General features: G+C 37.9%; 1 pseudogene; it reads right to left on the bottom strand.

The window, feature by feature from the left end:
• Positions 1-13,257: 13,257 nt before the first annotated feature.
• Positions 13,258-45,718, bottom strand: LOC100338753 (protein Red pseudogene; annotated as a pseudogene).
• Between the last annotated feature and the right edge of the window lie 26,371 nt (positions 45,719-72,089).

Here is a 72,089-nt window from a genome sequence, read left to right as displayed (position 1 = left end):
TGCCTCATCCAAGACAAGTTTTATCTTCCAGTTTAGTGATGCCTTTCCTTACTCACTCACTTTGTTGACATCTTTCTCCTTTTATATTTCATAAAGTTACCAGGTGGGCCTTTAGAATCCCAACTAATCTCTATCTTTGTTTTTCAGTGAATATTTGAGGCAAGATTTCTGGGCTTGCTAAATGTCAAGGAAAAAAATGACAGAAAATGTCTGTCTAAATGCTTTCCCTAAATAATAGTAATTTTAGTAATTGTCATTCATTGAGGAGTTACAATGTGCCAGGCACAGTGCTAAGTGCAGGGTGTTAGGCAACCCTCCCAGAATCCTATGATGTAAACACTATCATTATTCTAATCTTACAGATTAGGAAACTGCTTCAGATAGGCCCAAACAAATCTGCAAGTAAGTAGCAGAGGCAAAATTAAATAAAAAATATGTGAACTCTCCCTCCTTCACCCAGGATATCTTGTATCTAATAAAGAATCTCAGGGGGGTGCTCCAAATCTATTAGTGGGAATCAGTGGGCTCTCATGGGGTGTCTCCAGGAGAGTCTGGAACTTCAAACTCTGGTACCTGTGATTTATCGTATATGGAATCCATTTTTAGATAACAGCTACATACTACTTTTCTGTGGATGTACTTAGTCCTTCCGAAAGGCTCATTTGGAGTGTTTCCTCTGGTGGCACTTATGGCAAGAAAGAGTCTTATGGCTGTAGCTATCCGATGGTGATAATTTCTGCTTCTTTATCTACATTCTTTCATCCAAATCTTTAAAGGCTAAAGAACTTCGATACAGCTGGTGAGGATTAAGGTATATTGTAGAACAGAAGGCTGCACAGATTTCTCTATGCCATCTGCAGTGGCTATGCAGCTGCAGTGCCCGTACACATCTGGAGAGCTGCTGTAAAAAAAGAGGCTAACATTTGGGAAAGGTAGCATATGGCCTTGTTGTCGAACGTGGGTCGGAGCAGATTCAAGCTTCTGGCACATGACAAGTGTGAGACTAGGAAGAAGACAGCCACAACAACAGCAAAGTATCTGGAAGGGAAGAAGAGCAACTGACAGATTACAACACATTACAAAATGAGAAAAGTGTTTGTGGAAGATGGTGAGCTTGCAGGATAAAATTTTTGAACATCTTAAATAAAGATAGATGCAAACATATCTTGATTATCACAGTAATTAGAAACTGTCAGAACTGCACTTAGTTAAATCTGGTTAATTTGCTAGACTTGGCAGTGGAACTGGTGTTAAAGGTTGCCACAGTCAACATTTGGTTTGATGTGTCCTGGGGCGCTCCATCATTACTAATTGAGTAAATGACATTCACAGAAGAGATGGACAGGTCTGTCTTCTGTTCATTTCATGGAGTCCTGCTGCTTTTTCGGGGATTCTGCCAACCTCAGCTTTTCTTCAATTAAAAAAAAAAATGGTGCTGGAAGCAGTTGTAAGAAGAATTGGGTCAATAAGATGATACAAACAGATATGGGTTCCTTTTCTTCAAACTTGTTTACCCTGTGGTCAATTCTCCTTCAGTACTTTGTAATAGATGGTCCCAAAACCTTTGATTTTTCAAGACGTTTTCAGCAAATAATTGATAATAGAAACTGCCCCTATAGAAAAGGCAGTTATCAGTGCTAGGAGAGAGAGAGAGACCACTACATGACAGAATAAATGAGGAATGAAAGCAAAGTGGCCCCACCACACAGTGTGAAGTTTGGTTTGGCTCGAAGTCATTGGCATAGAGTTCTTTGGGGTCTTGGGGCTCTCTGTAGACTTAAACTAGCAACCTCACAGGCATTCTTTTTTTCAGGTTGAGTTGACATTGAGGAAGCAAGCTGCTCTGCTTGGAGCTGAACCAGACAACCTGCCCATTCTGTGAACTGGATTTGAAGAACAGTGTTGAGGTAGCTTGGGCCAGAGGTTAATTCACCTCTGCACAGATGCCAAATTCTTTGGCCTAGAAGTATGGAGAACCTAACAAAACAAATTAGCAAAATGGCTATGTCATGGACATTTTCAAAATGTCTATCTCCTGGTTGCTCTTAGTTGGGGACTCTTATTTTTAACTGATCAATTAAATTTGTCTGGCTGCATGAATTGTTCTAATTACTGAGTTTTCCCAGAATTAAATACTCTAAGTTAAATCAACTAACATTTAGCAAACGGGAGCTACTTCTTCTGCTTTTCTCCCTAAGAGCCCTCCATAGAATTAACAGTTAGGTGCTAATTGCAAATGATTAAGTGCTCACCAGTCTTGGAGTTCTTTCTTTAATATTAATGAGATGGATTAGCATGGAACATGTCTTCTATTAATATTATAAATGGAAGCCTGCATGGATCACTGAGTGCTGTTTTGTATTATAAGGAGCACTTAGTTTAAAGGAGTAAAAAAGTGTACTCCTAAAATGCATCCTCCTTTCAACTGAGAAGTAAAATTACTGAGAAAAGTGTTTAAATAGCATTCATTTCGAGGAACCATGTAGTAGCATTTTACCAATCACCACAGTAGTATATTTTCTATAAAATTTCTTTCATCAGTCTCCATCAGTAGGCATTGCACATTAAGCCAGTGTAGAGCTTAAATTATTCCATAAAGTATGCACAGAAACACCATTCCATACTATAAAGGAAACTACTTGGCAGTTCAGGATTATTCTCACATATCCGAATTCCCTTCCAAGACTGCTGCGTGCCCACATATAGAATGCTAATTAATTCTCTTGCCTATTTGAAAACAACAAACTGACTGCTTTTTCTTTTTTTAAGAACAGTTTAGCTAACAATCATGTCTTTTACTTTTCCTGAGATGTTATGAAAAAATAAATCTTGTATTTCATAGATTTCTGTTTTAGAATCCACCACAATGGACTAGATCGACAGAGTCTCTAAGTTGTAAAAAGTGCAACATTGTAATTTATTCCATAAGGCTTATTAGTTAAAAATAGTGTTCATTCTGATAAGTGCTATTTGAGTAGGATGCACTATCCAATAAAAGACACTGAAATGCAAAACAGTTATTTGAGATCATGGTAAATTAGCATTTTAGCTCTTTTTCCAGTTGCAAGCATTTGCAAATGAGAGAACAAAAGCTTACAGATTCAGACCAAATCAGAGCCTGTGTTAATGCAATATATACCCACTTTGATTAAGGATTTAGCCCTCTAAGTTAAACTTACAATTTTGTCCTTACTCATTGTACTTAAAGCTATGTGTGTATTTGCCATTTGCCCTAGACACACTTAACAATCAAACATCACTTGTACTTTCATAGCAGTAGAGTTGATCCTTGTGTTTAAGATTGTATATGTTCAAAATGATAATGAGAAGAAGGTTTTGGTGCAGAGATCAAGACATTGCTTTGGGGGTCAGTGTTAAGGTGCAGCAGGTGAAGCTTCTGCTTCAGACACCAGTATTCCATACTGGAGTGCTGGTTCAAGTCCTCACTGCAAGGCTTCCAATCAAGCTTAATGCTGTTTGGTTTTGGAAGACAGCAGAAGATGGTCTAAGTACTTAGGCCCCTGCCATCTAAGTGGAGACCAGGATGGCGTTCTGGGCTCCTAATTTTGGCCTAGCCCACACCTGGCTTTTGCGGCCTTTTGGGGAGTAAACAAGTAGAAGGAAGATCTCCTCTTCTCTCTCTTTCCGTGTCTCTCTACTTTTCGAAACAATCGATCTTAAAATGAGAAGACACCGCTAGGGATGCCTATACCTAACATAAAAGAGCCTGGATTCGTATCCTGGCTCTCTTTCTCATTCCAGCTCCTTGTTAATGCACAGCCTGGGAAGCAGCAGTACTTGATGACTCAAGTACTTGGGTCTTTGAAATCCATGTGAGAGACATGGATTGAGATCCGGGCTCCTGGCTTCTGCCTGGCCCAGTCTTGACTATTACAGGCACTTAGAATATGAGCCAGCAGATAGAAGATTCTACTCTCTCTTTATTTCCCTGCCTTTTAGAAGACAAAAATGCTAATGAGCAACACAGATTGTGGAAAAAATTCAATGTATCACTATTACTTTGTATTCAACCTTGCATATGTTTTGTTTAATTCAAAAAATGCCCTATGTGTTGATCAATTATCTTTCCATATTAATATATTCAGATGTCATTATGATTTCTGTAATGAATTCAACCTTTTATATGTAAAGTCATAATTCATTAGTAACTATGATACATTAGCAAAAAAATTTATTTGAAGTATCTGGTCTTCTTGATATGAGGAAACTAGGCAGAGAGATAGATAGGAATGGATAAGCTGAAACATTTAGAAGCCCTGAATTTTAACTTTATCTCTCTACTTGTTAATTTGAATACACCTACCTTCCCAGTATGTATCTATGTCTCATCCATAACCAGGAAGGAGGAGATGCTATGATGGCCACATGGAAATCAAACTCCATGTGAAGGAATCATAAATATCCCAGAAAGCTTCGTTAAAGTTAAGACCCTACCTCAATATTTTTAGTCAATTAAGGCACCACCCCCTATCTCATAAAAGAAACTAATGATGAGGGAGGGACCCTCTTTTGACCTTGACCATGCTTGGGGATCATTCTTGGGCTTCTCTCTTTCTCTCTTTCTGTCTCTTCACAGGCAACTCTTTGGCTCACTCATGATGGTTGTCTTTCCCAGTGGGGTGTTCCCACTATTCTGGCTCTCTATCTCTCTCTTTTAAATAAATCCTGCCATCACTTGTATGTCATATTTTGCCTTTACTTTGAATTGTCTCTCTGGGGGACAAGAACTTGGAATAAAGATTAAGATGCCTGGGCCCATATCATTCTGAGATAGCTATTGTTTTTCTTTAAATACTCTGCTATTCAATGTAAAAGATGATTTCATGAAAATTGTGTAGGTAGAGTTCTGAGCTACATGCCTAAATAGCTGCCTCTTGATATACAAGCACTCTAAAACTTCCTCACCTTAAATGTAGGCAGGACTAGTGAGTATGATGACATGCAATTCTCAGTTGGGTTATTTAATAGTTAATTTTGAGTAAATCAAAATAAGATGATCTTGAATGGGCTTGACAAGTCAGATGAGTCCTTTAAAATAACATAAATATTCTCTCTAGCTAATCCTAAAGAATCAAAGAGCCATGCTGTGGAAAGAGGTGACCATGTAGCAAGAACCACAGGGTAGGCTCTAAGAACTGACAGTGGTCCATAGTGTACAGCTAGGCAGTCACCCAACCAGAAGGAAATGAATTCTACCAATAATCTAGGAGTTTGAAAGAGAAGCCAAGCTTCAGTTCCCACTTTGGTTGACATTTTCAATGAAATTATGAGACCCCCCCCCCAGTAGAGGACCCAGCAAACTCACACCTGTACCCTGATTCCTAGAAGCTTTGAAATCATAAATTCAAGCTATTCTGTGCCTTTAGAATCCAAGGCAATTTGCTATCAGCTATAGAAAACTAATGCCGAAAAGACCTTGGTTTAATCTAGGCAGAATACATTTAACTGAGAGCAGTCACTCTTCTCATTTAATGAAATCTGGTTTCAAACTTGTAATAGCCCACAAAACATATCATTCATAGCAAATAAAAAAATTATGTAGCCTCAAGTAATATCACTAATTAAAAAGGAAAACAAAAGTTTCATAATTTTGCTTCCTTCTGTTCTTCAGATAGATGCTATTATCATTGACAATGACACTACCAATCATTCCTGGATGACTTTGCAAGAAATTGGTTGGCATGTCTCATAGCTTTCCGTGTGATTCACAGGTTTCAGTTTCATAGAGGACACTAAAAGTTCTGTTCCCAGACTACAGAAACTGTGTAATGCTCCACACACAGCTAGCAGAATGTTAAGATTTTCTCATATGGGGGCTCAGAATCTTCCAACAATGAGTTCTGGTCCCAAAGCCCTTCAAAAAGGATTGTAATTAATTGTGACAATGTTTGCTTGACTCCCTCTTCAAACTCACCATTCCCACAGGGTTAGCCCCTGAGTGTCAGCAGCAGAGAGCACAGAATATGTTTCAGACAATGATTCTGAACATCAGGGATGTTGCTCTCTGTTTCTCCTGGTTTCGAAGGCTCTACTTGGCAAGGTATTGAATCATATGGATACCTGCCTTAAACAACTCTTGAGTGTCCAGAGCCAAGAATCGTTTTATGTAGTATAGACTTGGCTAGAGTCTGTAGCATGGTGAGCCAGTAGTTGGAGGGAATGGTTGCATGGTGTCTGCCATTTTCTTTTTTCTTCTTCTCTCTAGAGGAATTCATAATTTCTATGTTGAGTCAGAATAAAATATGTGCAAAAAGCAGAAGAATTACCCAATATGAAATCTTTATAATGTGCCCTAATAATGCAATAATTATTGTAGATCACAGTTAAAATAGTCACAACACAGGCAAGTAAGTACATGCACACACACGCACATACACAAACTTAAATTCAGGTACAAATGGATTCCTATTAAGAATTCTGGTATTTATTATTTCATCTCTCCGAGACAATCATATTATCCTACAAAGAGAAGAACTACGGCAGATGCAATAAGAGAAATTGGACCCAATCTATCTCCACAGTATACCACCTTTACACTATTTAAGAGAACACCTATAAGAATATGCTTTTGTGGTTATAGTGGAATGAAAATGCTGGGGCAGTATTAAATCACTAATGAATCTGGCTTTGCTTCATTGCTAAGAAAACAGACAGTTGTTCTGGTCAGAGGTACTTTAACACTATATATCCTTACCACACATTCTATTACTAATTCTACCTGTAAAGTTAGGTTATTGATTTGTAAGCAGTATGAGTAATATTACTACATTTAAGTGACAAATTCAGTAGAGGGGCTTGCTTTGTTCAGTCAACTTCCCCCTGCCATGTTAAATTCACATGTAAGCAAGGCACATTTCCCCCCATAAGTCTAAATCTGAACAATCTGAACACACTGTGGGATGTGAAGTTCTGTGTTTTTATTGAAAGATTACTAGAATAAAAGACCTAGGTTGAAGATCAGATTTAAGTCTTTTGGCAACTTAAACTTTCTAAATTTCAGAGGTGTACTTGTTTTTTCAAAAAGCATAATCAAAAGAATCCTTGCAGTATGTTGATGATCTTACAAAATTGTGATGAGAATAAAATGAAATCATGGACTTTGGGTTTGTAAATTACCTGTTTCTTTAAGATTCATTCTCCATTTCTTATATGCCTCCATCTTATTGCAGGGAACTGCAAATTCTATGATTTCTTCTTTTCTGACTTCTGCATCATTTTAACTAATGGCAGCAGTTTTAGAAAATTCAAAAACATGGGTTAAGGAAGGACCAGAAAAATTCTCTTCCTTTCTTTCTTTTTTAAGCAGCATATCTGGCTGTAACTCCTTCATGGTTTCCAATTGATATCAGGCAGTCATTTCCTAGTTGGTCTCTGGCAGGACAGTTCCCACTGGGTTTGATTTCTTGCCAGATGGTCTCCCTTTTGGACTCTGGCATTATCACCTCCTCCTGTTGCCTTGAGAACCCTAGAGATAACAACTCCTAGCTTGGGGCCATTTCCTAGTTGCTTTCTCATCTTTAAATGGTTTCTCAATTCTCCCATTAGTTACATACCCAATTCACTGTACTAAATAGCTCCCTTCTGAAAGACCAGTAGTAGCATTTCCGTTTCTTGGCTTAACTTGGATTGATACTAATTGCAAAGTACTTTAAAAATTATGAGCATTCTCTAAATGTATGGTATTATAACTGTCATTTTAGTGATTATATGATATATTCCAAAGGTGACATGTTTAATCTATCATTTTGACACACTTCCATTGTTTCTTCCCTTTGTGGACATGTATAATCAAGAATCAAAGACTATCTTTTTTATGTATTTATGTATTTATTTATTTAAGGGAAAGGATTTATTGGGGAAACACAACAGACCAGAGGGAAGGGGAGAAGAGGAAAAGAGGGAGAGAAGAAGAGTGTAAGAGAGGGCAATAAAGAGAGAAGGAGACAGAGATAGAGAGACAGAGAGAGATGGAGAGAGAGATCAAGAGACAGAGAGATATCAAGAGAGAAAGGCAGAGAGAGGGAGAGATATCAGGAGATGGAAAGAAAGAAACACGTATTCAGGAATAGGTCCTTTTAAATCTTTGCCAGGGTGTGGGCAGGGAAGTAGGAGCAGCGAATCCCATTAGGATGGGGGTGGAGCTGACACCTGTGGTTGGACCATGTGGCCACCTGGCTTCCAGCAATGGTGGTAGGGGCTAGAGCCAAGGATGGTGTTGGGATGTAGATCACACCATTGATAAGACTACACCATTTTACTAACATTCTCCCCTTTTGTTTCTAATAAAGCAGGAGCTGTATGGGATTACATTAGCCCAAAAAGTCCAGGAGGGGTAAAGGGACGATGATCTGTCTTTAGAGCTACTTCCTGCTGACATGGGGAGATGAGGTACTTTTTGCTGGCATGGGGCATTGTCACTAGCCACTGTCTCCTGGGTGGGGAACCCAGTATATCCCTGTAGCAGCATTTTGTGGACCACCTGGTTGCTGAAGGCCTTGGTTCATTTCATTATCAACTCCTGTAAACACGTAAGCAGACATGGTAGTATAAAAGACAGGGTGAGAGTAACAACCTATGATCCTAAGAGTGGCATTAACCAAGTGATGAGAGGATTTCATAGAGAGGAAATGGGGGAGGGTCTCTGGATCCTTGTGAAGACTGTTTGATGGATGTGGTGTAAAGCTGATCACAATTAAGACCGGGAGAAAGGCCATTCATCTTTTTGCAGGTAGAGGGGTTTGTCTGTAGAGAAATTCTGAACAATCATACAACATTAAATGTGGGAGAAGACCATCAATATATACAGGTCAGGAGTAGAGCCATTGCTGTAAGATTAAAGGCTATGATTACTAAGGAAAGAGGCCCCAAGTGGGCTAGACAGGGTCTAGAACAAAGGACAGAGTCATTACTAGAGGACCTAAGAAAGGTGCTGTCTAAGCCATGAATAAGTTCTCCAATTGAGAGGCAAATAGAAATTGACAGAAGGGGCTTGATAATAATCTGATAGGCTTTAAGGTCTTGTCAGTTATGGGGCCTAGACCTACCTACCTCTTCACATGGGGTACCTAATAAGGGAGGTGTGAAACTCCTTGGGAAGGCACCCTATTGACTTCCATAACCTAGCTGCTTGGGAGGAGAGCTGGCCAGGTAAAGGCAGGTAGCATCTCTAACAAGACTATCTTTTAAATTCTTTTTATAGGAGGTAGAATATTATGTTTATTTATATTTAAAGAATAAATTTATGATTAAATATATAAATTTATATTTAAAGAATATTTATATTAAAGAATATAGAATTAGAATTGAGTAACTTGGAATGTGTTTACACGGCTTCAAATTTATTTTAGTGAGGAGCAGCGGGGATGTTGGCAATTGTATTCTGACTTTTGTTAAAGAATGCACCAGTCTTTAGAAAGACATCAATGAAATTAAACAAGGAGAACATTTTAAAAATTTTTGAAGAGGCTTGTTGTATACAAGAACAAACTAATGACAAAGTTCCATGCCATTATCTAATGTGCCATCTCTCATCTGTTTACCTATTAACTTGGAAAATACAGAAGATAGATTCAAGTCTTAGACAAAGCTATTAATATATTTATTTATATTGAAAAATGAAGTCATATTTTGATGCTGAAATTAAATCTGACTTGGCTGATTGATTTGAAAGTGAATACAAATGTAATTATTTCCAATTAGGTCATATGGTGGCCATTTTCCAACAGTTGGATGAACAAATCTGTGGCCTTAAGCTTTTGATGAAATCTTATTTAAAGTATGTGATGACATAAAATTATTTTTATTTTTTTGCTAACTTTACATTTATGTATTTATCGGGCAAAGCAAGATGATTCTAAATGAAAGAATAATAATGTAATGGACAATATTTTCTTTTTTTTTTTAAGGGGAAGTGTTTACTGAGGGAAACCTGATGAACCAGAGGGAAGGGGCGAAGAAGAAAAGAGAGGAGGGAGTAAGAGATCAAGCGAGAGAGCAAGTGAGAGAGAGATCAAGAGACAGAGAAAGATCAAGAGGGAAAGACAGAGAAAAAAAGAGAGAGACACATGTTCAGTAACAGGTACTCTTAAAACTTTGCTGGGGGGTGGGTGGGAAAGTAGGAGCAGCAAATCCCATTAGGATGGAGATGGCACTGACACTGGTGGTTGGGCCATGGGGTCACCTGGCTTCCAGCCATGCAGCAGGGGCTAGAGCCTAGGATGGTGATGGACAATATTTTCATAAGGTTATAGTAAACCCTTCCCTGAAATAATGCAAGCAAAAGGCTGAATACAAAGAAATACAAAAAAAAAAAAAAAAGGACTGGATACAAAGCATTTATTGAATCATTTTCATTGCATTTAGCAAAATTAAAGTAAGACCTAACAGTTGTCAACTGATTGACCATTACAAATAATAACAGACTACAATCTAATTTTTGACTTATACCTCAGAAAATTTCCAGACTTGAGTGGTGTTGCCATGACAGAGCTCCTCTTTAGTTCTACTTATTTACAGGAACAGTTTTCCTTAGCACGTATATTCTTGGAGCAAACAAATAAAAATAGGAAGAGAATTATTAATGATTCTACTAATATGTTACCAATAAGTTGTGTTTCTTTTGAAAAATGATTTATTTATTTATTTAAAAGGCAGAATGAGACAGAGAGAGGGAGAAACAGAGAGGGAGAGAGACCTTCTATCCATTGGTTCATTTCTCAAATGACTGCAACAGCCATGTCTGGGCTAGACAGAAGCCAGGAACTCCATCTGAGTCTCCCTCAGGGGTGGACATCTGTTGGTATCTTCCCAAGTGCATTATCAAGAAGCTGGATCAGAAGTAGAGGAGTCAGCACTCAAGCTGAGATGCCAATACAGGATGTCATCATCACAATCAGGGGCTTACCCGCGATGCCAAGAATCAGGTCCCAGTACGCATGTATCTTTATCATGCATAACACTGGTTAAAAGTGCCAGTCCTCTCAATTTAATTAAGAAGTTATTTTTTTTAAATATTTATTTATTTGAAAGGCAGAGTTACAGAGAGAGAGAGAGAGGAAGAGACAGAGAGAAAGAGAGAGAGCTTCCATCCACTGTTTCTCTTTCCAAGTGGCCGCAATCCATGAGACTGGGCCAGGCCAAAGGCAGGAACCAGGATCTTCTTCCGGGTCTCCCACATGGTGTAAAGGCCCAAGTACTTGGGCCATCTTCTGCTGCTTTCCAAGACACATTAACAGGGAGCTGGATTGGAAGGAAGTGGAGCAACTGAAACTCCAATTGGCACCATATGTGATGCTGGAGCCACAAAAGGTGGGTTTGTTCTCTCTGCCATAGCACTGGCCCAGGAAGTTATTTCTAATAGCTTACCTTTTACATTTAATAAACAATTATTGGGCCGATGCTGTGGCTCACTTGGTTAATCCTCTGCCTGCGGCGCCGGCATCCCATATGGCCATTGGTTTCTAGTCCCGGTTGCTCTTCTTCCAGTCCAGCTCTCTGCTGTGTCCCAGGAAGGAAGTGGAGGATAGCCCAAGTGCTTGGGCTCCTTGCACCCGCATGGGAGACCAGGAAGATGCACCTGGCTCCTGGCTTCAGATCGGCCTAGCGTCGGTCATAGCGGCCATTTTGGGGGTGAACCAATGGAAGGGAGACCTTTCTCTCTGTCTCTGTCTCTCTCTCTCTGTCAAAATAAAAAAAAAAAAACAATTATCAAAGTATTATTTGATAAACTGCATAAAATTAATAGATTCAAAACAAAATCAATAAATTAAAATTTCCAATTTACATACATATTTTTATAATAGGGAATATAAGATATCAATTTTTATGGCAATAGAAATAGGAATTCAAGGAGTAAAAATAAATACAGAATTTCTGGCTTGGAAGAAGTCTGCTTATATATGAAAATGGATTTGTTTGGCATCAGATTGCTCTTTTGAGTGCTTTTTACAAAGTGATCCAGCTGTTTCATTTTATAAATGCTAATTCTTACAATATAGCAGAAATAGTATTTTATTCAACCAACTAAACATGGTGAAAAGCCTTTGGTCAGTCTTTAAGCAAAAATTTTAAAGACCTACCCACAATATGCTCTCCTTTCTCTGAACTCTGTTTGTACTTATTCTGTTTGCATGCATTTATCTTAGCATATTAATGCATCCCATCTTTTATTAATTGTTTCCTCTTTTCTAGTTTTATCTCCATCTGGATCATCTGTGGTGTCTGCTCTATGCTGGACTCACAGCATAACAATGTGACCTCAATATTCTTGTAATACGTGAGTGATCTAAGAAACACATAATAAACTCACATATAGAAATATCTTCTGAGTTCTCTTTATCCTTCTTACCTTCTGTGCATGCTGTGTTCTTGGCCATTCCCTCGCTCTTTTTGATGCTGACTTAAATTTCCACAGTCTTCATACTCCCTTTTATAACCTCTTAATCTTTCCTTTCTGAAAGCATTGGAATTTAGGTTTAATATTGGGTGACTACCAAGTGAATCATTTGGATTGTGAAAAATAACCCCAGATCAATTTCTTTTCTTTCTTCACCACAATGTTTCAAGCCTGTTTTACTTCTTCCTTGATGAGGGTATTATTCTGGCACATATCCCAATTGATGGAGGATCTCCAGAAAAGAGTGTTAAATTAAAAATATTAGTTACTGGCTTACCTCTTAATGAAGCAGCTGGCTTAAGAAGCTTTAGATTTAAATTATCTGCCCCAGCACTATTATTCAGTCTTAAGTGAGGCAGTGCACCAACTTTCCTATAAGTAATTGGCTGAAACTAAAAGTCTGAGGAGCCTATATTAACAGACTGATTAGAGATATTATTGGTACTGGAAGGAGCAGTTCTTTTATATAAAGTCAAGTTCAGTACTCTGAAGAGTACAAAGATTGAAATTTATAAAATGAGTGTTAAATTAATTTACAGTGGAATTTACATTGCTGACAAGAGAATCAGGGGCCAAACTGAATTGATGGATGGACTCATTATAATGTACTGTAGATCAAAAAGATTTCTATTATGTGACAAAATTTCCATGGTGCACATTCATTCTCCTCCCACGAGTTGTACTAACACTTCTGCCATTTGCTCATTTGCTTTACTTAATGGAACCAATGATTAGACAACAAAATTTTATACACATTCACAAAAACACCTTGCAGCCTTTCTGAGAATTATAGAAAGAAAGCAACGGGCAGCTCATGGGAATCTCCCAATTGGAACTGGAGATTAGTATTTTGTTCTTTTGATTTCAGCCCCATCAGCTTCCATTTTCTTTCTCTTCTCAATGATCTCACTTATCTTCTTCCGCTGGTGATGAAGCTCTGCCTTGTCATTGGTTTCCTTGAAGCACCTGGTTTTCTGCCCTTCTGCCAGCTTGATGCAGTACTGGAATGCAGCCTTGGGCAGAGCCTCCTTGTTTTTCAAATGCTTGCTGTATTCCTCCTGGGTATCAAAGTCCCAGTGGCTTATGGGGCCCTTTTTGTTACCCTGGTACATTAGGCTATAGTCCACCTCTTCATCACTATTCACAGCTGTGTCATCCATCATGGCTGGGTAGTACTCTGTGCAACTGTTTGACATGTTGGAACAATTTCCCAGCTTTCCAGCTGCATTTTGTCTGGGGCTTCTATAATGATTCAGTGCCTTCCCAACCAGAAGACCCAGCAAGCTTTTCATTGACGGACTTGATCAACGCCTTGGTAGAGCCAGGTCCTTTGTTGATATCCATGGGCTCATAGTCCACTTTTGGCTTCTCAGAGTAGCTGTGCCTCATTTCCGTCTTCCTCTCTCGGTCTGCTCCCGATCTTGTTGTCGATCCACTCTCGGTCACTGTCTCTGTCTCTCTCCCAATCATACTCTCTCCTGTTCCTTGTCCTGAGGCGTCTTGGTGGTAGAAGGGACATACTCACCAATGTCTTCCAAAAGTGTTCATGTCGGCCTCAGGAGGTTTCTTCTCTTCCAGCTTCCCTTTATCCTTCTATTTGAGCTTCTCATTGTGGGTACCCTGCCTCAGGTGTGAAAGGATTTGGGTGAGCTTGCTGATGACAATGGCATCTGTGGTCAACATGGTCTGGGCCTCTGTGGTGGGGCAATCAGCCTTGCTGTGAATAATAGTAGGGATATCTGTGTCAGCATATTCACCACCCAAGTCTACCACATAGGCCATGCGGCCTGGCAAAAAGAGTTCATTCCGCTCATATGCTTTGCTTTTGAGAAGCATATGGTAAATGTTGCAACTCAGACGTGTTTTAAATTCAATTTTGTTTTCAGGATCCTCATCTTGCTTGGTTTCTGCCTGGGGCTTTTCTATCAGTTCCTCTTTCTCTTTGCTTGCAATCCCAGATGGTACATTTTGAAGCAAAGCAAAATCCAAGCCTTTCACCAAATGAGTGTGTTCCATGTCACCACCCAAGAATTCTGACTCCTGGATCAATTGTCTTCTTTGCTCTGCAGCTGATTTACCCGCCTCAGCAGAGGGGCCTGTGGCCCTGGAATTAGCCATGGTGTTTATCAGCTGGGTTTCCCCATAATTTTTGTTTACACCATCTCTGTTCCTTGGCACAATCCCTGTACTTCTCTGCTAGCTCTCTCTTTCTCTCTCTCTCAATTTTTTGTTGATGTAGGTTGGCCTAATAGCTTTTCTTTCTTCTCCTTTGTGCAGCTGGGTCTTCATCCCCATTGTCCTCACTGATCCTCACTTGGATCTCATGGTGAAGTGACTTAGAGAGTGGCACAGAGGTCGGTGCAGCCCTTGGGGTCGTGAGAAGTTTCCTGAAGTCTTCATTGGTAAGTTTTGATTGATGGAGAGAGTGAGGATCATCTGCACCATGGCCATCTGGGGCCAAAGGTTAGGAGAACGGCTTGCTAACTTTCTTTGGCACTTTGTCTGAGGACTTTCAACCACAGCAAAAGCCAAATTTCCAACAATTGCTTTGCTTTTTAAATGCAGACTTACATACATGACATTGTAGGTCATATAACATCATTTCATTTTTCTCTTGAGACTTAGGGACCTTCTATGGTTTGAATGTTCTCTCCCAAATTCACACTGAATTTTAGTTATAATATTTGGGTAGTTTAGTGGTTAAGCTGCCAGTTGGGATACTTTCCTTTTACTTCAGAGTACCTGGGTTCAATACTTGGTTCAGACTCCTGATTCCAGCTTTCTGTTAATGTGGAATCTGGAAAGCAGCAGTGATGGCTCAAGCAGTGGAATTCATGAAACCCATATGGGAGCCCTGAATTGAGCTTCTAGGTTAAGCTTCAGACCCCAGCTGTTATGGGTATTTGGGGACCAGTATAAAACATCTAGCTCTCCCATCTCTCTCTCTCTCTCAGTTACATAAATAAACAAGTAATAATGTATTTGACATTGTAAAAGTACTTGAATACATGCTCAGTATCATTTATAATCAGGAAAATACAAATTAAAATGGTGGCGATATATCACCTTACTCCAGTTAGATTAACTACTATAAAAAAGTAACAGGTTTTGGCCCAGATTTGCTGAACAGGAACCCTTGCACTCTGTTAGAAGCATAAATCAGTGAAGTCATTGTGGAAAACAATATGGAGTTTCCTCAAAAACTAAAAGTAGAGCAATTTTATGATCCTGCAATCCCATTACTGGGTATACATCCAAGGGAAATGATACCAAGCTGTTGAAGAGACATCTACACTGCCTTCTTTATTTCAGCACTACTCACAACAGCCAAGAAATGGAAATAACCTAAGTGTCCATCCACCGACACACGGATAAAGAAAATGTGGTACATATACACAATGGCATACTACTCAGTCATAAAAAATAATGAAATCCTGTCATTTTCAGCAACATGGATGGAACTGGAAGTCTCTATTTTAAGTGGAATAAGCCAAGCATAGAAAGACAAGTGTCACATGATTTCACTCATATGTGCAGTCTAAAGTTTGAGCTCATAGAGTTTAAAAGCATAATGGTGGGGCTGGCACCATGGTGTTGTGGGCTAAGCCTCAGAATGCTGCACCAGTATCCCATATAGGCACTGGTTCATGTCCCAGCTGCACCTCTCTGATCCACCTCTCTGCTGTGGCCTGGGAAAGCAGTGGAAGATGGCTCAAATCCTTGGGCCTGTGCACCCACATGGGAGACCCAGAAGAAGCTCCTGGCTCCTAATTCTGGATCAGCTCAACTCTTACCATTGTGGCCATTTGGGGAGTGAACGAGCAGATGGAAGACCTTTCTCAGTCTCTCCTTCTGTCTGTCTATAACTCTACCTCTCAAATAAATAAATAAAATCAGTAAAATAAAATTTAACAGTGCACATAACAGTGGTTACCAAAGGCTGAGAAGGGTAGAGAAAAGAATGAGGTGAGAAAGGTTTAATTAATGGATATTAGGTTTTAGCTAGATAAGAGTATGAAGTTCTGGGGTTCTATTGCAAAGTAGGGTGACTATAGAAAAATATATTATAATATTATCTTAAGGAGATTTAAAAATATGATTTTGGAAGTTTCACCATAAAAATGTGTTAAATGTTTGAAGAGATAAAAATATTTACCTTGATGGGGTATTGCACAATGTATACACACATAAAACTACATAAATCTGTACAATTTTTATATGTCTATTAACTTTTAAAAAATAAAATACATTAAGAAATAAAGCTCATCATCTGAGTATTAACATTGTGAAATGTTTGTTAAGGTAGGTTTTGATGCAAGATAGTCTACTACTTCTTTCAGTGTATGGTTTACTACATTAAAATGTGACTCATGTTTTTTAAAGATCCTGAGATCTGAATGAAACAAAAAGATTTACAAAAAAGAAAAATTGAGAAAACAATGGAATACTCAACTCATGAAGATACTTATAATTTTATAGAATATGTTTTATATAGTAAGTTGGCAGTTCTATTTTCTCTTGAACTCACAACTGATAAATAAAATAGGTATCATTATTAGTATCATTGTTTTTACAATTACAGATGAATTACAGAGACACTGCAAAGCAAATTTTCCCTAGATCACACTAAGAGTTTATTTGGGCCGGGGTGAAATTGAGAAATTTAATGAATAAGAATGAAGGAAGTGGCCAGGTTCCTTACTTCATGAATAACATTTCCAGTTGGCAACCTTGTACCCTTAATGTTCATATCTCCAGAGGATAGGAGTCTCAAGACTATAGTACTCCTGCATGTAAAATCATGTCAGAAATACTATCTTTGCCATGTTTCTTCTGAAGTCTTGGTAGCATGTGACCTTTTCCTAGGACTCTGAGTTAGCTTTGCTAGAACTCTACGGTGGGAGAGAATTGGAAGTACAGTCCACTAGGATACTACAAGGAGGATGCTCAAAAATTATGACATGAAGATTATGATGTCCTGTAGATTTCAGAGAAAATACTGTTAAAATAGAATTCTATTATATCAAACATATATTTATTAAGGCTTGTTACTATAAAGCCACTATATTTCCCAGAGAGCCCAGGATCTTTAGAACTTGAAGAGACTTCTGAGATAAATCACATGATCTAACATTTTCAATTTTATAGAAGTAGAAATTGAGGTTCCAGAAAGACACTGAAGTGCCCAAGGTCACACAGATGGTTAATAGTAAACTTGAGACTCCAACCTTGACCTTTCATCTACAATGATTTTCATTTGATTCAGCAACAATATTCGTTTCTGCAGATGATAAAGTACCATACTTCATGTTGTGATGAAAGAATATCATCATGTCTTCCCATATAATGTAAGCACAGAGATGTTTTGGTGTCAGTATCCTGAAAGATGAGTTAGCTACAGCCATGGGGGTCGTTGAGGAAAGAGAATTGCAAAAATTTTTAGGAATAATTTGTGCAAAAAAAATTTTTAAATAGAAACAGTAATCTACACACAGCATTTCTGAAAAATTCCAAAAGCTACAGAAGTATCTCTGATTGGAGAAAGTAGTGCAGATTTTAGGTCTGGCATGGATTTGTTCCATAATATTAATCAAGTCCCTATTGTGTGTCTGGCATTGTCTCAGAAATTGAAGCTAACAAAACCACATTTAGGCCTTAATGAAGTTTACATTCTTGGAAAAGAGTAATGAAAATGGAGATGAAACGGGAATGGAGAAGATTTAAAGGAAAGATAAAAGGAGATTAAGAAGAAAGCACTATTTATGTACTTCCCAATTCTACTGACTTTTTTGCCACTCCCTTAATAATGGCATAAAATTTGTTGCACACTTATCATGGGCCAAGGTCTTAAACTGCTTTATGTTGATTACTTTATTAAATCCTCATAGCCATTTCATTGCCCCAGTTGAGTAGATAGTTTTATTAATTCAATTTTGCAGATGAGGAAACAGGCATAGGGAGAAATGATTTGCCAAATGTCAGAGAGCCTTAATAATGCTGAAACCAACATTTAAACTGAGTCAGTCTGAATCAAGAGCCCATGATCTGTGACACGGCTTAAAGCTCATACTTGTTTTCAAGATTTTTATTTGTTGGGAATACCCGAGGATCACTATGGTTTTGTAATTACTATTGCTTGACTTTGGGCAGGCTACTTAAATTCTCAAATGTAGTGTAAGAGTGGTTGATTAGCCACATCTCAGGTTCTTATGAATCCTAATAACACTCTGTGCCCTGGGATTTCATATTGTTGAGTCAACTCTACAAGACACAGAACTGCCAACCAATAGAAAATGTTATTTAATGAAGCTATAATATCCCATACTCAAGTTATCTCTGCTCCGTACTACTCCAGAATCTGTCAGGAAGTCTGAAATTGTCCTGTTTAGACACTCTTTCTTGTCAGGCATTTTCTATTTGAAGCACTCAAGTTAATAAGCAGCAGATATCAAGTTATTATCGGCTCCAAAGGAGATGAGAGTGAGGCCTTCCAAGGAATGACAAAAGCTCAGTTTGGGTAGCTGCCTTGACAACAACCTGGGAGCGGAGAATGGTGAACTTTCAATGTGGTGGGACTGCCTCCTTGATTTTGTCTAGAGATATCCTTCATGCAGGCACGATCTCACATTGTCCATTCTTTTCTTCTCCTTTCCACCAGTTCCCCTTTAGAAGGGAGGGCAGAGTGTTTAACATTTCTGAGAGGAAGGCAAAATGAAAAAGAAATCAAAAGAAAAAGAAGTAGTCCTTTTGTGGAGAGAAATGATCAGGATGCACTAGAAATGAAGATCTGTGTCTATAAGACATAAAAATAGAATTATATCTGTTATCTTTAATAACAATGAATAGAAAGGAGCAGGAACTGTTTAAGTGAAAGCAAAAACAAATGAAGCTGAAATTACAGTGTCCTTTCCCCACCTCCTGCTATGCGTCCTAACAGGTCATTAAGTGGCTAGGCCTTTCCCCACGATGCAGTCATCATCAACACCTTTACTTACTTCGGTCAGCTTAGTGCCCCTGCTGCTACGGATATTAATGATGTTGTGAACTTATTTAGTGTAAGTGTGGCTTAATGTGTGTTATTACATTATCCATCAGTTGTATGTTGCCCTTAGCGACTGGCATAAAGTTATCTCTGGTCCACTGCTACTTTCAGATCTGTCTTTGTTGGGTCAGCTTTACTGGTTTCTCTGCTTCATATTACTTTCTGAACTGTAACTCCTGACGGTGCTACAGGAGTCATCACCCTATAACTGTGACCATGAGCGTTGATTGCAGTTAAGCAATGGCCCTTTGATGAACAGGCTTATAATAAAAGTCTTTGGTATCTTTTCTTGTTAAGTATTCTCTTGGTAATATGATCAAGTGTGGATAAATAGCACAGATCTAATCTAAGTGAAAATCTGCCATTGGCAGAAATCTCTGTATAGATGATTTTTTTATTTGAATGTCTGTGTGTCTCTCACCATTTTGGGTGATGTGTCTGAATCAGGATGGAAAGCTTGTCCAGCCTTTCTGAAGTGAGCTACAACAATACCAACCAAGTAGCTTGCAGACCTAATTAGCACACAGAAATGTTGGTAGTCTAATCATTTTAAGAAAATGTTAATCTTCTTAACTAGGGTTGAAATCTGTGCTTGATTGGTTAATCTTACAACAAAGGATATATTTTAGGTCAGTCCTATAGTGCAGAAATCATTTTAAAAATTATTATTTGGGACCAGTGTGGTGGCGTAGCCAGTAAAGCCACTGCCTGCAGTGCTAGAATCCCATATGGGTGTCTGTTAAAATCCCAACTGCTCCAATTCTGATCCAACTCTCTGCTAATGTGCCTGAGAAAGCAGTGGAAGATGGGCCCAGTCCTTGGGCCCCTGCACCCATGTGGGAGACCCAGAAGAAGCTCCTGGTTCCTGGCTTCAGCCTGGCCCAGGGTGGTTGTGGCCAGTTGGGGAGTGAATCAGTGGATGCAAGATTCTCTCTCTCTCTCTCTTTCTCTCTCTCTCTGACTCTGCCTCTCTATAACTCCACCTTTCAAATAAATAGATAAATCTCATAAAAAATTACTATTCCTTTGTTTGACCACATTTTCTGAATGGGTAGCTGGGGATGAAATCATTAAATTTGTGTAAGATCAAATTATCTCCATTTCACATTTCATTGTTTAACCTTTGTGGGTCACTTCCTTCATTTATTTTTTTTATTTTATTTTATTTTATTTTATTTTATTTTATTTTTTTGACAGGCAGAGTGGACAGTGAGAGAGAGAGACAGAGAGAAAGGTCTTCCTTTGCCGTTGGTTCACCCTCCAATGGCCGCCGCGGCCGGCGCACCGCGCTGATCCGATGGCAGGAGCCAGGAGCCAGGTGCTTTTCCTGGTCTCCCATGGGGTGCAGGGCCCAAGCACCTGGGCCATCCTCCACTGCACTCCCTGGCCACAGCAGAGAGCTGGCCTGGAAGAGGGGCAACCGGGACAGAATCCGGCGCCCCGACCGGGACTAGAACCCGGTGTGCCGGCGCCGCTAGGCGGAGGATTAGCCTAGTGAGCCGCGGCGCCGGCCCACTTCCTTCATTTATAAAATGAGGAGGTTAGATAGCTGATCTCGAAGTCCTGTTTTTCTAATAGATTTGCATTGGGTGGAATTTTCTGCACTCTATCACATAGGAGAAATATGATTTTGGACGAAAACAACATGAGTCACTAAGAATAATAATGATAATCATAGCAGTGGTTATTATTATTAGATTGAAAATAATACATGCTTATAAAATTTTACAGTTAGCTCTGTCCTGATAATTCCAATGTGCAACTGTAACTACTTCCTAGAGTTACTGCACTTTTTTTCTTAATGACACTGAACAAAGATTGAATTAGATTCTTCTACTGGGCAGGCTAATTTCTGGTTAAATAGAAGGATGCTCTGCCAAAAATCCTTGGCACGTATGTGTTGAGCAGTTTATCCTTAGTGGCAATTAGACACTTTGTACATTATCTATTAGCCCATTAGTATACTTTATAAGTGCACAGTAGGAATTTGTGTAATTAAATTGAGTAGTGTCTCACCCCATTTTTGGCTTAACTAAGTAGTTTACCATTACACATCCAACATATATTTTGGTTTACTAGGTCAAACAAAAGCTCTCTAAGGAATTTATGTTCTGTGCCTCCCATTTTCTTGCTTTGACCCCTGTGGTAAGACCTGAAGATATGTTTCACTTGCTTTATGAATCCTGTTTTGCATGTTTCTGCATAGATTTGCATGCTAAATTAATGGAGTTTTAATTCTAAGTTTTTTGATATAGAATTCAATTAATAAATTCTTGCAAATTATTCCAATTAGATTCAAAACCAGTATTCAAAACTGACATTTGAGGCTCAAGGTGCGCATCTTTGCTTCTTTCTCTTACCATTTTAACTCGAAGTAAAAATCTCAGAATGATGGGGAGAGGTTCTATAGCCTAATATAATACAGAATCATAAAACAATCTTGTGTAAAGATTACCAAGGGTAAGCAGCCCGAGTCTTTCCTATGATCTGTAAGGTTGTATGCAATCTGCCCCCAAACTTGACCTGATTGACATCTGCTAGAGACTGAATTGCATCCTCCCAAAATATATGTATTGAAGCTCTAACTGACAATGGGACTGTATTTTGAAATAGTGCCTTTCAGATATAATGAAGGGAGAGAGGGAGGGAGACAGAAAGACTGAGAGAGAGAAGGAGAGAGAGAGAAACTCAGTTCCTCTTCATATGCTGTAAGCTCCCTGTGGAAATGCCACATGAGCACACACTGGGAAGGCCAGCCTTGTGGAGCCCACCCGCGTCACCTGGAATGGAATTTTTCTCTCTCCCTCTGTAACTCTTTATTTCTTTTGTAAAAGGATTTATTTATTTACTGGAAAGTCAGAGTTACAGAGAGAGAGAGAGAGAGAGAGAAAGAGAGAGGGAGGGAGAGAGAGAGAGAGAGAAAATCTTCCATCTACTGGTTCACTGCCTAAATGGCCATAACCACCAGGGCTGGGCCAGGCTAAAGTCAGGAGCCAGGAGCTTCTTCCTAGTCTATCACATAGGTGCAGGGGCCCAAGTGCTTGGGCCATCCTCCACTACTATCCCAGGCACATTGGCAGGAAGCTGGCCTGGAAGTAGAGCAGCCAGGTCTTGAACCAGTAGCCACTTGGGATGCCAGTGTTGCAGAGGCAGCTTTACCTGCTGTGCCACAATGCCTGCCTCATAACTCTGACTTTCAAATAAATAAATAAATAAATAAATAATTGTAAAAAGTAAAAGATCTTGATCTGAATGTCCCAGGCTTAAGACTGTCAGGAAATGAATCTCTGCTGTTTAAGACAACCAGTCTATGATATTTTGTCCTCACAGTTGAGGAGACTAAGACAAGTTTTCAAAGATTTATTTATTAATTTTGAAAGAGATATGGAGTTAAGGAGATGGGCGGGGAGAGAGAATCTTTGCTCTGCTGCTTCACTCCCCTAATGTCTGGAAACAGCCAGCTCTTGGCCAAGCTGATGCCAGAAGCCAGGAGCTTCTTCTGAGTCTCTATGTGGGTTCAGGGACTCAAGCACTTGGCCTGTTTTCTGCTGCCTTCCCATGGGCATTAGCAGGGAGCTGGAGAGGAAGTGGAGCACCTGGGACTCTAACTGGTGCTCACATGCAATGCCAGCATTGCAGGCAGTGGCTTCACCCACTATGACACACCCCTGAGCCCAAGGCAATCTTAACTCCTACTATCCCCAACTTGTTTACACGAGTCTGTAGACATCAGTTTCTCTCCTGTTCCTTGAGAACAGCATGTGTGCTTTTATCTTTCTAGCTGCTGCTTCTGCCTGGATTTTTTTCAGACAGGCATTCTACATGATTGATATGCTTTCCACCTTCAAATCTTTTCTCTTATGTCATTTTCTCAATGAGTTCTTTTGAGATCAGTCTGTTTATTATTATAATCCACCACTTCCCCATCCTGGATCATTCTGAATCCCTTTACACTGTTTTATATTTTAATTATTTTTTTCTGTTAGCAATCATCACCTTTTCTGATATCAGTCATCATCAGGTTATATATTTATTTATGTCTGTTCATTTATTATCTGTCCTTTTCTCTTTTGTTCACTGATGTTTTCCAATTGTATAGAGTAGTACTTGTACAAAGTAGATGCTCAGTACACATTTAGTAAATAAATGAACACATTTTTACAAAGCAATTTTTAAAAGAGATTTCTTGGTAATGATGCTTTTCATATACTTCATTAGATTTAACCATAGCATATGGAGTTTTTGCATTCATCTTTACTTGTTCATTTATCTTTACAGCAGTATTTCTTAAGCATTGGTATGTACTGTGCTGGGAATTGTGAACGGGAGTTGGGAAAGACATAATTCCTGTCCTTAGGGAATGTATAGCTGCAGGGTCATAAATAATGACCTTGATCCATGGTTTCAATTTTCAAAGAAAGTTTCAGAAGACTTTTAAAAAATGTTTGTATTTATTTGAAAATCAGTATTACAGAGAGAGATGGAGACACACACACACACACACACACACAGAGAGAGAGAGAGAGAGAGAGAGAGATCTTTCGTTTGCTGATTCGCTCTGCAGATGATGGCCACAACAGCCAGGACTTGGCCAGGATGAAGCCAGGAAACAGGAGCCTCCTCCTTGTCTTCCACATGGGTAGCAGGTACCAAACACTTGGGCCATCTTCTGCTGCTTTTCCCAGGCCATTAGTGGAGAGTTGTATGGGAAATGCATCAACCATGACTCAAACTGGTACCCATATGGGATACCAGCATCACAAGTGGAGGCTTTACTCACTATGCCACAATACCAGTGTCTTAGAAGACTTTTTAATAAACTCATTTACACAGAAAACATCAATCTACATTGTCTAATTTGAAGATGGATGAGAAAACAGTACTCTCAGTCTCTGGGCCCAGAAGTCATTGATAACTCTTCATTTTCTAGCTTGACTTACGGCAGAACATTAATGACTTGACCAATTCTTTGTTCCTGTAGCAGGGTTGGGGAATATCTGGCCCAGAGGCTGTGTAAGGCCTGTGAAATCATTGGTCTGGCTCTGCCAATGCAATTGCAAGTGGGACTCAAAATTCAATAAATTTCAAGTAGGGTAATTTTTTAAGTTAATAATGGTTTATTGGTGTTGTGAACTTCATTTAAATTAAATATATAACATTGCTTATATGTCCTGCTATGTTCATCTTATATTTGAACTCTTAACAAGAAACTGTCACTACATAAATCCTGCTATTCATGCAGATAAAAATGGTCTTTGAATTCTGATTTTTATGGCTAATTGTAGGATATATATGCTGTAAACTATGTAGCATTGCTAGTTATCCAGGAGATAACACTATGAATACATTTTAATTAGGCATTTTATATTTTTGGCATTTCTTTTTTATGGAAGCTTTTATTTAATGAATACAAATTTCATAGGTACAGCTTTAGGAATATAATGATTCTTCCCCCCATACCCACCTTCCCACCTCCACTCCTGTCCCATCTCCTATTCTCTCTGCCATCTCATTCTTCATTAAGTTTTGTTTTTAATTAACTTTATATACAAAAGACCAACCCTATACTAAGTAAAGATTTCAACAATTTGTACCCCCCCACACACAAAAAGTATAAAGTAGTTTGAAAACAAGGTTTACTGCGAATTCTCATAATACATCTCATTAAGGACAGAAGTCCTACATGGGGAGTAAGCACACAACACCTCCTGTTGTTGATTTAACAATTAGCACTCTTATTTATGACATTAGTGATCACATGAGGCTCTTGACATGAGGTGCCAAGGCTATGGAAGCCTTTTGAGTCCACAAACTCCATCAGCATTCCCAGTGGAAAGAAGGGGCCATCAAAGGAGGATCTATTTTTCTCTGAAGGGAAGAGAGAGCTTCCACTTTGCTCAAGTAGGCTAATTTTTAAGTTGATAACTTTGTGTGACCCATGGATGATGTTAAAATATCCAAATGGACCTTGGCAGAAAAAATATGCCCCACCTCTGCAAGGAAAGCAGAGGCAGATTTGGCTTTAGGAAAGCTGAGATTTAGATCACGACCTCTTCTGTGTTGTTCTAAATTTGCATACTGTTCTAGACATTGACTTTTTGAACTAGTTGAAGTCAATAGAGACTCAGAAATTTCACTTTGTAAATGCAGTTTGTGATTATAGTTGTTAAGAGCATTACATTGCAAATGCCATTTATAAAAGCCTGTTAACTAATACAAGTTAACTTGATATTTTCTGTAATAATCACAAATGAATTTCTTGGAGAGTTTTTATCTGTAAGTTTTTTTATTCATTTAAAGTGAACAAATTTCATGTATTTCATATAAACAAATTTAGGTACATAGTGGTACTTCCCACTCTTCTCTCCCTCCCACCCACACTCCTAACCTCCCTCCTACATCCTTTCTTAGTCTCTCTTTTAACTTTTAAAATTACATACTTTCAGTTCATTTTATCATCAGAAGCTTAATCCTCTACTAAGTAGATAATTCAAAAATTAGCAGAAGGAAACAAAACAAAATAAAACACCACTGTTCTTCAACAGTAGAGACAAGGGTTATAAACAATAATCAAATTTCAAAGTGTCAAGTTCACTCATGTACATTACATTTTTTGTACTGTATAAGTTACCATGTATCATGGAAAATGTATAATTTTTGTATTTTGGGGACTGGCTTATTTCACTAAGTATAATGATTTCCAATTGCATCTATTTTGATCCAAAAAATAGCATTTCATTCTTTTTATGGATGAGTAGTATTCCATAGTGTATATATGCCACATTTTCTCTGTTCAATTATCTGTTGATGGATTTCTGGATTGATGTCATATCTTAGCAATTGTGAGTTGAGCTGCTATAACCATGGGAGTACAGATAATTCTTTCACATGCTGAATTCATTTCATTTGGGTAAATTCCCAGGAGTGGGATGGCTGGATCATATGGTAGATCTGCTTTCAGATTTCTGAGGAATCTTCATACCATCTTCCGTAATGGTTGTACCAGTTTACATTCCCGCCCCCTTTTCCCCACATCCTCACTAGCCTGTATTGGTATTTGATTTCTGTATGATAGTTATTCTAACTGGGGTAAGGTGAAACCTCATTCTGATTTTTATTTGTATATCCCTGACGGCTAGTGGTCCTGCACATTTTTTCTTGTGACTGTTGGCCATTTGAATTTTATCACTTGAAAAATGCCTGCTCAAGTCTTTTGCCCATTCTTAATTGATTATTTTTTTGTTTTTTTGTTGAGTTTCTTGAGTTCCTTACAGATTTTTGGATATTAATATTTTATTAGTTTCATACTTTGCAAATATTTTCTCCCTTTCTATTGGTTGCATCTTCACTTTGTTGTGTGTTTCCTTTGTAGTGCAGAAGCCTCTTATCTTGTTGTAATCCCTGTTGTCTGTTATAGCTTTTATTACTTGTGCTTTTGGGGTCCTTTTCAAGAAGTCTGCCTATGAAAATGTCTTGAAGAGTTTCCCCAAAGTTCTCTAGTAATTTGATGGTACTAGTTCGTAGATTTGGATCCTTGATCAATTGTGCATTTACTTTTGTATAAAGTGTAAATTAGAGGTCTATTTTCATCCTTCTGCACAAAGCAATCCATTTTTCTCAGCATAAATTTGTGGAAGAGACTGTACTTTTTCCAGAGGTTGATTTTTAGCTCCTTTGTTAAGGATTAGTTGATTGTAGATGTGTGGATTGATTTCTCAGATTTCTATTCTGTTTCATTGGTATACAAGTCTATTTCTGTGCCAGTACCAGACTATTTTAACTATAACTTTCCTGTAATATATCTTAAAACCTGGTATTGTGATTCCTGTAGCTTTGTTTTTGTTGTTTAAGACCACTTTAGCTATTTGGGGTCTTGTAATTTCATATGAATTTTAGAATTATCTCATCTAGATATGAAAAGAATGTCATTGGTATTTTAGTTGGTATCATGTTGAATCTGTAAACTGCTTTTGGTAATATGGACATTTTGATGATACTGGTTCTTCCAAGCCATGAACATGGAAGATTCTTCCACTTTTTGAGTTTTCAGTAATTTCTCTTTTTTTAAAGTACTTTTATTTATTTATTTTAAAGTCAGAGTTACACAGAGAGAGAGAAGGAGAGGCAGAGAGAGAGAGAGAGAGAGAGAGATCTTCCATTCCTCCAATCCTCTGGTTCATTCCCCAATTGACTGCAAGAGCTGGAGCTGCACCAATCCGAAGCAGTAGCCAGTAGCTGCTTCTGATTCTCCCACATGGGTGCAGGGGCCCAAACACTTGGGCCATCTTTTACTGCCTTCCCAGGCTATAGCAGAGAGTTAGATTGGAAGTGGAGCAGCAGGGACTTGAACTGGTGCCCATAAGGGATGCTGACACTGTTGGTGGTGGCTTTACCCACTACACCACTGTGCTGGCCCCTCTATAATTTCTTTATTACTGTTTTGTAGTTTTCATTGTAGAGATCTTTCTTAATCAAATTTATTTCAAGGTATTTAAATTTTTTGTAGCTACTATGAGTTGTCCTCATATTGCAAATCTTTCTCAGTCATGGAATTGTCTGTGTATACAAAGGCTGTTGATTTTTATGTGTTGATTTTATATCCTGCAACTTTATCAAACTATGAGTTCCAATAGTCTCTTAGTAAAATTTTTGTTTCCCTATATATAGGATCACGTCATATGTAAACAGGTAAATTTAATTTCTCCTTTCCAATTTTATCCCATTGTTTTCTTTTTCTTGCTAACGGCTCTGGCTAAAGCTTCCAGAACTATATTGAATAGCAACAGTGGAAGTGGGTGTCCTTTCTGACCACAGTGCAATGAAGTTAGAACTTAACAACTTAAGAAACTGTAGAAAATATGCAAAAACATGGATACTGAACAACATGCTTCTGAATTAACAGTGGATCATAGAAGAAGTAAAAAAGGAAATTAAAAAATTCCTGAAAATGATTGAAGATGACAACACAACATATCAAAACCTATGGGATACAGCAACATTAGTGTTAAGAGGTATGTTTATAATTTAATGTCTACATCAAGAAATTGGAGGGCTGGAACTGTAACAGAGCAAGTAAAGCTGCTGCCTGCAGTGCTACTCTCCCATTTGGATGCAGGTTTGAGTCCCAGATGCTTCACTTCAGACCCAGCTCTCTGCTATGTCCTGGGAAAGCAGTGGAAGATGGCCCAAGTGCTTGGGCCCCTGCACCTGTTGTGGAAGACCTGGAAGAAGCTCTTGGCTCCTGGCTTCAGATAGGCCTAGCTCTGACTATTGCAGCCATTTGGCAAATGAATCAACAGATGGAAGGCTTCTCTCTCTCTTTGCTGCTGCCTCTGCCTCTGCCTCTATGTAACTCTGCCTTTCAAACAAATAAATTTTTAAAAAACAAAAAAGAAATTGGGAAGGCATCGAATAAATGATCTAAGAATGCACCTCAAGGACTTAGAAAAACAAAACAAAATGAATGCAATATTAGTAGGATAACAGAAATAACTATAATTAGAGGAGAAATAAACAAAATTATAATAAAAAATACAAAAGACCAGTAAAATGAAGAGTCATGAAAACATAGAAAACCTAAATAGGCAAATAACCAAGATGGAGACTGACTCAGCAATAAAGACTCTCTGAAAAAAGAAAAGTCCAGGACCAGATGGCTTCGTTGGTGAATTTTACCAAACTTTTAAAGAACTAATTTTAATTTTTCTCAAAGTATTCAAAACAAATTAAAAGGAGGGAATCCTCCCACACTCATTCTATGAAGCCAGTATCATCTTAATTCCAAAACCAGAAAAAGATACAACAAAGAAAGAGAAGTATAGACCAATATCACTGATAAACATAAATGCAAAGCTCTGCAACAAAATGTTAGCTAATTGAATTACAGCATATCAGAAAGATCATTCACTTGGACTAAGTGGGATTTATCCTGGTGTGCAGGGATTGTTCAACATACACAAATTAATAAATGTTATAAATCACATTAACAAATTGAAGAATAAAAATCATATGATTTTTTCAATAGATGCAGAGAAAGCATTTGATAAAATATAACATCATTTCATAATAAAAGCCTTAAGCAAATTAGATATAGAGAGAACATTCCATAAAACAATCAAGGCAATATATGACAAACCCACAGTCTGCATCATATTGACTGGGGAAATTTTGGAACCATTTCTACTAAAATCTAGAGAATTTATATCTCAAGGGCATTTTTTTTCATGTAATCTGAATCTTGAATAACAGGGTTTGCATGTTAACATACAACATCCTTGCACTGCAGGGAAGTTACTGCTAAGTCTAGGGGTATAGAGCAGCAATGACCCTCAAAAGAATTTTGGATTTTGCAGCAAGGACTAAAATTATTCCATGACCTTTATAGCAATTTAATTCTGAATCTTATTAAGAATTTCTCAAAAGGTCTTTGCTGTATTATCACATTTTACTATTCAAGTTACAGATTTCATATGAACTAGCAAATAACTTGTGTTCACATTTAATTTCTATTTTTATAAAATAATAAAATAATAATTTTTCATTTTAATAATTACATTATTTTAAATTATCTGTTACAGAATACTTTATAAAAATAGAAAATATAAAAAGTGAGTGGTAGAATGTTGATAAAGTCTATCATAGCGTATAGGCTTTCCTATTCACTCTCTACTCATCTGTCTTACCCAGAGCATCTTCCACTCTAGAAAATTCCCTTCAGTTAAGTGGACTATGCAGGTGTACCATTTTCATCCTTCTTACTATATTTTTACTGTGTCTTTTCTATACTTAGATATGTTTAGATACACAAATCCTTATTATTGTATTACCATTGCCTGTAACATTACTAACATGCTGTAGAGATTTGTAGCCTAGGAACCTTAGATTCCACTGGGGAGTCTAGACCTCTAGTATGCTATACTGTCTTGCCTTGCCTAAGTGCATTCTCTAATGTTTAATGATATATATCTCAGACTTTGTCCCCTCTGTTAGGTAAGCCTAGTTGTACTTTTCCTAATGCAACTTCTGTATGAACCTACTTCAGATTCATATTGGTGTTCTCTGAACTTTTCAACTCTACATTTTCTTTCATGTAATTTCCTCTATTTTATTGAGTGACTCCTTTTCTTTTCTGATGAGATAGCAGTAGATGGGAATTTTTGAAGTCCTTTTATCTTTTGAAGACATTTAGCCATTTTTAATTTAAAACATAAGTTTCCTGCCTAATCAACTTTCCAGTTACAAATCACTCCCTTGGTAAAACGTCCAGTTTAAAAATGAATTCTGGCCCACTCAGTCCTTTTCATTTAAAGGTTGGGTCAACAGGAATGTACCAGGCTTGAAGAGGGCTTGATTCTGATGGCTCTTTCATTCTCTCCTTCCTACTCCACATCTCCTGCTTTTTTCTTTCAAAAGATTTCAGCAAGCAAATAGCAATTGCCAGCAAATTACCACCCTCACTAAGTTCTTTAAGAATACTGTTCTGTCTAGAATGTCTGCCTTTTCATATATATTTTGTTCTTTTTAGAATGAATTTTCTTGGGACTGTGCTCTTGGTTAACACCTTCTGTTACATAGGTCAATGCTCAACTCGGTTGTCATATCTATAAGAAATCTCTGAACCTACCAAGTCCCAAGCCCCAGACAGTTTAACTGTCCTTTCTCAGTGCACATATTTATCATGGTACAAAATGATGATACAATTTTATTATTTGTGTGTGTTTTTCTATAATCTGCACTAGATACTTAGCTTTTTGGATGATAGAACTTGCCTATTCAATTTAATTCATCTATGCAATGACAAATTATATGGCATTCAATGACTAAATTATGTAGTAATAAAATAATGATTCACAAACAACTTGTTCTTTATAATGAAATATATCACACTTATGAAAGTAAAGAAAATATGTACCATAATTTAAATAAATTGGGGTCAACTTTATGGTGCAGCAGGTAAAGCCACCGTCCATGATGCCATCTTCCCTTATGAGCAACCATTTCAAATCTTGGCTGCTCTGCTTCCAGTCCAGCTCCTTGCTAATGTGCCTGGGAAGGCAGCAGAAAATGGCTTAAGTACTTTGGCCCCTGCCACCAAGTGGAAGACCTGGATGGAGTTCCTGGTTCATGGCTTCAGCCTGCTCAGCATTGGTTATTTATAGCCATTTAGTGAGTAAACTAGTGGATGGAAAATTTTCTTTGTCTCTCTTTTCCTCTCTCTGTAACTCTGCCCTTCAAATAATTAAAAATAAAATATTAAAAAAACAGTAAACTGAGCCATGGTATAGCCTAAGAAATAGAATATAGGTGCAGGTGTTTCACCTAGTAGTTAAGATATTGGTTGACACCCCTGTGCCCCACGTCACTGATACAAATTTTCTTATAATGAAGATACTGGAAGAGACAGTGGTGATGACTCAAATAATTGGGTTCCTGGTGACCACATGGGAGATTTGAATTCCTAGCTCCTGGGTTCTAGTTGATACAGTCTTGGACACTGTGGGCATCTGGGGAGTGCATCAGTGGATGGAAGGTCTGTCTCTTTGTCCATATCTCTGCTTCTCAAAAATAATTAAAAAAATAAATATCAAAGATAATATAGAACCCCTCGATGTAATCCTTCTCTGAAATTTTATCTACATTGGTGAATAGAGCTGATATTTTATTGTGTAATAGTATGTCATATTTTATGTAATGACATTCCAAATGATGGAGTGCTTTGCCATTTCCAGATTTTTATGTACTCAGAAATGTTACTGTGTACTTAGGGAAGAAAATCTCCATGCAAGTGTTCCCCTTGGTTACATAACAGAGTCTATCTGATGATTAAGAGAATATGAAAATATCCAACTTTAGGGGGTGACAGCAAAATGTTTCTAAACAGTTATACCAATTATACACATTCCAGAGATAGATGAGAATTGCTGTGACTCCAGTTCTCAGAAAAAACCAGTATTGCCCAACCTCCAATTCCCCCATCATCATCTCATACAAATGAAAAGATACAGATATAGTGTTAATGTGATTCCTTCTGTTAATTTTGCATTAATTTAGTAACTAGGTAGAACTTTGATTTTTCATATGATTAAGAACTTGTTTTTTTTCTTATTCTATGAAATGCTTGTTCATTCTTTTGATCAATTTTCTATCAGACTGCTTGTAGTTTTTGCTGTACACTATATGTGTATCAAATGTTTCCTTGGGTTGTCTTAATATTTTTATATGTTGATATTCACATTTAAGTCTTTAATTCACTTTTGCAATTTATGAATTATTGATCCAATTTCTTCTTTTATTAGAACCAATTATCTCAGGATAGTGTATTAAAGATGAATTTAACAGAACATTCTTTCTATTCTGATATAGAATGTCTGCATTGTCATAAATCAACTGTCTTTAAATGCATGGTGCTTTTCAAAGCTCTCTATTTTGTTCCAATTGAATATTTGCTTAGCACCGTGCCAATACACTGTCTGGATATGTTAGTTTAATAATAAATCTTGATATATTTGCTTTTTCTTTCTGACTTCATTCGATCTACTTCCTTCTTCTTTCTCAGGAACATCTAAATAATTCTTGGTTGTTTGGTTCTTCAAGCAAATTTTAGTTTCAGCTTATTAAATTCCATAAAAATTTCTATTGAAATTTTGGTTGGAATTGTATTGAACTTAGAATTCATCTTTTTATGATATTGACTATTACAATCTGTAAAGTAGGCATTTTAATTTAAGTGCATTTAAAAATCCATTTGAATATGCCTTTTTTACATATTTATATAAAAAGACTTGCATTTTTTGGTTGGATCTATTCCTAGGCATTTTCAGAGCTTTATGGTATTAAAATGGCATGCTTGATGTTTCCCATATGTTGTCCAATATACTGTTCTTTTTGAATTCAGTTTGATATACTTCCATATTGGTTTTGTGTTCAGTAATCTTGTTAAACTTTTATTAATTTTAATAATCTATGGATTTTTCTATAATTTCTGTATTGATTGTCATCTGTAAATGTTTTGTTCTTTTATATTATTAATGCATATTATTTATTTTTGATATATTATTGGGCTTTCTAGGACTTCCAATTAAGAAAAGAATAAAAGTTACTGTACTGCTATTTTTTTAATTCCTAAAACCTTTTGGCTCATTTTCATATCTGCTTGCCCATTCTTTATGTTTTCTTGGTGCTTGCTCATATTTTCAAGCTTGAATTTCTTTATTTCTTGCTTATGTTTGCATTAAATCTATGGTTCTTCACATTTCATATCTTTTAGTGGGATTTTATATTATATTTTTCATCTTGCACTTTAGTTCCTGTTCTTCCTTAATATTATATAAGAACCGACGAAGAAGCATGGGTTTTCCAGAGTTTGATTAAACCTAGGGCCAAACAAGTGGCTTCCCAAGTATCCTGTAGTTTATTTTCTTGTTTCTTTTGAATCTTTTTTTGTGTACCAAACAAGTAAAGAAATATACTCATGTTTATTGCCATATAGTTATAGATATACAAGATGACTTTAAAAATTTGTGGAAAATGCAATTAAAGATAATTTTGAAGCAAATCAATTTTTGAAATCTATGTATAGATTTTTATTTTTTCATGAAGATTTAAAAACCCTTGATAACTTCATATAAAATATCTAGGTGTGTGTGTATGTATATAAACAGACACATATGCACACGCTTTTATATGCATCTGAATATAGGACATCACCTGTGCAAACATATTATATGTGATTTTACATAATGCATAATACATAGATGAATATTTTATATGCACAGATATGTACATATATACATATATTCTAATTTCCAATTATAATTATTTCCATCAGAAGCATTCAGAAAATCCGACACACCAGCCAACACATCTCTCACTTATATTTATGGAACTAACCTATTCCTGTGTTATTTAAAAAGTCAAAAGTTATAAGCTAAGTAACATGACTAGCTGACCATGAAATAAGAAGAAAGTTAATTGAATTGTCATTAGCACTGCCCATTATTTTAAAACCAGGCAGAACAAACTATTTCTAAAATTTATCTTACTCTCTTCATAAATTTATAAGAACAACGATTTACATTAGCATAGTAATCTCTTCTGCATTTGCTATTTTGATATCCTTGTCTACTCTTTGCATCTATTAAGTGAGACCTTTCTCAGGTTTAATGATATAAGACTTAAACTCACTAAGGGAGTATCCTGAGGCCAGAGAACAGAAGAGTAAACCCAGCTGCCATTCTTGGCACTCTAAATGCAGCAGCTTTCTCTACCTCAGTGCCTCACTAGCATCTCTGTCTAACATTCTATCTTTTTTTTTTCCATGTAAACAACTAATTTCTATGTGTTGTAGCAATCCTACTAAATTACAAAAAATAAATAATGGTACTGTAAGTTTTAATCGTGAAGTGGGCTTATAATGTGTAAAATTTTTCAGTACAACACCTAATTCAATGGCTTTAATTTCTAATCCATTACTCCATTTAACCACACATGCAATATTGAGCCACCTTTTATTATCTTGACACAGATCTGTACCCTGTGTAGCTTCAAAGGGGGCAGTTTGGTCACCAGTCTATTAGATACATATGCAACATCAAAAAATAGACAAGGCTTTCGGAAAGGAAGAAAACATGTTCGTATAGTCCAAGGGCACAGGTCATTCACTCAAAGACAATATACTGTACATATGTTATTTATATGCCACTCTATTAACTGCCCTTCAATGAGAAACATCTTGTTACTATAGCAACTGCCACATTGCATGTTATCTCTGAGACTACTACATCATTGTACTAGACACACAGAGAGACACTTACATCCTTAAGTCATTTCAAAGTCTGTCACTTTAACAAAGTTTAAAGACAAATAACAAATATGTGTTAGTTATTCTTTATTTATTGTTTTGCTTTAGAGCCACTTGGTCCTGCATGGACAATATTTTTCCTTAATTTTTAACTGATAAGGGGAATGTTGGCAATTTATCTTTCACTGTATGTCAGAGGGAGAGACAGACAACTGAGCAGTTTAATAGAAAAAGAATTCTGACCTGTTAGGCTGACCAGTTAAGACTGTATTGCATCTATCATCTATTGGGTTTTACATTGAGAAATTCATACCTGTCACAATGGTGACATCTCCTTGAGTTATGTAATGCACCCTTGTGAGTTATGCAATGTGCCCTTGTGTGTTTTCATTCCTCAATACAGATTTTAGGCCTGAATATCACATCTTCTTTTTAATCTTCATTTTGCAACAATTGAATTCAAGTCCCAGTGATAAGCTATACCATTGCTTGAAAAAAGTATAGTAGAAATGCATTGCCCATAAAATTCTGTTACTCAAATGAACCACATTTATAGCTACTAGTGGAGAATCCTATTAATCTTAAAGATGAATATGTATTGACTGTTTCTGGATGCCAAGCACTGTGTCAGTACTTTATTTATTAATCATTTTAATTTTCAACTGATTTAATTACTTTAATATTATTATTATTGTTATACCATGTAGTTTTATACAAAAATTAAGGTCACAAGATGAAATAATTTGCCCAATAATTGCTATGTGGCAGTGGCAGTTCCAAGCTTCCTTTTCATATCACTCTGGTACCAAACCACAAAGTCTTTACCTGTGTGCTCTGTTGAATTCATTGCTAGATAAAGAGATGGATTTTTAGGGAAAAAAAGGTAACACTTTAATAAATAACAATTTCCTACTTTTTTGAAGAGTTCTGCCTTTAGGGGGGATCCTGTGAAATCTCAATTAAATGACAAAATTAGGTACTTATGAACTGTGCTCCCACCAATGGAAACATCAGCGATTCCTTTTCACATATTCTTTTGATATTTTAATAATTTTCATTTGATTCTCTAAATCACTGTTTTCAAAACTGCAATAATCACAATTATAGGCCCATGTGAAATCTTAGTGTAATGGCTAAGAAGTCTGGACTTTAAAAAATATTTGGGGGCTGGCACCGTGGTTCACTTGGTTAATCCTCCGCCTGCGGTGCCAGCATCCCATATGGGTGCAGGGTTCTAGTCCCGGTTGATCCTCTTCCAGTCCAGCTCTCTGCTGTGTCCCAGGAAGGCAGTGGAGGATGGCCCAAGTGCTTAGGCCCCTGCACCCGCATGGGAGACCGGGAGGAAGCACCTGGCTCCTGGCTTTGGATCGGCGGAGCCCCGGCCGTAGCAGCCATTTGGGGAGTGAACCAATGGAAGGAAGACCTTTCTCCCTGTCTCTCCCACTGTCTATAACTCTACCTGTCAAATAAGAAAAAAAAAAAAAAAGCCACTATCATTAAAACAGTAAAATTTCTAACAGGAGCAGGAAATTATTTCAGTCAAAAAGTCTGATAACAGTATTCAAGTATCCTCTGTATTACCTCAATAGAATTGCAGGGACCCCAAATCTGAATGCCATTTTGGCTTAGAATTTATTGTAAAATTGGAACTCATAATCTCCAACAATGGAGCATCTGCTTACATAGTCTATCTTCTACACGTACAAATGTAAATTCTACTAATATTGCTTGATTAAGAAAGCAGATATAAGGAAGTCAGGAAGTGAGAAAGTGGAGATTCACTAGGTCAAACAAAAGACAGGATAAGTACACTGTGACTACAGGTAGACAATTACGAATTTGGAGCTGAAAATAGCATGAAGCAGAAAGAGTATTACAAATGTTTAAGTTTGTTTTGTTCATAGACAGATGTGACTCTAACAATCCACAAAATATATTCTTTCAATTTCACATTAAAAAATCTTAGTTAACAACTCAAATGGTTGTACAAAGTGAAAAAAATCTATAAACCATATAAGTAGCAACAAAAATATTTTAAAATAATTTATATTTTTGTTTTTACTTAACTTGGGATATTGTGCAGTGATCATTGCAAAACATGATTCCTTATAATACTCTTGCTTACTGAGACATAGTTGGAAAGGTTAATGAGTTTGTTTATTGTTACACAGACACTAGTATATACTGTTGGAGTTAAAATCAAGTGGTGAGATTTCAATGTTCCTTCCCTTTTTGGTAAGGAACTAATTATTTTTTATTTTATTTTTAAAAGTTATATCTATTTATTTGAAAGGCAGAGGAACCAAAAGAGAGAGAAACAGAGGCAGAGAGAGAGAGAGAGAGAGAGAGAGAGAATCTTTCATCTGCTAGTTCATTCTCCAAATATGCTCAATGTAGCCAGGAGCCAGGAACTCCAGCTCCCTGTGGGTCTCCTATGGGCGACAAGGACCCAAGTACTTGGGCTATCTTCCAGTGATTTCCTAAATGCATTAGCAGGATTAAAATTGGGGTATTCAGGCCTCAAACTGGAGATGTGATTTGGGATGCTGGTGTTTTAAGTGGTAGCTTAACCCACTGCACCAAAATGCCTGCTCCAGGGAATAGGCTAGTTTTTAAAGGATACAATTCTGGCCAAAGAGCTTTTCTTTTTTAATTTCATGCTTTGAAAACAATAGGGAAACATTTATATCATATCCCAGCAATCTCCATATACATTAAAAATCATATAATTTGTGATATTAAAATAACTGAACTTTTTTATTTTTAAAATGCTCATCTTATAATGAGGATTAAGCTACCCATTGATACATAAAATGTTTCTTTTGTTACATTCAGAAGTGAACTTTCCATCTCTTTTATTATTTTGAGTACAAATTTCATAAGTTCAAATTTAAGAATATAGTGATTCTTCTTATTATACTTGCCCTTCCATAACCACTCCCACCCCAATTCTTCCTACCTCTCCCAATCCCAGTCCCATTCGCCATTAAGAAAAAAAAAAAAAAAAAAAAAACTGTTCCTCAATGGTCAAGACAAGGAATGTTCAATTCATTGCTTCTCAAAGTGTCAATTTCATTTCTACAGCTTTCAATTTAGGTGTTCTATTAGTTATCACAGATCAGAGAGAACATATCGTATTTGTTTCTTTGGGGCTGGCTTATTTCACTAAGTGTGATTTTTCCAGATACATGCATTTTTTTTCAAATGACTGGATTTCATTTTTTGTTTTTTTACCATTGTGTAGTGTTCCTAGAGTACAGTCTTCAGTCTTCAGTTGACAGTCATTAGGTTGATTCCATATCTTAGCTATTGTGAATTGAACTGCAATAAACATGGGGGTGCTGATTTCATCTCCCTTGGGTAAATTCCCAGGAGTGGGATGGCTGGGTCATATGCTAAGTCTATATTCAGATTTCTTTTTTTTTTTTTATTTATTTAATGAATATAAGTTTCCAAAGCACGAATAACGGATTACAATGGCTTCCCCCCCATACCGTCCCTCCCACCCACAACCCTCCCCTTTCCCACTCCCTCTCCCCTTTATATTCAGATTTCTGAGGTATCTCCAAACTGATTTCCAAAGTGGTTTTACCAGTTTACATTCCCACTAACAGTAGATTAGGATATCTTTTTCCCTACATCCTCACCAGTATTTGTTGTTTGTTCATTTCTGTATTAAAGCCATTCTAATGGTTTTGATTTACATTTTCCTGATCACTAGTGATCCTGAGCACTCTTTCATATGTCTGTAGGCCAACTGGATTTCCTCTTTTGAAAAATGTCTGCTTAAGTCCTTGGCCCATTTCTTAACTGGGATGTTTGTTTTGTTGTAGTGGAGTTTCTTGATCTCTTTATATATTCTGGTCATTAATCCTTTACAAGTTGCATTGTTTGCAAATATTTTCTCTCATTCTGTTGGTTGCCTCTTCATTTTCTTAAGTGTTTCTTTTGCAGTACAGAAGCTTCTCAATTTGATGTAATCCCATTTACTGATTTTGGCTTTGATTGCCTGTGCATCTGAGGTCTTTCTCAAGAAGTCTTTGCCTGCGCAAATGTCTTGCATTTTTCCCCATGTTCTCTAGTAATTTTATGGTATCAAGTTGTATATTTAGATCTTTAATCCATTTTGAATGTAAGGTAGGGGTCTTGCTTCATATTCCTGCATGTGGAAGTCCAGTTTTCCCTGCATCATTTGTTGAAGCAACCGTCCTTGCTCCAGGGATTGGTTTTAGGTCCTTGGTTGAATATACGTTGGTTGTGGAATCTTGAATTGATTTCTGGCATTTCCATTCTGTTCCATTGGTCTATCCATCTGTTTTTCAGTACCAGGCCATTTTGACTATAACTGCATTGCAGTATGTCTTGAAATCTGGTATTGTTATGCCTCTGGGTTTGTTTTTGTTGTATAAGATTGCTTTGGCTATTCATATGAATATCAGCACATTTTTTCTAGATCTGAGAAGAAGGTCTTTGGTATTTTGATTAGTATCACATTGAATTTGTAGACTGCTTTTGGAAGAATGGACATTTTGATGATATTGATTCTTCCAATCTATGAACATGGAAAATTTTTCCATATTTTTGTATCTTCTTCTATTTCTTTCTTTAATGTTTTGTAATTCTCATCATAGAGATCTTTAACATCCTTGGTTAAATTTATTTCAAGGTATTTGATTTTTTTTTTTTTTGTAGCTATTGTGAATGGGTCTGATCTTAAAAGTTCTTTCTCAGCCATGCCATTGTCTGTGTATACAAAGGTTATTGATGTTTGTGCATTGACTTTATACCCTGTGATTTTACCAAACTCTTTTTTTTTTTACAGGCAGAGTGGACAGTGAGAGAGAGAGACAGAGAGAAAGGTCTTCCTTTTGCCATTGGTTCACTCTCCAATTGCCACCGCGGCCGGAGCACCATGCTGATCCGAAGGCAGGAGCCAGGTGCTTATCCTGGTCTCCCATGCGGGTGCAGGGCCCAAGGACTTGGGCCATCCTCCACTGCACTCCCTGGCCACAGCAGAGAGCTAGCCTGTAAGAGGAGCAACCAGGACAGAATCCGGCGCCCCGACCGACCAAACTCTTACATGAGTTCCAATAGTCTCTTGGTGGAGTCTAGTGGATCTTCTATATATAGAATCATGTCGTCTGCAAATAGGGATAGTTTGACTTCCTCATTCCCAATTTGAATCCTTTGATTTCTTTTCCTAGTCTAATGGCTCTGGCTAAAACTTCCAGGACTATATGGAATAGCAATGGTGAGAGTAGGCAACCTTGTCTGGTACTGGATCTCAGTGGTAATGCTTCCAAGTTTTCCTCATCCAATAGGATGTTGGCCATGGGTTTGTCATAAATTGCCTTTATTGTGTTGAGGAATGTTCCTGCTATACGCCATATTTGCTTAAAGTTTTCATCATGAAAGGATGTTCTACTTCATCAAATGCTTTCTCTGCATCTAAGGAGATAATCATGTTTTTTGTTCTTCATTTTTTTAATGTGATGTATCACATTGATTTGCACATGTTGAACCATACTAGCATACCAGGGATAAATCCCACTTGGTCCAGGTGAATGATCTTTCTGATGTATTGTTGGATTTGGTTGACCAAAATTTTGTTGAGGATGTTTGCGTCTGTGTTCATCAGGGAAATTGGTCTGTAGTTCTCTTTCTCTGTAGTATCTTTTTCAGGTTTAGGTACTAAGGTTATGCTGGCTTTTTAGAAAGAATTTGGGAGGATTCTTCCCTTTCAATTGTTTTGAATAACTTGAGAAGTGGAGTTAGTTCTTTAAATATCTGGTAGAATTCAGCAGTGAATCCATCTGGTCCTGGGCTTTCTTTGTTCGGAGTGTCTTTTTTACTGATTAAATTTCAGTCTTGGTAATGGGTCTGTTTAGGTTTTCTATGTCTTCATGGCTCAATTTAGGTAAGTTGTATGTGTCCAGGAATCTATCTGTTAGGTTTCCCAATTTGTTGGCATATAGCTCTTTGTAGTAATTTCTGATGATTCTCTTAATTTCTGTGGTATTTTTTGTTGCATTTCCTTCTTCATCTCTAATCTTATTAACTTGGGCCTTCTCTCTCCTTTTTTTGGTTAGTTCAGTCAATAGTGTGTCAATTTTGTTTAGTTTTTTAAAAATCCAGCTTTTCATTTTGGTGAACTTTTATATTTTTTCTTTACTTTTATTTTCTTCTCTAATTGGGTTTGCTGTTGTTTTTCTATATCCTTGAGATACAATGATAGCTTATTTATTTGGTGCCTTTCCAATTTCTTGTTAGAGGCACCAATTTCTATAAACTTTCCTCTCAATACTGCTTTTGCTTTATCCCATAAGTTTTGATGTTGTGTTGTCTTAATTTGTTTCCAGAAATCTTTTGATTTATCTTTTGATTGCTTCTATGATCCACTGTTCATTCGGGAGATTGTTGTTCAGATTCCTTGTGTTTGCATATGTTCTGGAGATTCCTGAGTTGCTAACTTCGTGCTTTGTTGCACTTTAGTCTGAGAAGATGCATGGTATAATTTTGATTTTTTTGAATTTATTGAGATTTGTTTTATGGTATAGCATGTGGTCAATCCTAGAGAAGCTTCTATGCACAGGTGAGAAGAATTTGTATTCTACAGCTGTAGAATGAAAAGTTCTGTAGATATATGTTAGATCCATTTGGTCTATAATGTCAATTAACTCTGCTATTTCCTTTCTGATTTTCTGTCTGGTTGATCTGTTCATTGCTAAAAATGGGGTATTGAGATCCTCCACTACTATTGTATTTGAGTCTTTGTCTCCCTTTGGATCCCTTAAAATTTCTTTTAAATAGCCAGGTGCCCTTTTATTAGGTGCATATGTGTTTATAATAGTCACATTTTCCTGTTAAATTGATCCCTTAATCATTGCATAGTGCCCTTCTTTGTCTCTTTTAACACTTTTTGTGTTATAGTCTATTTTGTCTGATATTAGGATGGCTACATCAGCTCTTTTTGGTTTCTGTTAACATGCAATCTCTTTTTCATACTTTCACTTTCAGTCTGCATGCATCTTTTTTGGTGAGATGTGTTTCTTGTAGGCAGCAAACAGATGGGTTTTATTTTTTAATGCATTCAGCCAATCTGTGTCTTTTAACTGGAGAGCTAAGGCCATTTACATTCAAGGTGATTATTGATAAGTGATGATTTGCCCTGTCATTTTTCCATAAATATTCCTACTTTTTACTTGGATTTCTTTATTACTTTTCCAGGGACATTTCCTTCCTTTACCTTCTTTTGTAGTGATGGCCATGTTTCTCTGTTTTGGTGTGCAACACATCCTTAGGCATCTTCTGCACAGCTGGACAGGTAGTGACAAACTCTTTCAGTTTATGTTTGTCATGGAAGGTCTTTATCTCACCTTTGTTCATAAATGAGAGCTTTGCAGGGTTTGGTATTCTGGGTTTTTTTCTCTTAAGACTTGGACTATATCTTGCCATTCTCTCCTAGCCTTTAGGGTTTCTGATGAGAAGTCCACAGTGAGTCTAATTCGAGATCCTCTGATATAATCTGGCATTTTTCTCATGCACATTTTAGAATATTTTCTTTATGTTTTACTGTGGAGAGTTTGATTACAATGTGTCATGGTGGAATGTCAATAACGAGTTCCATGTGTTTCCTGTACTTGGATGCCACTTTTTTCTCCAAATATGGGAAATTTTCTCTTATTATTCTACTAAAAAGGCCTTCTAATCCTTTCTCTCTTTCCACACCTTCAGGAACTTCAAAAATCTGTATGTTGGGTCATTTGATAGTATCCTGTAGATTCCCAACATATGTCTTAGTTTTTTAATTTCTTCTTATGTTTGGTCTGACTGTATAATTTCCTGTGCTTCGTCTTCTAAGTCAGATATTCTTTCTTCTGTCTCACTGATTCTGTTAATACTTTCCACTGTATCTTTATTTGTTCTATTGAATTCTTCATTTTTAAGATTTCATTTTGATATATTATCAAATTTATTTTTTTAAAACTTTTATTTAGTAAATCTAATTTTCCAAAGTACAGTTTATGGATTACAATGGCTTTTTCTCCCCCATAACTTCCCTCCCACTCACACCCCTCCCATCTCCTGCTCCCTCTCCCATTCCATTCACATCAATATTCATTTTCAATTATCTTTATACAGAAGATCGATTTAGTATATATTAAGTAAATATTTCATCAGTTTGTACCCACAAAGAACATAAAGTGTAAAATACTGTTTGAGTACTAGTCATAGCATTAATTCACATTAAGGACAGAGATCCCACATGAGGAGTAAGTAAGTACACAGTGACTCTTGTTGTTGACTTAACAATTTGACACTCTTGTTTATGGCGTCAGAAATCTCCCTAGGCTCTAGTCATGAGTTTCCAAGGCTATGGAAGCCTCTTGAGTTTGCTGACTTCGATCTTATTTAGACAAGATCATAGTCAAAGTGGAAGTTCTCTCCTCCCATCAGAGAAAGGTTCCTCCTTCTTTGATGGCCCGTTCTTTCTACTGGGATCTCACTCACAGAGATCTTTCATTTAGGTCCTCTTTTTTTTTGTTTGTTTGTTTTGTTTTTTTGTTTTCCCAGAGTGTCTTGGCTTTCCATGCCTAAAATATTCTCATGGGCTCTTCAGCCAGATATGAATTCCTTAAGGGCTGATTCTGAGGCCAGAGTGCTATTTAGGACATCTGCCATTCTATGAGTCTGCTGTGTATCCCGCTTCCCATGTTGGATCGTTCTCCCCCTTTTTTATCCTATCAGTTAGTATTCGCAGACACTAGTCTTGTTTATGTGATCCCTTTGACTGTTAGACCTATCAGTGTGATCAATTGTGAATTGAAATTGATCACTTGGACTAGTGAAATGGCATTGGTACATGCCACCTTGATGGGATTGTATTGGAATCCCCTGGCACATTTCTAACTCCACCATTTGGGGCAAGTCCAATTGAACATGTCCCAACTGTACATCTCCTCCCTCTCTTATTCCCATTTAACAGGGATCACTTTTCAGTTAAATTTAAACACCTAAGAATAACTGTGTGTTAATTACAGAGTTCAACCAATAGTATTAACTAGAACAAAAAAAATACTAAAAGGGATAAAGTATTAAATAGTATTAAAAAGTATTAAATAAAGTATTAAATTGTACATATTACCCAATTTAGGTAATTAAGCTAAAAACTTTGCAACACAATGTACTTAATGTCATGAATGCATAGATTCTTTATTTTACTCCCCAGCAACGTTCTGTATAGTTTCTCCTTAGTTTGATAGTGCTTGAGGATGTATTACTCATCTCTTCATTGCTTTAACTGAAAATCTGAAAGAAGATCCTTTGTAGTTTGGAGGCTCATAGTTCAGGAGATTCATGTTTAGACTGGTGCCTGATGGAGGTCAGCAATGGTGAGTATGGAAGAAAGATCACACAGCTGGCCAGGAAGCAGAGAAAGTAGCTTGAACTCAGTTTAAATATCCAACCCTCTCATGAGAACTACATTCTGAGGGCAAGTTCTATCACCAGACTCACCTCTCAAAAGCCGTACCTGAATCGTCTCCATGCTTAATCCATCTATCTTTAATACAGGCTTCAGAGTTTAAATATGTACATGAGTTTGGGAAGCCAAGTGCTTCTCAATCCATAACATTCCACTTCTGGCTTCCCAAACTCATATCCTTCTTACATACAACATGCCATCATTCCATCCCAAGAAATCCCAGTCTTAACTCAGTCAAACATTAAAATTCAAAAGTCCTCGTTCCAAACTTTCATCCAAGACTGAAAACAACCTGTCTTAGCTATGAATTCCTCTACAACTGAAAAACTACTAACATTCTTTCAAGATGTAGTAGCAGAGGCCTGCACCATGGCTCACTTGGTTAATCCTCCGCCTACAGCGCTGGCATCCCATATGGAAACTAAGTTCTGGTCCCAGCTGCTCCTCTTCCAGTCCAGCTCTCTGCTGTGGCCCGGGAAGGCTGTGGAGGATGGCCCAAGTCCTGGGGCCCCTGCACCAGCATGGGAGCCTGGGAGGAGGCTCCTTGCTCCTGACTTCGGATCTGCACAGTTCCCGGCTGTGGCTGCCCTTTGGGGGTTGAACCATCGGATGGAAGACCTTTCTCTCTGCCTCTCTCTCACTGTCAGTAACTCTACCTGTCTAATGAAAAAAAAAATAAAAAAATAAAAGATGTAGTAGCAAGGCAGGCCCAAAATTTACATTTTCATTCCAAATGGGATACAAAGAAATTTCAAAGCAAGATGGAAAATCATCAGGGCTAATACTGAATCCTAAAGTTCCATGTCTGCCATCTTGGACAGTTTTTTTGAGACTGGGCTCCCAATGGCTTGGACAGCCCACCCTTACAGCTTTGCTGATTGCAGCCCATGCTTCCGTTCTCACAGACTCAGGTCTCATTTCTGTGTTTTCACTAACGATTACCCTGGTGTAGACTCTCTGCAGCAGTTCTGGCCCCATATTTCCCTTGACATTGCCCTAGAGGAGATTCCTTGAAGTGACTCTGCCCCAGAATCAAGCTCAATCTGAAGTCTATTTGATGACCCTTATACATCTAGGACAATCTTGGGCTTTGCTCATATAGCTGCCATCTGAGACTGCACACTGATATCTGCAACTTTCTCAGGCTTGCCTGGAATGATGCTTACAATTTTCCATAGTGTTGTCTGACATTGGTAGCATCTCTACTTTCCTAAGGTCCCCTTCATAATCCTCAAAGCTGCACTATGCATTTCTCAATGCAGGGACTTCAGTGTTTAAAAGTCTTTATGAGTTTGGGGAGCAAAGCCCTTTTCAATGCATAACAGAGATTTTATTAATAGGATTGTGTAGCAGTTGGGATTTAATGTGTGTTAGTTCCTCCAAAGATTATAATTAAGCAATAGTTTCCTTCCATCTTTGTGAAAACTTGTTAGCTGTTTTAGGAAATCATTGATTGCTTGTTGTTGAATCATAATAGGTAAGGCTAGACAGAGGGCTTAATGTCACAAAGTTAATGGCTAATGTAACTAGATTTTTATTATTAAGTTTCTGGTGAATAGAGAAAGTTCTGAATAAACATAAAGCAAGATTATGTACATTAAATCAGGCTACTTACCAATATTAAAAATACATCCCCTGATATTTTTAAGCGGAGTTTGTGAGGGAATGTGAGTCTGATGTGAATATGTATGAATGAACCTAACTTCAGTATATAAAACAAAGTTAGTCACAAGTGCTTCCTATGACTGATTTCTAAAAATCTGCTGACCTTCTTAACTCACTACCAGTATTATATGATATGTAAGATTATTTTGAGCAATGAGTTATTATAAAAAGTGCTTTCCAGTCTTGTTACTGTGAAAATAATTGGTATATATATTTTTAGACTTGAAATGGCCTTCATATTATATGAATTTTTAAATATTTCAATGGAATAATGCCCAGCTACAGAAATTATATCAAACCAAAAATATTATTTGTGTATATTCATTTCTGTATATTTTCCCAAAATAAAAATTAAACACACTACTAAAACATGTTGAACATGTTTGTATCATTTTGATTGTTTCTCTATTAACAAATTTTGAGTAGCACTTTCCATAATAATTCCATGTTCAAAATATTCTTGTATATACTTACTTTAATATTAATTCAACACATTCTTAAAGATGATGCAAAACAAAACAGAAAATATCATTATTTCCCCCAAATGCCCTCTGTTCTTTTGTCCCCTCTTGTCCCAATGCCTATGTCATTGAATTATGTGAGGTGGAAGGATGAGCAAGTAGCTTGAAACATGTAATACAAAATTTTCTTTTATATGAATTAATTCACTTTTCCCAACCATTATCAATTAGTTATTCTTGCATACAAGGGACAAAATAAAAAGTCACAGTAAAAAAAAAAAAAGAAAGAAAGTCAATATGTGCATTTACTTTTAAAATCCTAAGTTCCCCACTTTCATTTTCCAAAACAAACTCCTACAGTAAACATAATGCTTTTTTTTTCCTTTGTTTTTGCAACACTTTATAGTGTAAGACATTTTGGTCAGCCTCCTGAAATGTTCAATAGTTAAATTTATTATTCCTAGTCTAATATGTTCTCACATAATTTTCTCAGGATCTCTCTCTCCCTGTTAGTGAAGATCGTTCTCTTTAGTTTCCTCCAAAATGAAAATAATTGATATAATTTCATTCCTTCTTTTTCCTTTTTTGGTAAATAATACACTCTCTAACTCTTGATCTTTTCCCTTTGACTTCCTCTCAAGTTATCTTTCAGTTAAACATGTGAGTCAAACACATGAAGAAAGGAAGCAGAATGAATGCATGGAAGAAAGTGGTTATCCTGGTAAGGAACAGGCATGTGAAAGCCTTCAGAACTTTCTTCCCAACTCTTGGGCTTTTTTTGATGATTGGGATAGCAAGGGTAGTGGAAACAGATGCTATCAGCTCTGCATTTTTTGGCTCAGGATAAATCAAGCAAAGGCTAACAGAGTCATGCTGTTTGCAAACTGACGTACACACTTCATCTTTCCAAAACATATATGGGTAAAAAAGCAAATTGCCAGGTTCAGTGGTGCTACGGATGTTCCTGTCCCTTTAGTTGCAGGGACATAAGAGAGTGTAGAGTAGACAACCAGGTAAATTATTAGATGGTAGAGTTGCGTATCTTCACTGTGTCCTATAGCTACTTTTAAAGTTACATTTTGGTGGATTTTAAATCTGTGAGCGAAATACTTGCATTTCCAAAGGGCCTTTGGATGTTATTGCTCCCTTCATGGTAATGAAAGAGTTTTCTCAACAGCCAACACAAGAAGGAGAAATATCCATGTTCACATATACATTTTGTCCTTGGTTATGTCTGGGACCTTGAATGAATCCTTTTTAGCTTCATAGTCTCAGTTTCTCCACTCACAGGACCAATATAGTACTGTGCTGTGACTCATGCTGCTTATCTCATGGGCGTGTGATCAGAATGTTTGTGTGTTACTTTGTAACAGAGAATACCTAATTAATTAAGTTTCCTCTGTGACTGATAAGCCTTCCCATTAGACATATGATAGACGTGATTGGCTGATAGCTGTCATATGTTGTATCAGTAACCTGGTAATGATAGCAATTAAAATTTACTTGGTTTAGAAGGAGATATTTTCAAACAAGCCCAGAGGAGACCCTGAAACTATAGAGTATGATCTGTTGAAAGACGCTGAGAAAATGAGAGAGAATGTCCTTCAGGATACAAGCTCTGACGTCACTCTTTTCCATGCCCTTGGTTCATCAAGCCACATATATCAGAATCAGGAGAGCTGAAGGCGTCCTTTAGCGTGTGAATCCTTGTTTCAGCTCTTGGGCTCCATCTACTGCAGCAGGTCAAGTGTTAAAATGCTTTGAACTCCTATTGGTTTCACACACGTAATAGATGAACTTTCAAGCTGACTCTGCTGGCTATTCTGAACAGACCCCCAAAGTAAAACACTAAAACCTTTTTAACTTACGCTAAGTCTCCTTTGATCTTCCAGTATATGTGTACTAAAAACCAAATAGTACAAACAAAAAGTGCTACATTGTGAAGACAGGCAGACATGATGAGTGAGGACTGGGTATTCCGAGAAGTCTTTGCAAAAGCAATTGGAGTACAGTTGCACTTGGAAGAAACACGACGATTTAGACCAGTGGTTAAGTGGCTACATCCTCCTGGGATCAAAGAAGCTAGATGGCAAGTGTTGTTGGTAGGTTTGTTGATGTTATTATTGCTGTTGCCATTTTACTGGGTTTTGTTTTGAATTATGAGCATAAATGTTCAAACACTATGACTCCATTTCCCCAGGCCCCCAACACCTTATTGGCTTACAAGCTGCAATTTCACACTTTAGGGCTTGCTGTACTCTTGGTTTAGATAAATGGCAAGCAAGTAGTGCAGAGAGACACATCAGGACAAAGTCAAGGTGGCAAGAATATTTGTCATATTTTAAAAACCCAAACCATGGAAAAGCAGTAAAACTGCAAGAGAGTTTTTAGTTGCTGGAGTTTTGGAAGCATATTTCAAAAAGCAATTCCTAAGTGTTTAATCAACTGAAAGATTTTGTTATCCCATAGGATTCTCTGCTACAATTTCAACTGGGTAAAATTTGAAAAAAGTAGCACAGGATTTGAAAGTGAAAGCACAGTACCTTCAATGTTGTTGCTCTGGTGCCTTGCTTCAGAAGACACCATGCCTGTGCTAGACCAAACAAATGACCCTTGTTACCTGGAATGCAATAGTTGTGTTGACTGGAGAATCATATCACAGGGCACAAGGATCTGCTTCCTTTCCTCTGGCTCCTCCTCCTCCTCCTCATTCTTCTTTTTCTTCTTGTTTTTTTGAAATGCCCTATGAAATATTTTCTGTCTGTTAATTAGGAATAGGAAATAATTTGAAAATTGCTAAATTAAATAGCTCATGGAGATCTAGGACAACAGGACCTTTGTAATTAGATTAAAAAATGATATCATAGAAGCAAAAATATTCCTAGCAATATAGAGTTTTCAAATAATTTCATTACACTTTGCTAAAACACAGTTGTGTAAAATATTGTGTCACACTGAGCCAGTTTAGATGGAAGTTTTCCACTGTAGCTTTCTATTCTCAGATTGAGGCAAATTCAATTTACAGGCAAAACTCAACTTGGGTTAAAATTAATCTCTAAAAAAAGTATTTGAGTTCACATTTCCTTTCTTATAATTTGTATTTAAAAATTTATTGTATTTTACAATTATTATTCATGACCAAGCTTAGGCAACTCACTAATAAACTAATTGTATTCCATAAGATGCAATTAAAATTTCTTAAGTAAAATAGGATGACCATTAGGGTCTCCTTTGGAGGAAGAGCAAATGCCCAGTAGTGAGAATCGTTGTTGGGTATATGAAAAATTTAATTTAGCTAATTAGTGACCTACGTTTGATAGGCAATTACTTTGGGTATGAGAGTCCTGTGGTTTCCAAATCATCCTCTTTGAAAGGAAAATAATGTGATATAAGGACTATTAAGAGAAGTTTCACTCAGAAAGCCAAGAAGGAAAAATGTAAGGAAATCATTTTCCCTTTGATCGTGTGCCCTCACTGAGGCTTCTTATTCCATCTGTATGCTGGAGGCAATAAGCCCTTCCAGTCAACCTTTCACCTCTCACATTTTCTGTTCAAAGACTGTCAAGGCAGATGGCAGAAAATGCCATCTTTATTGAATCACGAAACTTAGCTCTTTATCTGAAATATGCAAGTATTAATCAAAGTTCCAAGATTTGAAGGAAAAAATATAAAAGGTCAGATTGTAAGAGTTTTAGAAAGGCTTCCCTTCAAGCAAACTCTCGGTTTTCTTGGAATGGAGGTTGCTGAGAGTGTTGTACAGAGTATCAGAGTATTACATAAAACCTACTTGATAATGAAAACGGCAGAAGCAACAACTATGGCAACAACAGTCAGACTCATGGCATTCCCTTAAAGGCTCAGTGAGCTTGTCAATGATTCTTGGCCGACTCTTGCAGGGAGTCAGAAGCCCAGCACTTTTTGCCAGGTTAACTTTCTTTTCAGTGAATTGGTAGCATGGCAGCAAAACAATTGAAGTTTTCCCAGTTGCCTCAATAGCCCTCAATAAAGATGATGTCTGTGATTATCTAGGCACAGGGCAAAATATTGGGAAAAAAGGATAAGATGGGAATATACTGACTCAAGATTCATGGTGCTTTTAGAACACAACAGAACAGGATTATTTGCCTAAGACAACCAAAGGAATCAACAGAAGAAAAGGGGGCCGGCGCCACGGCTCACTTGGCTAATCCTCCACCTGCAGCGTTGGCACCCTGGGTTCTAGTCCCGGTTGGGGCACCAGATTCTGTCCTGGTTGCTCCTCTTCCAGTCCAGCTCTCTGCTGTGGCCCAGGAAGGCAGTGGAGGATGGCCCAGGTCCTTGGGCCCTGCACCCACATGGGAGACCAGAAGGAAGCACCTGGCTCCTGGCTTTGGATCAGAGCAGCGTGCCGGCTGTAGCTGCCATTTGGGGGGTGAACCAACGGAAGGAAGGAAGATCTTTCTCTCTGACTCTCTCTCTCTGCTCTCTCTGTCTAACTCTGCCTGGCAAAAAAAAAAAAAAAAAAAAAAAAAAAGAAGAAGAAGAAGAAAAGGGTCTTGCAGCATGTTTAAAATACAGAAAAGTAGTTGGTATTTGGATATTTGCATAGCATTATTAATCAAGGAATTCTGAAACAGATAAAACTGTCGAGTAGATATCTGTTTATTCTCACTATCCAGTGGATTTTCTGAGTAATACTCACAGTGAGAAAACATGGGAAGATCATACAGAATTCTTCCAGATTCTTAGTGAGAAATACTTGAGAATAGTGATTCCTATAATTTAGCAAAATACGTTATTTTAATAGATAGTGTATAGTTCAACTGGAATGTATCATATCATAGAAATGATGCAGCATCATAGCCACCTCATCTAACAATCAATGGTTGGCTTTGTCAAAAGCCATCAGGCAATGAGGAAAACAAGATTCTTTTAAGCATTTATGCTCACAAATCTCCGTTTGCATTCATAAACTGGCTTCTATCAGGCAGCTATAGAACTGGTTAGGCCCCCCTGCCTTTGCATTTACTCAGCATATGGAGACAGAAATAAAACTCTTTGAACTTTACTTGGTTTCCCCCACAGAGTTTCACGTATTTGGCCACACATTTGACTTGTGAAACACAAGAATTGTACCAAAGAGGAAAAGCTTTCTTTTCCTTTTGTACAAAATTTGTTCCAACTTATCTCTACACATCTGTATGTATTGTAGATGAATGCAGTTTCTTTCATGAAATCCCATAAGGTGTTTCTGCAATGAGCAACACTCATTTAACAAGTGCACTCTGCCATGCAGGCGGGACCTGCCAGGAGCAACAGCATGCCTGGAACGGAAATGTTGTTTAATGAATATTTATTGATTATGAATATTCATTAAATTAACATCTTTATGGCCGGCCCCAGGCTTTGTAACTTATGTGGCAGTAAAGTGGTTAAATAAAGTTTTAAAATCAGTCTTGAAGCTCCTTGAGGTTCAGAAAACTATAAAAAATTATCCAGACTGAGTTTTATTTAGGAACAGAAAGCAACTCTGAAATATTCTGATGTGGTTATATTTGACATCTAGGTCAATGGTTTTTGGATCACAGAAATGATCCTACCCTTTTCTCAGATTTTTTGGTATAATCTCCACAGTGGAATCTCTTTATCATCAGTTCTCTGTGTTTCTCATTTTCTCCATCTTCATGTTATTCTATTAATCCTGGGTATCATCATGTTTGCCATATGCTACTGAACCAGCTCACTTTTCTAGGTTTCTTTGAAGGTAGGCTCATCATCTTTCCACTCATTTAGAAGAGCATAATCTTGATAAAACCCATTTTTGATCATGTAGTTCCCTGCTTAAAATTCACGGAAGATTTTCCCTTACCTTTAGGATTAGATCCAAGGTCCTCACACTGGATCTGGATCATACTATAGCTTTATTTCTTATCTTTTCCTACTCTGATTTTAGGAGCCAGCCATAATGAAAAATTACTCATGCTAACTCTTGCCTATAGACCATGGAACATACTTTACTTTCGGCACGGGAGTCTTCTCCCTTTACTCTAACTCTTTAATCTGGCTTACCTCCTGCTCATCTTTTCCATATTACTTTCTGCCTCATTTCCCTTGGAAACTCTTTTTGGATCTCTAAAGACTGGCATGGATGCTCCATCTTTGTGCTTTCATGTCATCCAGATTTGCTTCTATTTTAGGACACCATACACTGCACTGAAATTTCTTCTTTCAACTTCACAGACTCCACAGTCTCCTTGAAATTTGGGGCTGCATCTTGTCCACTAATAAATTATGAGCACTTAGATTAGTGACCAAATGCATAAAAGGGGCTTAATCTACAGGTGCATGGGCTAGGGTGATTTAATCAACATACGTGTTCTACTAGAGGTCTGCTCTGGGGGGTTTGTCCGATCCAAGGTTATGCCCAGCAGTCCATTAGGAAACATTGATAAAATATAATGACCACGGTTTTTATATCTGGATGATTGGGATAATAATTAAGGGGTTTAGAGAATTTCATTTTACCCATTGTAAGGTGAACTAAAGCAAAAATTGTCATCTGACTGTCACACTTGCTGTTTTAAATATGAGACTATGTTCTTACTCAAACAAGAACTCAGTTCTATGTTATGGTATACAGGACTATGGTTAGCAATAGCAAAAAAAAGTTAGTTAAAGCAAAAGAGAGGTGTTTGCTAAAAGAATATAAAAGTAGCTCACAGAATGTACTGGAAGGAATATGGTGGGCTTCAGTCAGGAAGAGATTTTGAAATATAAGCTAAAATCAGAGTCAGAAACTGAGACAGATTCTGTGTGTTTCACATTTGTCTGTCTGTGCATTTCTCTTGCAGACGTTGCCCTTTGCAGGCTCGTCTGCTTCTCAGACCACATGGCAGATGCCTCAGTTTATAGCATCCCATCCAAAACACTAGCTCACATGGAACTAGGATTCCTTCTGTTCAGTTTCTAGGACAAATATGATTGTGCTAACTGGAAGACATACATAAAGTTATTAGAGATTTACTTCAGAAGCTGATGTAAGTCTGTTTTTCCTTAGGAGTTCATTATAAGCTGAGAAATCCCCTCAAGACGTAATTCTTGTGGATAATGTTGCCTACTTTGGTAACATAAACTACCTGTATCTTTTGCTTCAAGACTGCTATTGTGAATGAAAAGAATTCTTTTCTCTGGTTTGTCTTTACTTGTAAAATTCTCTGTTTTAATGACAATTCACTTGCATATGGCTATTGAAAACATTACCAGATTTACCTATTAATAATATTAATTAGGGGTCTTCAGAGAAACAGATCCAATCAGTTCTCTCTCTCTCTCTTTATTCCTCTCTCTCCCTCTCTCTCAGGTATTGATTATAATGTATTGGTTTATGCAGTTACAGAGGCTGAAGAGTCCCACTGCAAGCTGGAAACCCAGGAAAATTGGTGTTCAGTTGGAAGGCTTAAGAGGGCATTAATCACGTAGATTCCTGTCTGCATCTGAAGGTCTGAGAACCAAGAGCGTGGAGGACAAGAGAAGAGCTCGCTCTCAGATTGGTAAGGCAGGCAGAGCTAATTCGATCTTCCTTCACCTGTTTCTTCTAGTCAGACCCTCAATGGATTGGGTGGTGTCATCTGCTATACTCAGTTCACCAATTCAAATACTTAGCTCTTCCAAAAATACCTTCACAGACACACCCAGAGATAATGCTTACATGGAAAGCTGGGAATCCTATGGCCTAGTCAACTTGGCAAATAAAATTAGCCATCACATGTAGTTATCAGATACTTGATGTTTAAGTCAAATACTGACTAGCCCCTGCTCTTAATAAGGGTGTAGATGTGTCTGTTAGGATCTGCCTTCAGAATCAGAAAATCTGAAAAGCTATTGCCAGTAGACATAACTTACCTCTTGACATCATAACTCATGTGGGTCTGGCTGTTTCTCTCATTGCATTTGCCTTTTTTTCCTGTCACTTATTCCTCAGGCATTTTGATCCTCCAACTTTATTCAGAAAATGTGAGCATGGAGAATATTCCTAACCACAGACGCAAAGAAACGACTCTAAACCTATTAGCTGTCAGACTTCAAACCTTCACTCTCTGTGTTGTCTTTCCTGTATTACAAGTTAGACTGTCGTTGCAACAAATCTGTGATTGACATTTCTGAGGGAGAAAAAAGACCCCTTTGCAATAAGGATATGCTATCACTAGTCTAGGTTTCCTTTCTGTGATTGAATTCTTAGTAGTGCCAGGATTGCTGAGATCGCTGTCCTATATCAGATTCATCTAATGTATTCAAGGCCTCTTTATGAGCTGCAGTAGAACTTCCTGCTAGTCTGCCCAAAGCTGGATGCTGTGCTGTATTAACCATCCTCCATCCTCCTTCATTAATTCTTTTTTTTTTTTTTTTTTTTTTTTTTTTTTGACAGGCAGAGTGGACAGTGAGAGAGAGAGAGACAGAGAGAAAGGTCTTCCTTTGCCGTTGGTTCACCCCCCAATGGCCGCCGTGGCCGGCGCGCTGCGGCCGGCGCACCGCGCTGATCCGATGGCAGGAGCCAGGAGCCAGGTGCTTTTCCTGGTCTCCCATGGGGTGCAGGGCCCAAGCACCTGGGCCATCCTCCACTGCACTCCCTGGCCACAGCAGAGGGCTGGCCTGGAAGAGGGGCCACCGGGACAGAATCCGGCGCCCCGACCGGGACTAGAACCCGGTGTGCCGGCGCCGCTAGGCGGAGGATTAGCCTAGTGAGCCGCGGCGCCGGCTTCCTTCATTAATTCTTTAGTCCCAATCTCCTTGCAGAGGGAAAAATAATACCTTTGTGTATAGACTTTCTGTGTTAACATCACCAAAATCAAACTATTGCACTGTTACTGAACCCAAGACTGCAAATGTGAGAACTGTCTCACTAGCTGCATCAGAGACATCCATCCTTTATGTTCATGTCAGAATTCTTCTGCTTCAGGCTCCCTTGGGCAAGTGTGACCCCATTTGCTGTTGTTTCTTTTGTCCCTGTGGAAATGGGCCTCACTGTTTCATGTTTAATAAATGCTTTGCAACACAGGGGTCCAGCTGCAACATTTTCCCTAATCAGAATGATGTCATAGCCCTGCTCTCAAAGCTGCATTTCCTTTGGGGGGTGGTCTGTTCTCTGCTCCACATCTGCCAGGAACAGCCATCCTCAGGATTAGGTCCTGAGTTCTTGCAGCTATGGAACTTCATGTTCTTGAAGGACTTTCATGAGAAAAAGGAAGTTTGATTGGAATAGAGGGTGGGAGGAGTAAAAGTTAAAAGAAGGCAGATTTAAATTCACTCTAAGGAAACATTGAATAAAGAATTAGTGTGTTAACAGTAGAATAGACCTTGTGAGTGCCCTTTAACTGATTAAGACCACTGATGCACAAGAGAGGGAAAATGGGGATTCCTGCATTAGTGACCATGTTGGGTGAGACCACTTTAACACTTCCTGTGGTTTTAGGGTTTTAATGATTTCATCTTCAGACTTTTATTCTTTTTTCCTCTCTCTTTCCATCTTTTTTATTGTCTTCATTTTCTTTAACATGCATTTGCTTGAAATTAAATTATACTCAAAAGTAGTACACTTGCCTTAAAAATCAGTAGAAAAAGTAATGGTCGAATCTCTTTCTTTCTATTGTTCATTCCCCCTCCCTAATTTTTCTTTTGAAAGAAGTCAAAATAAGCTTATAAAGTGAATGATCCCATTTTCAGAATATTTCACTTCCCAGATCTTTAGTTTGTCTCACTCTGTATAGCCAGTGGAAGAAAGCACATCAGTCTTTGAACTCCAGGGCTGTCAAACATCTCCCATAACACCAAGGCTGGAGTTTTGACGTCAGTTTTCACCACCTCATCACAGTTGAAAGTGTGAGCAGTTACCTTTAAGATCTTTCATGGCTAGGAAACACTTGCCTGTAAGTGTAGCCGTGCTTTCCCTCATAGAAATTCAGATTAGCAGAAGATCTTTTAAGCTTCCCATTATAGAACTAGTACAGAAATCCTGCTAACTGAAGAGCTCCTATTTTAGAAGTTGGCCTTCCACCAAATTGGTCAAAATTTTAAAAATACTCCGATTCTTATTTTTTCTGTCGATGCATTTTGCTTTTTACTGCTCAGACGCCACATCTTAATTCAGGTTGCTTCACTGAGAGACGAATGCTTATTGTTGACTTCTCTTGGTTGATATGCTAGTCCCACAGCATTCAAAAGTTGATCTTTTTATGCCAAGATATCTGGGTAATTTCTCTGAGAGAAATCTATGACCGTAGGAGTAAGTCTTTATTTGTAGGATAGTAGAGCAGGAGTGACCAAATAGTGTCAAATAAATATCCTCTGGTATTTATCTTTGTGTTTTTTCATTTATAAAAAGATAAATACATTTTGTTTTCCAAACACAGTGTGTTGATCTATAGAACCAACAACTCTAAAGAAACCATACCATGAACTGCACTTTTCTGAGCTGGAATGTATAGAGTCATAGACACCTATACATATGCCACTACTTCAAGTCCAAGTTAACGCATATCCAACAACCATTTTGTTAATATTTTAAAGGTCCTTTTATTGGATTAAATTGCTTTCCAGTTACTGTGATACAGCAATCTTCTCTTTGGGAAAAAAAAAACGCACACACAGCTTGTGATCTATATCTTCAAATGTCTATATAACATCTCTGTTGGAAACTTCACAGACATTTTATCCTTAACATGTCTGAAATGGAAAACATGACCTTATTTATTATGCCACTTTTCCAGATTTCCCTGTCCTTGTACATGAGACTTATTTTCCCTTTATGCTCTTTTAAAGTACCCTGCACTTTTATTCATAACACTTAATATAATTCATACATATATATGCATATATATATGTGTGTGCATGAGTGTATATGTATATATATATATATATATATGATTTTTTTAAATGTTAGTCTCCCTACTAGGTTATAAAATGCATGAAGAGGGGGCTAGCACTGTGGTGTAGCAGGTAAAGCTGCCACTTGTAGTGCCAACATCTCATATGGGCACCTGTTCAAGTCCTGATCCAGCTCTCTGCTATGGCCTGAGAAGGCAGTAGAAGGTGGCTTAAGTCCTTGGGCCCATGTACCCACGGGGGAAACCCGGAAGAAGCTCCTGGCTTCAAATCAGCACAGCTCCAGCCATTGCGGCCATCTGGGGAGTAAACCAGAGGATGGAAGACCTCTTTCTCTTTTTCTCTTTCTCTTTCTCTTTCTCTTTCTCTTTCTCTTTCTCTTTCTCTTTCTCTTTCTTTCTTTCTCTCTGCCTCTGCCTCTCTCTAACTCTGTCTTCCAAAAAAGTAATTAAATCTTTTAAAAAATGCATGAGGAGAAGTGCCAGGAATACATACACAATCAATATAAAAGTCTTTTGATCAATGGGTATAAATAAGAAGCTTCATGACTTATTAACTGTTTATTAATTGTCATTATCTGCATCTCATCCCACCTTTGAACTTGTCAAACTATAATTTAACAAAACCATACTGATCTCTACCAAATTCTTAATGAATACGGTGACTCATTCCAATATATCACAGCATCTCCACTTATTAAAAAAGTTAAACTGGTAGAGTTATCATAAATGCCGCCTGTTTGGACCTACAAGAATGACCCATAATCCTTGTGGTGATATGGTACTTCCTGGACCCTTACGACTGTGTCTATTGTGATTATATACTCAATAGTTGGGAAAATAGAAACATTTGGGGGTTTCTCTGTACCCATTCTAAGGCAAACTCGAACCAAAATTCAATTATCATTTGATATAACTATATCTGAGGACTGTGGTTGGGATGCAGTGGGTTAATCTGCCTCCTGCAATGCCAGCATCCCGTTTGAGCTCTGGTTCAAGTCCTGGCTACTCCAGTTCAGATCCAGCTCATTGCTAACGTCCCTGGAAAAACAACGAAGATGGCCCAAGTGCCTGAGTCCCTACCAGTCATGTGGGAGACCTGGATGGAATTTCAAATACCTAGCACCAGTTTGGCCTAGCCCCAACTGTTCTGGCGATTTGGGTTGTGAGCCAGCAGATGGAAGATCTCTTCCACTTTCTCTGTAACTCCACCTTTCAAATAAATAAATAAATCTTAAAAGAAAGGAATCATTGGTGCATAAGTTGCAGTATATGATAAGCTGACATGTGGAGAATTTTATTTCCATAGATGAAGTCACACAGGTGAAGCCAATTCTGGAAGGTGAGAAAAACAAAAGTGTAGAGCACCTGCCTGCTGATAAAGAGCATTTAGTTTGTTCACAGCAGAGTTCACCTCATTGTACACATATGATGCCATGTAGATGACACAGGCTGACGCAACAGCATTGAGGTCTCTCTGACCACAGGGATTAAGCCCAAATTCGCATTGCTGCTTTTCAAACAAGCTATTATCACATATCAAAATGACGCTGTGAGCCAATATTGTATTTTTCAACAAGAACAAAAGATGAATGTAGATAAACATACTTTTTTCATAGTCCTTTTATCAAAATGCTTTAGAATAGAGTTTGGCAAGTACTGTGTATTCAATAGTCACCTAAACAGCAATTTTGTAAGTGAGCCTACTCCTGGTTCCTCTCAGTTCCCTCAGTGTTACTTTGCTTCAGTCACAATCTTAAACTTAAATATGATTTGCATTCTAGTTATGTATACACTTCATGTTAGATATGGTCATCAAATTGAGGTTCAAAGCAGAGCAATGGGAAATAAATCAAGAGGTTCACTGTGTGAAGCAGCTCTAAGCCTTTTAGGTTCTGTGAGTCTTCCCATGTGTCCCTAATCCAAGAGGTAGAATCTGAGATTTTGACAATCAAGTACAACTATAAAATCATTTGCCATAGCAACTGTCCCACACTCTTCTCAGGATGTGCACAATTACTTTGAGACAGTCATACAGCAGCCATGGTTGTGTTTTATTTTATTCCTGCCTGTAGTCTAGCAGCTGGGAAAGTAATCATCTTATTTACTTTTGTAGGTTTCCTAGTGCCATAGAAAGCATCCTGGAAAGTCAAAGTCCACACTTCCTAATTTCCCTTGAATCATTATGTCCCACCAGAGAGGTGGCTTCTTTGGGCCTCGATCACACTTCTCCCCAGGTATTGCAAGCAAGAGGTGAACCACCCCCACCCCCCATGCCACTGAGGACCACAGGAAAATAATTTTCAATAAGGGAAGGCAAGGAATCCATTTGTCTTTTCTTTCTTTCTTTCTTTCTTTCTTTCTTTCTTTCTTTCTTTCTTTCTTTCTTTCTTTCTTTCTGACATGCAGAGTTGATAGTGAGAGAGAGACAGAGAGAAAGGTCTTCCTTTGCCATTGGTTCACCCTCCAATGGCCACCGCAGCCGGCGCACTGCGCTGACCCGAAGCCAGGAGCCAGGTGCTTCTTCTGGTCTCCCATGGGGTGCAGGGCCCAAGCACTTGGGCCATCCTCCACTGCACTCCCTGGCCACAGCAGAGAGCTGGCCTGGAAGAGGGGCAACCGGGACAGAATCCGGCGCCCCGACTGGGACTAGAACCCGGTGTGCTGGTGCCGCAAGGCAGAGGATTAGCCTGTTGAACTGTGGCGCCGGCCCCATTTGTCTTTTCTAAAGAATTATTTTCCTAGGGTTGGTATGGTGGTGTGGAGTGTAAAACTGCTGCCTGTGACACTGTCGTCTCACGTGGGAATTGGTTAGTACCCTGGCTGCTCCAATTCCCATCCAGCTCCCTGCTAATGTGCCTGAGAAAAGCAGCAGAAGATGGCCCAAGTGCTTGGGCCTCTGCACCCACATTGGAGACCCAGAAGAAGCTCTTGGCTTCTGGTTTTGGGCTTGTCCAGCCCTGGCCATTGCAGCCATATGGGGGAGTGAAGACCTCTCTGTCTCTTCCTCTCTCACTGTAACTCTGCCTTTCACATAAAACAAATCTTTGCTTTTTGTAAAATTTGTTTTATTTATTTATTTATTTGGCAGGTAGTGTTATAGACAGTGTGAGAGACAGACAGACAGAAAAGCTTCCTTCCATTGGTTCACTCCTCAAATGGCTGCTATGGCCAGCGCTGTGCTGATCTGAAGCCAGGAGCCAGGTGCTTCTTCCTGGTCTCCCATGTGAGTACAGGGGCCCAAGCACTTGGGCCATCCTCCACTGCCTTCCCGGGCCACAGCAGAGAGCTGGACTGGAAGAGGAGCAACTGGACTAGAACCTGGCGCCCATATGGGATGCCGGCGCTGCAGGCAGAGGATTAACCAAGTGAGCCATGGCGCCGGCCATAAAACAAATCTTAAAAAAATTATTTTCTTTTTAAACATATCTCAGCTCCATTTCCAATACTGATCAGGATTTGCTTGATCCACAGGGAATGACTATGAGAATCAATAGGAGGTAAAAGGGTAATGCAAAAGGCATGTCAGAAATATCTGTTTCTCTTCTCACCCATACTCACCACATCTTGTTTTGCAAACTGTGGCTTATGGGATGAGTGGTTGGATTTCTTCAGTCTTCCATATTTCACCATGAGCCACTCTTCCCCTGCTTAATATACAGCTACTCTACTAGTCCGTTACTTCTCTCTTTGTGCCTCACTGCATTTGCACATGGTATTTTCTCCTCCTATATACCCTTCCTCCATTTTTACTGCTAACTCCCAGCAAACCTTAAACGTTTCTTTTTCAAGGAAGGGCTTTATGATAGTCCATGTATGCTAGTTGCTTTATTACAAATTCTCACAAGCTCACTCCAATCACCAAGAGCTCAGCTTAGACAAGCTGGTAGGATATTAAAGTTTCAGAAGCTGTCTCCTAGCCCTTTTCACCCTGGATGATTCACTCGATTCTGGTATTGAATCAGGATGGCAGTTGTCTCCATCTAACCATATGAGTCTGGTTTTAGATATTGCATTAGATCAGCAATAGAGTTATAATAATAGAAGTAATACTAACAACTGGTGTTTATGGAGCATTTATTGTGTGATGCATCATACTAAATTATTTGAATAGTTCTTTTGATCCTCATACACACTCTTTGTGATTGCAAAGAGATAAAATTGAAATTCTGCCATATACACAGTTCAACATAATACTTAGAATATTTTCACTCTTTTCTTTTTTAAAGATATATTTGTTTATTTGAAAGATAGAGTTACAGAGTTACAGAAAGAGAGAAGGAAAGAGAGAGAGATAGAGAGAGAGAGACAGAGATCTTCCATCTGCTGGTTCACTCTCCAGATGGTCACAACAGCTGGGGCTGGGCCAGGCTGAAGCCAGGAGCCAGGAGCTTCTGCTTGGTCTTCCGCATGGGTAGCAGGGACCTGAGCACTTAGGTCATTCTTCACTGCCTTTTCCCAGGCCATTAGCCAGGAATAAGATCGGAAGTAGAGCAACTGGGATGTTGGCATTGCACGTGGAGGCTTAACCTGCTATACCACAACATCTGCCCTAAAATGTTTTCACTTTTTTAATGTCTATCAATTCATTGGGATGTATAAAATGTGAGTTTTTTTTTAACTAAACAGTGTTAGAATTTTTTAATGCCAAATAATGTTCATAAACTAGAAGTTTAATATTTTTTGAGTGTCTCCTAACGTTGAACATTTAAATTATTTGCAGGTTATGAATATTATAAAAAGTACTTTGTATTTGCAGGTTATAAATTTTAGTATAAAGAATACTGCATCATTATAAAGAATACTGTATTCAAGTGCATAAGTCTCTGCCTGCATTAACTATTATTCTCTCAGAACAGACGTCTGGAAGTAGCATTGCTAGTTCAAAGGGGATGACACTTCAATGCTGTGTATCTTGCCAAATTGCCTTCAGAAAGCCTTTATTAATTTCTGCCTTCCCAAGTCATTTACAAAAGTTTCCTTAGCACTACACTTCTGCCAGCAATCAATTCTATCATTAAATGTTTTTCTGATAAGTGAAAAAAGTAACTTCTTATTGGTTTGATCTTCATTCATTTGATTATGATAGAGATTAGACCTTTTTATTGATTATTCATAAAGAAGTGTGACTTGTTCATGTACTCTGCCAGTCTTTTTATAGTAATATCTGAAATTTTCAACTGATGAACATAGAGTTTTTTGCACATGAAGGACATACATTATTTTTCTTAGCTGTAACAAATACTTTTTCTCTAATGTGATCTGATATACAAGTCAGAAAGCAGCACTTTCCAGATTCTTGTTAATCTTTCTTTCCTAAGGGGAAAAAGAAGATAGTATCAACAACTGTGGTCTTGTGCCTCCTTCTTTGATGGCCCGTTCTTTCCACTGGGATCTCACTCGCAGAGATCTTTCATTTAGTTTTTTTTTTTTTTTTCCAGAGTGTCTTGGCTTTCCATGCCTAAAATACTCCATGGGCTCTTCAGCTAGATCTGAATGTCTTAAGGGCTGATTCTGAGGCCAGAGTGCTGTTCAGGACATCTGCCATTCTATGAGTTGTTGTGTATCCTGCTTCCCATGTAGGATCGTTCTCTCCTTTTTATTCTATCAGTCAGTATTAGCAGACACTAGTCTTGTTTATGTGATATCTTTGACTCTTAGACCTATCATTATGTTCAATTGTGAACTGAAATTGATCACTTGGACAAGTGAAATGGCATTAGTACATGCCACCTTGATGGGATTGAATTGGAATCCACTGACACGTTTCTAAATCTACCATTTGGGGCAAGTCAGATTGAATTTCCAATTTGACTATGACCTTGTCTAAATTAGATCAGAGTCTGTGAACTCAAAATGCTTCCATAGCCTTGGCAACTCATGACAAGAGCCTAGGGTGATTACTGATGCCATAAACAAAAGTGTCAATTTGTTAAGTCAACAACAGGAGTCATTGTGCACTTACTCTTCATGTAGGATCTCTGTCCTTAATATGTTGTACAATGTGAATTAATGCTATAATTAGTAGTCAAACAGTATTTTACACTTTGTGTTTCTGTGTGGGTGCAAACTGTTGAAATCTTTACTTAATATATACTAAATTGATCTTCTGTATATAAAGATAATTGAAAATGAATCTTGATGGGAATGGAATGGGAGAGGGAGCGGGTGGGAGGGAAGTTATGGGGGGGGGAAGCCATTGTAATCCATAAGCTGTACTTTGGAAATTTATATTGATTAAATAAAAGTTTAAAAAAACTGTGGTGTGTTGTTCAGGCATTCACAGGATCGCAGCTGGTACTCATCTCCTTGCTCTCCCACTTTCTTTTCTAAATTCTTCTGCACTCATCTCTCACCTCAGGACATCTTGGTGGCCTACCTGGTTATTCAAACCAAGCCTTCAATCCTGAGGACTCTGAGCCCTCGCTTAGTGATCAGGTTAGGGTGGCTGTGTGTCCATCACAGCTGTAGTGGTGCAAGGGAGGATGAGGAAGTGTTTTTTCTGAACCTGCTGTGTAAATGGGGCCTACCTTTGCCTGCTGATCACAGTGAATTCTTACTGGCATGAAGACTCTTTATTCCAGCATCTGATCCCTGGATACAAAGATGTCCAAATGTCTTCCCAACAGCCATACCTGTAGTTCAATGACTCTGCACTCTGTTGAGTGGGCCGAGAGCAGCATTATAAGGAGAAGAACAAAATTTCACAGTGGATCAATGGGAGTATTGGTAAGTGGGGCTGTTACTGATTCTACTCCTGGCTCGCCAACATACTTATATTCTTCCTACTGAGGATACTATGACAAATAGAGTTCTTTGACTTACTGTTTATACAGTATCCTGAAGGATGACATCCATTATTTCCGACTGATGCCTCCAAACCAGTGTTAATTGTTCATGTTCCTGGTTATAGATGTTAACTAATATCCTATTTTTTCTACAGGATGACCATCCTCTACAAATTGTCGATATAATTTCTGGTATATCAGACCCTATTTTCTTCCCCCCTAAATTTACCCCTTGTTATGGTAGCACCTGTTAACTTCTGTTGGTTAAGCTTCTGCTTGGCTCATACAACTTTTGTACCCCATGCATTCATGGATGTGGCTCACTCTCACCTACAGCCCTGGCCTAGGTAGGGGATCCCCTGCTGAACTTCTTGTTGATTCTGATGCTCTTTTCTTCAATGAATTTCAGATAATCATGATGAATAGCACCACTTTTTGGCTATCTCATAGAATATAATCCTCTGGAGATTTTTTTAGAATCACATGTGTTCATTACAGCATGCATGGATCTGTCGGCTCCTTTATTTATTCTTCTACCATCTTTAGGACAACTCAGGCATTTCCATGTTTTCAGGCACTCAAAGTTGCTCATAGCTTTCTGAAAGAGCTCCAGAAAACTGACCCCATTTCCTAGATCCTTTATTTCTCATTTATCCGGCCCTGTTGACCAAGCACCGTCAACATTCACTTCCTGTGGTACTTGGTACATTAGAATATTTAGGCTAGCCAAACAAAACTCCATATATTGTTGGACTTCACCAATAGAAATATACTTTTTGCAGTCACAATGACTGCTAAGTCCAGCATCAGGATGCTAGTATAGTCAAGCTCTGGTCAAAAATCTCTTCCTGGCTTTTGATATTTTTCTTCTTGCTCTACCCTCACATAGTCTGTACAAGCATGGGGAGAGAGGGCAATCTCTTTCTTCCTCTTCCCATAAGGCTACCAATCCTATTTTAGACTGCTACTCTTATGACCTCCTTGAACCCTAATAACCTTATAATATCCCTATCTCCAAATAAAGTCACAGCAGGGGAAGGAGCAGAACTTAGTCCATAGCCCTTGGTTTTGCTGCAATATACAAATTCTTGCAGATCTATTGTTATATAATTTCTTTTTTTATTTATCAGGCCCAGCATATGCCTAGATTAGACCTAATAATAACTATTGACCTAGCAGATAGAAGAAAATTGGGGCAGCTTGTAAAAGGCATTTTTTGTCTTGCAGAGGGGAGTCCTTTGTAGCATCTCTCAATAGAGGTGTACTTTCCTAACTAAGGATGGGTAGACCACAAAGATCTTCATAGCAAAGATTCTCGTAGATATCCATTCAGATGTCTCCATTCCACATGATAATGTCCCAAGCTTTTCTAATCAGAGTTCCAGCATTAGCATCACACACTTAACATCCCTAATACTTCAGACATTTCTAGAAATCTGGAACTCAAACTTATTAGAGCTTCAGTTTGCTGTTCAGCTCTCTGTCATTGCCAAGGAGACCTTCTTGCTTTTATATTTGTCCTTTAACTGCATAATTGTTAATAGATCTCAATTTCTATTTATATCTCTCTCTGAGGTACACCAATACAGTTTAGCAATAATTATAAAGCTTCAATTTCTTTGTAGGTAATGCACCACTTATCTAGTACTTTTTTGTTTTAAAAAAACAGAAGTGTGGGACTTGCAGGGGTATTCCTTTCCAACAGAACATTTATCCTGATCATCACTGGTGAAATCCTTAGCTACAACCTTACTCCAGGGACTATCCCTACTCTGTATACCACTCAAACTGACAGCTTCTTTCCTACTGGGAAGAGAGTAAATCTGTTTCAACATCTGTCACCCATCTTCTCAGAACATTCCTGGAAACATTTGTTTTAGTTAGTGGGGGATCCTTCAAGAAGCGAACAGAGCAAGATTATACATGCAAATAGTTTTTATTGGGGGACTTGCTTGCAAACAGACAGGACCACGACAAGCAAGTCTGCTGCCTGTGAAGGAGAGGGAAAAGAAGGAAGGATCAGGAAGATGATTTTTTGCAATACAATTGCAAGACCAGTTTAGGCAAGCTGGTGGGTTGTTCTCAAGACAAAAAGATGGCATTAAATGAGTCCCATGGGGCTCAGGGTGTGGTGCAGCAGGTAAAGCCACTGAATGTGACACAGCATCCTGTATTGGAGTGCCAGGTCAAGTCCCACCCAATCCACTTCTGGTTCAACTCCCTGCTAATGGGCCTGGGAAGGCAGCAATGATGACCCCTGTGTCTGCAACACTGCCACCAACATGGCAGACTTCGGTGGAGTTCTTGTCTCCTGGCTTCAGCCTGGCCCAGCCTGTGTGACTCAGCAGACAGATGATCTCTCTCTGCCTTTTATAAACAAACAAACTGACAAATAACAACAACAAAAGGAGTCCTGTATCTGCAAGAATTAGTCTGCATTAGGACAACTACTCTGCTATGACATCTACTTTTCCTGTCTTTGGTTACTGATTTGATCTTAAATAGTGTTGTGTTTATTGATGGCCTGAGTGGTTGAATAGTTGTTTATCAACCTGTTTGCTTACCTGGGATGATTAGGAATTCTATTTCCAAAAAAAAGAAAATCTTTGCCTGAGCATCAGTTCCCATACATTGCTTTAGCTCTTTTTTTTAATTTTTATTTTTCTTTTTTTCTTTTTTTTTTCCTTTATCTCTCAAGGGCTTATCTTTTTTTTTTAACTTTTATTTAATGAATATAAATTTCCAAAGTACAGAATATGGATTACAATGGCTCCCCCCCCATAACATCCCTCCCACCCGCAACCCTCCCCTTATCCACTCCCTCTCTCCTTCCATTCACATCAAGATTCATTTTCTACTCTCTTTATATACAGAAGATCAGTTTAGCATACATTAAGTAAAGATTTCAACAGTTTGCTCCCACACAGAAACATAAAGTGAAAAATACTGTTTGAGTACTAGTTATAGCATTAAATCTCAATGTACAGCACACTAAGGACAAAGATCCTACATGAGGAGTAAGTGCACAGTGAGTCCTGTTGTTGACTTAACAAATTGACACTCTTGTTTATGGCATCAGTAATCACCCTAGGCTCTTGTCATGAGCTGCCAAGGCTATGGAAGCCCCCTGAATTCACCAAGTCTTATCATATTTAGACAAGGCCATGGTCAAAGTGGAAGTTCTCTCCTCCCTTCTGAGAAAGGTACCTCCTTCTTTGATGACCCGTTCATTCCACTGGGATCTCACTCACGGAGATCTTTCATTTAGGTTTTTTTTTTTTTTTTCCCCCAGAGTGTCTTGGCTTTCCATGCCTGAAATACTCTCATGGGCATTTCAGCCGGATCTGCATGCCGTAAGGGCTGATTATGAGGCCAGAGTGCCGTTAGGACATTTGCCATTCTATGGGTCTGCTGTGTATCTCACTTCCCATGTTGGATCATTCTCTCCCTTTTTCATTCTATCAGCTAGTATTTGCAGACACTAGTCTTGTTTATGTGATCCCTTTGGTTCTTAGTCCTATCATTATGATCAATTGTGAACAGAAATTGATCACTGGGACTAGTGAGATGGCATTGGTACATGCCACCTTGATGGGATTGAATTGGAATCCCCTGGTATGTTTCTAACTCTACTGTTTGAGGTCAGTCAGCTTGAGCATGTCCCGAATTGCTCGTCTCTGCCCTCTCTTATTCCCACTCTTATATTTAACAGTGATCACTTTTCAGTTAAGTTTCAGCACTTAAGAATCATTGTGTATTGATTACAGTATTCAACCAAAAGTATTAAGTAGAACAAACAAAAAAATACTAAGAGGGATAACATATCAAGTTGCTCATCAACAGTCAGGGTGAGGGCTGATCAAGTCACCGTTTCTCATAGTGTTCATTTCACTTTAACAGGTTTCCTTTTTGGTGCTCAGTTAGTTGTCATCTATCAAGGAGAACAAGTGGTATTTGTCCCTTTGGGATTGGCTTATTTCACTCAACATAATGTTTTCCAAATTCCTAACAGGGATCACTTTTCAGTTAAAATTTAAACACCTAATTTTTGAAAAAAAGGTTTATTTATTTATTTGAAAGTCAAAGTGTTTGCAGAGAGAGAGGGAGAGATAGAGAGAGAATGATGTTCCTTCTGCTGACTCACTCCACAAATGGAACAACAGCCATGGCTGGGCCAGGCTGAAGCCAGGAGCCAGGAGCTTCATCCAGGTCTCCCACATGGGTGGTGGGTGGTAGGGGCCCATAGATTTTGAGTCACCTTCCTCTGCTTTTCGTAGTTGCATTAGCAGGAAGCTTAATCAGAAGTGGAACAGCTGGAACTCAAACTAGCACTCATGGGCCACCAGCATTACAGGTGGCAACTTTAAACACACTGTGTCACAACACAGGCTCCTGGGAAATCTGAATGTTTCCTGGCACGAGTCACTACCTTTCTTACCCATGAGTCTGCAGAACAGCATCATTGCCTATCTTGAGCAAGTTACCAGGTTTTAGTCCCGTGGTTCTATCTGATCCTCCTTTGTATTTATTACATGCAAATATTAACCTGTCCTTGATTATGAGATGATCAGCAGATGAGCTCTTCACATTCTTTATTTAAATTTTCTCTGGAATGTTCTTGCTCCTCCTGTTGTTGCTTTCCATATTCCAGAAATTTCTTGAAATGTCCACACCACATCTGAGCCTCTCCACTCTTAATTCTTCTGGTCAATTTGATTTAAATAGTTTTATTCATGCATCATTTCCAAGAGGTTTTTAGAGGGAAGGAAATTATATGTGTGGTCAATTTGCGATCTTGAAAAGGAAGTCTTCATCTAGAATCAGAAATCTACATGTAAGTTCAGGCTTATAGTATCTATCATTTATTATGGTCTAAGTACTTTCTTTGACTTTTTCATTTTGTTGTTTTTTTGATATCAAATCTTTCTTTCAAAATTCTTGGTTATCTTTTGTGCATATGTGAGTTTGTTTATACTTTCAAAAATTAATTACGTTGGGGGGAAGCCATTGTAATCCATAAACTGTACTTTGGAAATTTATATTTACTAAATAAAAGTTAAAAAAAAAAGTCTATTGAAGCCCTTTGCCTATTTTTAATAAACTATTTTTTGTTGTTCAAAAAAATTAATTACTTTGTTGCATTGTTGTTTCATAAATGTGACCTGAGAATCTAGTGCTTATTTCTCATTATTTGATTAATTTTTGAAACCCCGTGTAGATAATTTGAATTTCGGAGTTAAATGGTATGAAGGATTTTCCCAATTTAGAAAATTCATATTAATTAAATTCTCCAACAATTTGTGAAGATGTTTGTTTCAATTTAGAATACCCTCCACTGTCATAATTAAAATGAAAGTAAAGTAAAACAAAAAATTAAGAAATAACACCAAATATTACATACTTACATATGTAAAATAATATCAGTTTTATAGGTAAAACAATATCATTTAAATTGGCTTCTGACCATTCAGATTTCTGTGTTTGCTCTTAATATATAAAATCCCTTAAGGAAATTATCTTTTATCTGATCTATTATTGCTATAATCAATTTTCTAGTTTTTTTTTTTTTTTTTTTCCTTTGGGAGACAGAGTGAGACAGAGACAGAAAGACACAGACAGAGAGACAGCTCGCATCCTCGGTTTATTCCCAAATTACCTGACGAAAGCTGAGATCCAGGAGCTCAATCTGGTTCTCCCACATGTGTGGTGGAGACCCAACTTTTTAAGCCACTACCTGCTGCCTCTCAGAGTACATATTAGCAAGAAGCTAAAATGGGTTGGAAAGCCAGAATTTGAAACCAACTGAAGTGTTAACTGCTAACCCAAAGGCTCATTCCTGTTTCTAGCTTGATGTGCTGCTTTTAATTTACATGTTGGTATTTTGACATAAAAAAGTTAACCTATATGTGTCGAATACCAAATTGATCTGAATTTATAATTTGAAATACTTCTCCCATCTTGATGAAAAAATGCAAATACATTCAGTGACTTAAAAAAAAGATTTATTTTAATTATTTGAAACGCAGAGTGACAGAAATAGTAAGAGACAGAGTGAAAGAGTTTTTCCATCTGCTGGTTCACTCCCCAAATGAACGAAACCTGGGAGCAGGGTCATCCTAAAATCAGGAGAGTGGAAATACTTCTAGGCCTCCCACATGTGTGCTAGGAGTACTTGGGCCATCTTCAACTGCCTTCCCAGGCACATTTTTAAGGAGTTGGATTGGAAGTGGAGCAGCTGGAACTCTTACACCCTGTCCAGTCTTCGATGCTAGTCATTGCAACTGGATGCACCACGATGCATGCTCCTAGCGATTTTTTTCCATAGTATCTCCTCTCCATCCTCCTCTCCATCCTCCCATGATGTCTTTGTTTTTAAAACTACCTTCCAATAATTCAGTAAAGCGATTGCACTTCAAAGTTTTCAGAGATCACTACCCTCTGAGGGACAACACGAGTACTGGCATAATATCTTGGTGAAATGTAAAGCATGTGAAAAATGCTGAACTGTCTTCGGAGGTTTTGACTTTGATTGTGCAGCTGGAAAGGAGTCCTTGAAGCCTCAGGTTTATGGATGCTCTTAAAGCCATTAATCACATGCATGATGAAGTGGGGATTCAACACAACAAACGCAGAGGGCCGAGAATATATGTTCAAAACAGAAAGATCTACTAAAAATCATGGTCATCTTTTGATTCTTTATCAACTGTTTAACAAAGAAAAACTGTATCACTAAATAGAACCTGACCAGGATATTCTAAAGCTCATAAGTGATGTCTCCATCATTCATCCTTTCAATAAATATTTCTTATGCCTTTACAATATGATAAGTCGAGATAGGACATGATAGTAGCACAAAATTGAATAAACTATAGTTCTTACTTTTGAGGAGTTTAAAGTCTGAAATCACTTTATATCAATTTAAAATTAAATGTAAAAAACAAAGAAAGTGGTGCAGTATATTTTCCTCTGCTTCATTATAATATTACAGTCGATCAGGGGAATTATATAACAAGAGAGTCATAAACAATTTGTTGTGAGAGGATAAAGGAGGAAATAAGAGAAAATGATATTTCAAGTCAATTTCAAAAAAAAAAAATAAATCATGAAAGCCTTTCTCTGCATTGATCATTGACAGCCTTCCAGGTGGATTCTAGAAGGAACAAGTTCCATGTGTGTGTGTTTTGGGAGTGAAGGCAAAAGCCACTCTGAGAGAAGATGTTTCAATGCCTTAAGGGATAAAATGGAATGAAGAGGCAGAGAAAGGGACAGCCAAACACCATCTTCGGAATGTTGCTTGTGCTGTACAAGGAAAGAAGAATAGTGCATTTTCAAATAATTTTCAGCAAAAAATTAAATAAGTAAAGCTCTCCAACTTGCAATTTCCTTTCAGTTACATACCCACTGCTTAGAGATATACCATACACCAAGATGCATGATACACTAAGGTAATTTGACCTCCAGACTCTTTTCTGAAGCTGATGAAGCAAGCACTTGGCTCGCAGATGGCTAAACTTTGCAGGTCCTGCTGCAAAATGGGTTTTCCTGGCAAACTTGTCTACGAGGAATCACACACACACAC

The sequence above is a fragment of the Oryctolagus cuniculus genome, chromosome 7 (assembly GCF_051225735.1).
Source record: "Oryctolagus cuniculus isolate XC-2025 breed Fujian yellow rabbit chromosome 7, ASM5122573v1, whole genome shotgun sequence".
Lineage (NCBI taxonomy): Eukaryota > Metazoa > Chordata > Mammalia > Lagomorpha > Leporidae > Oryctolagus > Oryctolagus cuniculus.
This window is presented reverse-complemented; position numbering and strand designations above follow the sequence as displayed.